The following is a 72,089-nucleotide window of genomic DNA, read 5'->3' as shown; positions in this document are numbered from 1 at the left end:
TTAACTTTCACTGTTACACTAATTACGACCTGAGGTTTTCCCACACTGTTGCATTTAAGTGACTGTACTTTTAATAATAGTAAACACGCCTAAACAATGATTAATTGTTTACCCGATCAAGTCACAGCAGGTTTGCGACATTACTAAAGTTATGTCTGTATTTTTAGTTGTTCTCCGTGTTCTAATTTTACCTGTTTTCACCACAGCAGGTAAAGTACTTAAATTAGAATAAGTGGTGTTCGTGTTATGGCACAGATTAAATCATGAACATTGTTATGAATGTTACAAATCTTCAGCATATATTTTAGTTTGCAGCTTTTGCTTTACAGTGTTATAGTAAAAATGAGCCCTTAAGAAATAATTACTAGTGTGTCACATCTCAATATGGTCTTTAAAAACCTGGTGGTCTAAAGTGGCATGCTGGTGGTGACGTCAGAATCGTTTTCTCACTGCATTTCATAACGTAGTGTTTCTCAGTGGAACTGACACTTTGTAGGTTTTCTTAAGATAAAAATGACATATTTCTGGGAAACTAAACTAAACTAAACTAAACTGTAGCTTAGTGAACAAAACACAATAAGTAAGTAAAGCCAAGCTAACCTTTGCTACAAGCTGAATGAACTGAACTAAAAAACACAAGATTAAAATGAGGTAAACAAAGCTAACTAAGCCTCATAATGAAATATCTATAATATAATTTAACATAAGTGTAAAAACACCAGAGCTAGACAAATCTAAGGTAAAAAGAACTAAGCCAGAAAGAAATAAATGAGTAGCAATTTTCATTGTTTGTGTTCTCTTTAAAAAAAAAAAACAGATTTGCTTTGCTTGGCATTATCCCATTTTTCCACAGAGATTTGATTATAATGATGGAATATGCCATAAACACCAACTGGGGTCTCAGACTGCTGAAGGAATGGGATTGAATGAAGAACACATTATCCATTGCATGTTCGGGCACACACACGACTGTTTACTTGAAGCTGTAATTGTAAAGGGCTACTCCTGGCAAGCCTCGCATGGTTGGTGTAGACATAATCTTTAATTTTCATAGATTAGTCAAAAGTGCTTTTGTGCTGAGGTGCGTTTATTTCTGCAGGGGGTAGTTGATCCAGGTGCCCCCATGAATACTTGGTTATTTTATGAGCCCAGTAGGAGTTTTTAATCTGCTTTTCTTTGAGCACCTTAAGTTTTCCGCTATTGCTGTGGGCGAGAGGGTGGATGAAAATGAAACTTCTAGATGCTGAGAGATGGGATTTTCAGAGAATGCCATTGCTCAACAGCATGATTAAAACTTGCAAGTGCAGAACGATGTGGTAGACGGTGCTATAAATCTGTCAGTCTGAGCTCCGGAGGTGGGCATGCAGCAACATGAAGCCTTGAGTCATTCCGCTTACACAGTCGCTTCTCTGTTACCATTCACAGGAAACTATGTAAACATCATGGAAACTTTGTGAAGTAAAGCACAAACAGAAAGGCTTGAGGAATTCTACTTCTTTTTACCAATATGTATTAATTGTAAGAACCCTTTTATTGGCCCTTTTATGTATTTCAGCTGTTTTTACTTTTTAGCCACATTTATATTTCAGATCATCCCAAACGAATTGTCAAAAATTACCTGAGTAACGTGTGTAAAACAACAAACTGCAGTCTTAGAAGGATGAGTTCAATTACTAAGGGAAAATAGAAACCCAAAGCAGTCTGACCTGATGTTAAATGTAATTTCTCACCTTTTAAAATTCTAAATGAACTGAGATTTACTGTTTATGTGTTTATTTATTAGGATCCACACTTTTGTGGAATTTATTAGGATTCCACAAAAGTGGTTAATAGTCTTCCTACTAACCACTTTCCTGGGGTCCAATTGATAAAATACAAAAAATATTAATACAAAACATAGAATAGTTAATATACACAAGATTAGTCAGACATCACATTTTACAAATTACATACACGAAACTCAATATAATAAAATATATGCCTGTAGTCTTTTATAAGAAAGTGTGCTTTTTAAATCTTTGATGTTTTTAATCATTTATTCAATGTCATTGCTCTGTAGGCAACAGATTTTTGCAATCAGTTTGTCTTCTTAGCGTAGTTAATTAATTGTGTTTCACAAGAGTACCTGGTAAAATAATTATGTATGCAGAATAAATAAGCTAAACTGAAGATAAGCCAAGCTGAGATAAACTTTTTGTTTTCTTTCACCAGCCACACACAGATGAATTTTTGCTACACCTGTAGAATCAAAAAATCCTTTAAGAAAACCTTTTCAACAGCTTGAAGTAGGCCAAACATCTCAAACAGTGAAAAACAATTCCCCAGTCTCAATAAATTCCAGAACAGATAAAAAACAGACTCACTGACATCTATCAGTCTGGAAAGAATTATAAAGCCATTTCTGAAAACTGCATTTTGTATTTACTCAGGCTGTCTTTAGACAAAATCAAAATTATTTTGATGACCTGAAACATTTAAGCGCGACAGAAAAGCTACAACTTTTCCAACACACTGTCAACTTCCAGTTTGGGTTGTATAAAATCTTTAATAAAAAAGGTATTTCAGGAACTTTCACCTCTCTCTTGTGTCTGTTTATGTGGATATAGAGCAGAGGCAGCTTGGAGGGTTTAAAGGTCAGGGTCCTGGTGAGGAGGTTACTTCTCGGGAGACCTCTCAACTCAAATTAGGTCTCAGATTGGCGTTCACGGTCAAAATAGTTAACCTCAGTTCACCTCAGTGTCTCTTAAGAAAACATAAGCTTGGCCTCAATGCCTCTGTCTCATTCTAACAGACTCTGTCACCCACACAAGAGCAAACATGCTTCTTCTCGACGGACCGCTGACACATGTCCAAACATCTTCTGGATGAGCTGCTGCTTTCAAAAGCCCACGTTAGCACAGAGATCCAGGCTGAAAACATTGACGGTCGTACGTTGAGAAAAAACAGGGACACAAAAGTTTGCTGTGAGCAGCCAACTGAACCACATAAAGTGTATTTGTCTGAGTTGGTGTACTGCCTCCATAGCTGAGGGTACTTTGGACTGGGCAGGAAAAAGGGGCAGAAGAAACTATAAACATGGCTTGATGTGAGGGAAGCAGGGGATGGAAAGCAGCGCCAAGCCAAGGTCAAGTCTATAACTGCCACACTAACAAGTGATTTAAGTGCCACAGCCAGGGGGATATTCAAACAGCACAACGATGGAGTGCATCAGGGTAGGATGGTAGAGGTGTTGAGAGCCTTGGCGGTAATGACTTGCTGATGACATCAGGACATAGAGCAGGGTCTTTTCTCAACCTGGGGGTTAAAGGTCAGACAGCCTATTCAATGACCCCATGATTTATTCCTTGGGCCTCCTTCAATCTATAAACACAATGAAAGCCACGTCTATGCTGGGAATGAATTGCTCTGTCAAAGGTGGGCAGTCCAGAGAGGCCCTGAGTATGAGTTTATCCTTTTTCTTTCTTCACTCCACTTTAGTGTGTCGTTTACCACCACCATCTGCGAAAAACAAACAAAAAAAAAAAACTCTCACTGAAAGTCTCTCATAAAGGCTGGATTCACCTGCGTAACGTGAAAAGATTCACAATAGGAAACACCTGCAGTGAAAGTCTTTCAGAAGCCGGTCTGTCTCAAAAGGGAGTCCTGGAGGACATCATCAAAGATAGCATCAGTTCTCTTCGCAGCGGCGGATAGAGTTGCTGGAAAAGAGCAGCAGATTGTGGGCACTACAAAGCACACATCCTGTGTCAGTCAGAGCGGCCACTGGTTCGGGGGAACAGTTTGGTTCAGTGCTTGGTGTAATGTTTAACCCGACTTCCTGCTGTGCTGGTCAGGGGAACTGCATGGATCACTGCAGTGATCCATGCAGTTCCTACAGTATGTCTGTAGGTAAATTTGCCCAGCAGCACGTCCATGCTTAAAATAACAGACTGCCGACATCAGCAGGAACATGCTTTAAATCTTAAACCTAAATTAATTCATTAAGTTAATGAGCTTTTGAGGTGTGTATAGAGGGATTTGAATTCTTTTAGACAGGGCTTCCCTGTCTAAAAGTGTGAAGCCAAGGTTCCAGTGTTTAATGCTTACAAAAGTGAGTTAGAGGCAAGTTACAGGCTGCAACTGTAGTTAATCTACTTATCCAACTCCTTGTCAGAAATCAGGGCAAAAAAAAAAGCAAAAAAGTAAATCATTTTCTATAACATTTCACAAAGTTACAGAACACACATTGGGATTTTCAGCCTCTTTCTTCCGTCTTTGTACTTTGTGGAAAGTGCTGGTTCCCTCTCTTTAATTAAATTTTTTTTACAGAATTTATTTATTTTGTCAATTTTTAAAATGTATTTATTTTACCTTAATTAAACCAAGAAAGTCTCACTGAGATTAAAAACCTGTTTTTCAAGACTTCTGGCCAAGAGGCATCACAGTTGATACTTATACTGTATATATATACATACATATCCTGTGTCATAACAACTGCCTAAATAATAAATTGAACTGAACTGATTAGACTGCGAAAACACAAAATCAAAGTACTTTTGGTCTCGTTTCTAATGCAGAAATCTTAGTACACTTAAAATAAGGCAAAATATATTTACTAGTAACTTTTCAGAAAGATAATAATTCATTAATATTGATGAAAAGTATTAGCTCAACTGGCAGATTATTACACTCATAAGAACATTTTCCTATTTTATGGGTGAAATAATCTGCCAGTGGAACTAGTACTTTTTCGTCAATAGTAAGTAATGATTGATTCAAAACAAGCTCCTAAATCAAACTGAAAACTTACTTGTAAGTTAGGTTTGTCTTTTGTCAAATGTAAGATATTTGTTCTAGAAACTAGAGCAAAATACTTAGTAAGATTTGTGTTTTTGCAGTGTATTATTATGCAGTAGGACCCGATGTCTCACCAGTTTTAGCTTTTTACATTGATCACGAACACAAATTTGAAATGTCAAAGGAAAGCTACTAACATTCTCAGAAACCGGCCCACAGCATGCCAGATCCTTCACCAAATTTAACAGTGGAGTTAAAGTGGCATATTTTGTACCATCTCTGACACACCTGGAGTTTTCATTGGAATGTACACGATTCAAGTTTAAACCAAGCTTTAAAGTCCAATTTTTCTTGAGTTCATTTTCATAAAATCTTAAGCTGATAGGAACTGTTTGGCTAGGGTGGGTCACTGTAGCCGACCCTCCTTTGGCTATGTCACTGGTTAAATCCAGGACTGGATCGGTCCATAGTGCACCCAGGATTTTCATTTGCAAAAAAAGAGAAAGATTTAAATATGTTACTTTAAACCCGGTGTTTTGTGTGTGTGTGGGCGTGTGTGTAGGGGTGTGTGTGTCTGTGTGTGTGTAAGAGCTTGTGACCGTTACGCCCGTTGTAGACAATTTTAAAGGACTTTTTTTTTTACATTTCAGAAATATACTTCTTTATTTATTTTCTGAAACGTGGTCTATCTGACAGCAAAATTGTATTATTAAGTTTGATTTTGTTTCTGGTGAAAGACTAACAAAGAACCCATAAATAAGTGACAGATCATTTCACCTTTATCTTTGCTAAAAACAACAACAAAAAAAAATAGAAGTCAGTCAGATTGGGGTGAAAAACAAACGCTGTGTACAGTCTGAAGTCCTTGCTTACAAAGTGATGCGTCATAATCGGAACGACTAAAGCGACCTGTTCTCTGAACCAAATGAGCTGTGTAATGTGTTTGTATTTATGTGTGTGTGAGTACAATGCTGGCATTCGTACGCAGTGTAACTATTGTGCCCTGGATAAATAGGAGAGAGGAAGGGTGAAATAAAAGAGAGATTTGGAGACAAAGGTGGAGAGTGAAAAATGAGGGAGAAAGTCCTTATCGGTGTTGAAAAGCCAGGAAAAAAATCTGTGGTCATTCTTCACTTTATGAGGAGGTTTAAAGTTATCAATTCCACTCAGCATTTGTCTGAGGTTCTCTGTGGAAAAAACAGAGGTCTGTTATTTTTATTGGGAGTAATGGATGCCAGTCAGGTGGGAGGGAAAGCATGCAGATCAAAAGTAAAGCTGAACCTTTGCAGGTCTTATTTTTTTCCCTTCGCAGTTTAAGGAAGTTGGGACAATCAAAGTCTCAATTTTATGCTGTAAATGCCACCCCAGCTTTCTGATGTCCGTCTTTCAGCTGAGCCTGACTGCGAGCTCAATCTGCAGGCATCCCGGCTATTCCAAACACTCCAGAGCACCGATGTGGAAACATGATAGGAATCTGGATGATTGAGCCTCCACTCCCCTCCAAGCACTCCCTCTATCCCTGCTCTTTCTTACCTGCTGAGGGGGAGGAGAAGACAGCAGAGGCCTGGGTGTCCAGATGAAGTTAACCCAGTGGGTGGTGGGCAGGACTACGCTCTGACATACACCATGTTGCCCCTGGGTGTGAAAGCAGAACGGCAAAATGACTTGAGTCGTGCAAGATGAGAGAGAGCAGCAGTAAGAGTGAAACTCCAACATGGAGCTGCTGTCCGTTTTTCAAGCTGATTTCTTTCACCAGTGGAAAATAATGGAATTTGATTTCTGTGTTTTCCAAGTCTGAAGGAGTGTAGAAAAGAAAACACTGAAAAAAATGATTTGTGTTTCCAGATTTCATTCTCTGTTCATTTGTCTACGCTGCAAAAACACAAAATCTTACCAAGTCTGCTTGGTCTAGTTTCTAGTGCAAATATCATAGTGTGTTTGAAATGATGCAAAACTAACTTACAAGTAACTTTTCAGCAAGAAAAATGAGCTATTTTATGTCCATAATTCCTTAATCTTCCATTGACAGATTATTTCACCTACAGTAAATAAACTGCCAATTTTCATTTCATGGGGAAAATGTTTTATTGTAAGTGAATAGACTTTTCCTTCCAATCTTCATTCATTCCCTTCTTCCTTACTTTCTTCCTTCTTTGTATCCTTCCCTCTGCCCTTTCTTCCTTTTCTTTTTTGCCTTTCTTTCTCTCCTTCCATATTTCCTTATACCCTTCTAACCTTCCTTCACTGTTTTCTTTCCTTGCAGTCAATTTAAAACGAGACCAAAATATTAGTCCAGTTGGTGGTCTATGCACTGGTTGCCTGTTGCTTAATGAAAATCATAGATTTTAGTGATGACTTACAAAGCACTAAATGGTAAAGACCCAGATGACATCTCCAGCCTACTTCTTTGCAATGTACCATTGAGACCTTTAAGAACATCTGAATTAAATCTACTAACTATTCCAAGAGTTTGAACAAAGCATGCTGAAGCAGCTTTTAGCTATTATGCATCAAAATCTGGAATAAGCTTCCTGTTCACTGCAGGAATGCTCCCACCTTAAGGTTTTCTTAAAACTAGCTTAAAAATCTTCCTATTTGCTGCTGCCTATCTTAACCTAGTTTTTTTTATTGGTGTGATACATTGTATTAGATTGTGTGTTGTCTTTTTCTTCATGTATTACCACTTTAAATTTGGCTGAAGGTTTCTATACATAAATATAACTGCCTTATCTCGCAGTCTGGTTTTTGCAGGTTGTGTAAATATCTGCAACAAAAAAGTATAATAAAGAACATTGCTTTGTTTTTATTTTAAGAAACACACAAAAGATTCAGAAAGTGTGAAAAAAATCTAAAATATTTACTTTACAAAATTAGAGGAAACCTATTTTTCGCTCTCTAACCAAACACCAAAACTTTCCTTTCACACTTTCTAGCTTAGGTTCTTGTTTTATGGCATACATGGTTTGAGTTAGAGACTTGAGTGGGCTCCTATATTTCCTACGACTCCCTCCAATCTTTCCCATCCCCCATCCTCACACAGTCACACATTAGGTTCAGATTTTCCTCATAGTATGACTCATCCACATTTGACATTTTATTTGTTCAGCATCAGCGACACATTGGTGGAATAACAAAAGGGATGTCTCTTGAATTTGACGTAGCAAAGTTATCATAACACATCCCTTCATTGTTAACCTGAGACAGAAGAGAAATAAAAACAGTGACTGTCTGTATGTTTTCTGTGCTCTGATCCACAGTGAGAACAAATAGACTGTCTGGTTGTCAGAGCAGCAGGAGGGAAACCTGTACTCTAATAACTGACTTCAGTATGGACATGCACTACAACATGTTAACACTAATATGGCCCTGTTTGGACTTCTGATGTAAAGTTAGTACTCACTAACTTGGATGCTTTTTCTTTTATTGCTTTTACAAATCAATTGTGTAAAACCAAAATTTGGCATTTTTTGATTAAAAAAATGTCAAAGTGAAAATTAATTTCTGCAAAAACAGAACCAATAAAAATAAGTGACCGCATAAGTAGTCATTCTCTTTAAAGTGACTGACTTAATTCAACAGCGGTTGAGCCAGTAAGTGCTATTCTTTATAGTGTATCACCTCAAAACGTTTCCCACTGTGAAACATGGTGATGGCGGTATCATCCAGTGGGGATGATTTATTTCAGTAGTAACAGGAAAGCTGGTCAGAGTTGATGAAAAGAAGTGTGGAAAAATATCTTCAGGCTGCAAAACGTCAAAAGGTTCGCCTTCCAGCAAGACAAGAACCATAAAGATACAACATTCATATGTTAGAATGGCCCAGTCAAAGTACTACTCACCTAAATCCAATCTAGCTAGACTTGAAAATGTATCATTAAAGATTGTTTCCATCCAATCTGAGTGAACCTGAACAATTATGCAAAGATGAATGGGCTGAATTTAGAGTATCATAGCTCAGTGGAGCTAAATACAAGTACATGTATTTGTATTTGTATAATTGTGCCATGTACAAGTACATGGCACAATTTTCAGATTTGTATAAATAAAATTAAAAACTTATCATCTTTCGACTTCACATTTCTTGTATGATGAGCCTGTGACATAAAATCCCCTGAAAATCCATTGAAGTTTGAGGCTTGCATTTTTTCCCTCATTTATCTAAGCTATTGAAGAATGTCTAACTCCGTCTCAATTATACATCTCAAATCTTTATAAGTTAAAAATATACACTTTTATTTAAATATTTTTTTCCCTGCTAGATTTAAAACACTTAATGTTATCCAAAAATAAACACAAACATAATTTCTTTAGGCTACTGTGATCTAATTCAGAATGTTTTATGCTTTCTTCTCTTATGGTCTGACTGAAATCAAGACAAACTCGCTGCTGTTTTCCCAAGGATTGTTTTAAAAAAAACAATACCAGTTTCAAACTTTTGAAAGTCTGAGCTACATTTTGGAGAATGGCAGGACTTAAAGCGAGTGTAATGATTATTTTACTCCAGCAGCATTTAAAATCATCATTTCAGCAGGGGGTGCAGCTAATGACTTGTTAGTGGTTCTGATTCAGCCCCAGCAGTGAGAACTTCTCCCACATCAACACAATGCTGGACAAGCGTTGCAATTAGCGCCCATCCTCATGAACCCCATCAGCAGCAACAAGAAATCTATAAGTTCATTTAAGAGGCTGATTGTGATTCTTTCTCTTTCACTCTGTCCAAACACGGAGGAGAATAGTGCAGAGGGGGGAAGAAAAGTAAGGCAGAAGAAAAGGTTGGAGATAAATGGGACGGTGACAGGTTGAAGGGTACCTCAGAGCAAGGTCACCGAGTGCATCCAGTGCTCAGTCAAAAGGCCCTGAGACTCTTGCTAGATGATTTTTCTTTCCAACGTGGGCTGCCTGAGTGCCGGGAAATAAATTGATTGTAAATAGACTTGTGTAGTGGAAGGAAGGAAGGAAAGAGACACACGGAGAGGCAGAAACTGTGGGGGGCATTTTGTCCCACTCTTGAAAAATGACTCAAGCTTTGCAGGCCCGCCTCTGGCCCCCTCTTTATTCCAACCCAAGCTGGCAGATCCCGTGTTATCTGACGGCTTCACTGGGGCAGGCAGAGATTGGTGAAGACAAAAACAATCACCCAAAACTCTCCATTCACATTTTGAGTCTTTACATTGGAGTCTTGTTAGTGCCTCTCCTCAATTGCAATGGATGCAGTTTAAAGAAAAAGAATCTGAAAAGAAGACAAAAATAAAAAATAAATAAATAATTAAAAAAAGACGGCGGAGATTAGAGCTTTCCAGCCTCTCTTGTGTCTCTTTCAGAGCACTTGAACGGCCGAACAAATGCAGGAGACAGCTTGAGGCAGTGGGGGACACTCTGCAGGGGGGCTGCCTTCTTTCTCTCCTGAGGTGGCTGCAGACAGATCATTTATAGGACACTTTCTAAGACTCTGTGATGCTGCAAGCTATTTTATATGGTTGTTTTTTGTGACTGCATGAGCTGCCCTCAAAGATTCTGTTTTCTCTCTTTGACTCACTAAAATATCTTTTACACATTTTCATATTACAACCACAAGATTGAACGTATTTTACTGGATTTTAGAATAAAACAAAGCATCATGAAGACCCAGGAACCCAGCAGACAAGTTATGGCTTTGTTTAAGTTTGAAGCAGGGTTAAGATATAAAACGACATCTGTCATTCATTGAAGAGACATGAGAGAAAACATCCTTCTTGAAATAAACGATATATAACTCATCCTCACACATTCCCACTGTGAAACATGGGAGTGGTGCCATCATACTATGGGAATGTTTTACTGCAGTAGAAGTTAGAGAAACTGGACAAGGCTGATGGGAAGAAGGATTAAGGTAAAAAACGGTACAATTGTAGGAAAATAACCTGTTTGAAACTTAGGCAAAGGTTTACCTTCCAGCAGGATTATGACCCTTAACATGCAGCCAGAGCTGGCATGAAATAACTTAGATCAAAAGCATATGTATTGGTTTAAATGGCCTAGTCAAAGTACTTAATAAACTTCATACATACAATCTGACTGAGCCTGATCTATTTTGCAAATAAGGATGCCAATTATCAGTCTTTATATATGCAAAAAGGGTACATTTTTCTTATTTTTCTTTGCAAAAAAGTTTCAGAACCATATCTAATGTTCCTTCATTCTCATAATGATGCACTGCTTTGTGTTTCTCAGTCAGATACATTAAAATGCATTGATGTTTGGGACTGTAATGAGACAAAATGTGGAAAGGTTCAAGGAAAGTGTATCCATGGCACTGTACCAGAGGGATAAATGCATAAATATACAACTAACTGAGGTTATTATACTACTACTATTTTGGTTCTTTTGTAAAATATATTTATTTTTCATCTCAGAGTTTAGTAGTGGTGTTTTTATGAAGTTTATGGGCCGTAATGATGTCCTATAAAATCTGAACAGCTTGCAGGGCAGGATAGAGACGACTGGAGAAGCGCATCTGGTTGCGCGCCCTTCTTTTATTTTCCACTAGGCGGCGATGTATTTCTGAGCTCGGACAGCTCCGGAGCTGGAGCAGCACAGGCGCTCAACTCGGGTTTTAACCCGTGTGAGAGCAAGTTTGAGCGCAGGGAACTCTGCAGTATGTGATGGGCGGAGGAAGGCAGGGCCCAAAGGCACTGTGGCCAGGAAGTGGCTCGAATTACACTTCTTATGAGTGGGAAGGGGGGGTTTGGGGGAGTGACACCCTCTGGATGGAAGGAGGAGGGCGGTGTATAAGACGTAAGAATGAGAAAAAAAACTAAACCTGACAAAAGAGTCTGAGAAGACCGTGCGAAGGCTGTTGGTGGAGGACTGGAAGAAGACGCGTAAAGACGCTTCTCGCTCCGGAGGGAACCGAGTTTTGATGGATTTTATGACATTCCGCATCGGACAATTATCCTCTGCTCCAGTTTCAGCCTCCTTCCACGTCCGTAGCGCCTGCAGACTTTCTGTTTAGTTGACAAGTGTGCAGCTCGGGAGCTCCGGGCATGTTTTGCGCTCTGGAAGGAACTTGGTGACGGGGAGGAAGGTTTCGGAGAAGGGGGGGACAGCGACATGGTTTTCTGCGCTGTTTTCGAAGGATAAGTTGCGTAAACTCGGATTTCCTTGCATGGCATTAGACTGCAGCTGCAAATCTGGTTTTGGATATATCTGATCAGAGTCGATGCCGGCTGATTGTGGAATAGTAAGCTGAGAAAAGGCAGCGCCTCGATTTTTTCCTTCATTTTTTAGCTGCATTGTGGTGTTGGAAACATTCCTCTCACTCTGGATTCATCTCATGCCCTCACCTCCCTTATCCGTGCATGTCAAAACAGAGATCTCCACGATTTTAGTCCTCACTGGTAAGCTTTTTTGTTGTTGTCTGTTTACAATAAGGACGCAGTTTCGCAAACCCTTCCCCAACGTATTTGCATGTAAAGACTCCTGCGGCCGCCTTAAGTTAGAGAAGAAATCCTCTGGGTTTGCGGTTGAAAGACAACCGTGTTTCCTTCTCGGGCTTCTTGAGGAACAACTCTATAGAAGTTTACTTTTAGATATTCAAATTCAAAAATGCGCTATGCGTAAAATGACATTACCCATATTCATCGAACACGTTAAAGTTCATATGAAGTGAACGCTCTCCTAGTTTACTTGTTGGATGCTAAACCTCAGTCTCAATTGTTTTGCACCCCTCAGTTGTTTTTCTTCTACCTTCCCCACCAAAAAACATCATACAGCATGATGTTGCCACCACCACTTTTGTATAAAATGCACAGTTTGTTTTTTAAATTAACATTTATTAAATATATTTGACAACATAATTTATTATTTAATAAATCCAGTGTATTGAGTGATTACCTTGATAAGCTGATATGTTTCTAAAGCTTCACCTTTCCCACAGCGTGATGCTGCCACCACAGTGATGGTGTGTTGAGGGAAAATGTGCAAAGTGAGTTTGTTCTAGAAAGGTACACCATGCTACGCTACACCTTGCATCATCATCACTTTAGAACCCATTAACAAGTGTCCTTGTTATTTATTACGTGGCTTAATTTTCCTACATGGCATTTATGGTGCCAATTACCCCGTGACTGCAGTTGTTTTTTCACCGCTTGGTGCCGGAGCCCTAAATCACAGAGCAGCTTCAAATGAGCCCCCATTGTGGAGGGGGGGAAAAGCCAAGTGATTTGAATTTCAATGAGAATTCATGCAGTGCCAAGAAATGTCGTTCAGAGCCGGAGTATTAAAAAGAAGCGGTGCTCATGTGTGGCGCAGAAGTTCACGTCTGCAGCATCAAAATCCAAACTCTGCAGCAGGGAATGCGTTTTTCAAGCGGTGCGGTTTTTATCCACTCTAACTCAGTTTCTGTCAATATAACTTTTTTTCTTCATAGAGTTGGAGAGTAATCCCTCTTTTGATCTCGCTTTAGGAAGTTCCGATAAGTGAACCGCTGAGTTTCGAAGCAATAATATGTAATTTCAATAATCAATAAGACACATGCATGCCTGATCAAAGAAATTAATAAAAGTTAAAAGACGTATTTTCGACATCATCTGTGATTTTCTCCTGTTAAGGGTTCCTACTTAGTCTTGTAAAGTCTGGAAACGTATTTATTTTTATCATTTTCTATGACTGTATAAACTTGGAAACAAAAATTTGAGCAATGAAAAAATATGAAAGTTTACATGATGATACTTATTTTTCCATTATCTTTAGAAAAATAAATAAATAAAGAACATGTTTTGACATTTCATATTTTTATCACATCGTTTATCTTTGATTCATACGGATTCACCCACATCCTAACATAAATTTTCTTATTGTCAGTTTGGTTTTGAGTTACTGATGGAAAATGATTGAAAACATATTTATTAGAAACGATTAAACAGAGAAATTTCACTTCTCTGTGGCCTCTATAACATCCTTTATCAAGGTCTTTAAACTTGCCTCTTTAAACTGGGTCTTGCTTAGATACCAAACAGCACCATTATCGTTAGTGTTTGAACTTTTACAAACAGAATGAAAGCCTTCCTAGTTGTGCTTTAAGAAATCTGTTTTAGTGTTTTATATTTATGTGTTGATTTGAAAATAGAGCTGATTAGTGGAATAAATCCCAACTGGGTACATTTTATGTACTTAAAATATCTGGAGGGTTGAAAAAAATGATGGTAAAACCTAACACTGAAAATTAAGTGTGGAAAATTGTGGAAGTTTAAAATGAAAAAATGTGTAAGATGCTATTTCTGTTTAAAAAGCCAGAATCAGATGTGTCTTTGAGGGTGAAACCAGCCGATACGTCCAGCTGGAGCAGAGGGAATGCAGGGAAGCGTGACTTGAGCAAACCTCCAGAGACACTTAAACCGCGCTTCAACCGCAGATGTCCTGCTAAACAGGCTGATACGCATGTGTCCCAGTATTGAAATATTGCCTTTCAGTTAAAGCTGATCTCATAATCGAGTCAAGGGAATGTTATTAAAAACAATTTACAGCAGCAGCAGCAGCAGCAGGGAAGGCAACAGGTTTGGTGCATCTGTTGTGCATGAAAGTGAAGTGAAGAAGGTAGCTAAGCTTTTTAAGACCTTCTGCACCTCATTGCTCACAAATATTTCCTTGTTCAAGTTGAAAGAGGGGGGGAAATATATGAGTATGCTAAAATGGAACAGGTGACGGTGTTGGAGAAATTTCTCCATTTCAAATTTGTGTGAAATTGAATAAAGATTTTTGAGTCTGATCATTGAAATGCTGCGGCCATGGGACTTGGAGAAAGACCAAACTGGTTTGACCGCACGCCGCTTAAAAACACTTTTACAGCTCTCACAATATACCCTCAATCCATATGATTACCAGGAGTGGAGACGCATTGTGGCTGCTCCGCCTCACAGTTTCGGTATGCCTGTGGCATGGCTTGTTTGACAGCATTTCTCTACTTTTTCCACTCCAAAAATAAAGTCAATCTAAACTAGGACTAGTTTCTACATAAGCAATAAAATCAAGTATTACTTGTTGTTGTTTAAACAAAAATGTCTCCGTCTCTCCTCTTATTCAAAAATCCTTCTTTCTCCTTCACCTCCTAGTCCAGGCGACTGGGTGATTTCCAGAGAGTGACAGGCTGACCCCCACCGCAGCAGTTGATGGTTGGGCGGACCCCCTCAGATGGGATCAGTGTCCAGGGGGAGGTGGTGGAGAAAGGGGGCATGGGGAGCCCTGTCCCCCTCTGACGGGATGGCCTTGTGGGTCTGGCTTCTGGCCGCCGTCTTGCTGTCTCTGCTGAGCGTCAGCGTGGCCCGGCCGCCCATCACCGCCACCAGGGAGGAGGAGACCAGCGTGGAACCTGAAGGTGAGCAGCATGAGCCTGGGGAGGAACACATGTGAAGATATATACACATTTTGTTTCATGCTTTTGGATTCGTTGCAATATTTGAGCTTTATTGGCCTAGGCAAAGCACTGCCAGTCAGCTGGCTGAAAGAAGGTTCCTGCACATTTCCTTACCTCACAAGAAAGGCAAATTTGATGAAGTATTTTATTTTGTGCAAACCAAAGGAACAGCACACATCATTGTTTTTAAATCGCTGTTTTAAAACTACAGCTGAGTGCCATGTTTATGTTGCAGATTGCTTGACTAATTAAACAGCTTTTATCATCTGGTTCTGCTTTAAAGAGCAGAACAGTAGAAAGGCATGGCAGTCTGCATAATATGCACCTTTTTTAATTTCTTTCAGCAATGGATTCCTTCTCTTTGACTTTTGGCACAAAGTCAAAGAGAAGACTTTGTGCTATATTTGTGACTTTGAATTATATTCAAAACACAATTTTGGGACAAACAGTAACCAAATTTTTAGCTCAGATAAATGTTTATAGAACAGAGATGGAAAAGACAAAGTTGCCTCTGGTCTTAAACAATGTGAGATTATGTCTGAAAGGTAAACGGTGGAGGGATGTCCACATAAAAATATCTGTTGTAGCTGGAAGGTGTTTGGAATTGATCAAATGACCAATCCTAACCTTAAATGCTGATGTTTCAGTGAAATTTGGCTCCACTCTATGGGCTGAAAAAGGAAAATAATATATTCTTCTGTAAAAAATAAAGAAAAGTTTTCCATAGATGTCAAGTGTTTGGAGAATATTACAAATCTGCAAGTTCCCACTGAGTTTGTGATTTAATTAAACAAACTAAAGGGGAATCATTTACTTCAGAGTAATGAGGTGTTGTTTTCCACACCAGGGGGTGAGTGATTCACACTTTTCTGTTTTCCCTCAATGACATCTCTGCTGGTCCAGGGTGTGATTGAGTGTTAAAGCCAGGTTTGCGACCCTCTGGTGCGTGCGTGTGTGTGTGTGTGGGAAAATGAGGGTGGGACTGTGTTTATACTGGAATCTCTCTACTAAACCTTTCTGCATTAGAAGAGGAACACAGAGGGTGAAGAGAGAAAGTCAAGTCTGCACAGGGAAAGTACTGCTGCATTACTCCAAACGTGTCGTTCCTAAAGCTTCAGAAACTTGCTTCGCACTGCTGTAGTGTAATTTTCTAGTATTTTTAGGCTTGTCTCAGTCTGGTTAGAGACAAGTTAATTAGTTGTTGTGACGGACGGTAAACCGCATTCCACAGCTCTTTGTTCTCAGGCTTTAATCAGGATGCTAATTTTAAGTTAGGCCAACAAGTGAGCATCACTTTTTAAACCACAACCCCCTTCTCCTTCACACCCACACTCTACCTACTTTTGCCCTTTCCCCCCGAGGTCAGAGTATCCCTCTTGCCTACCTTGATGAGAGGCTGCTTGAACTGCTGTCTCCTGTTGTTTTTGTTGTTCTATGCCAGACTGTTTGGCTCCATGCTGGTGAGTTCAGAGCCCCCACACGGCTCCAACGCTATGCTATGTGGCCACAGGGAGGACGGAGCGAGCTTCACAGAGTTGCACAATCCTCTAAGAAAGTTCTAAGAGGATTTGTTCATATTTGACTTCTCCTTCTCTTGGAAAGATTACAGAGAGTTGGTCAGCGGTGAAGTCATGTGACTGGAGATTAAGATGGGTAGACCTTCGAGGGGTCACATGGTGAGGCATGTAGGGCTTTGCAAAAGAATGTATACCTCACAGGTTATCAAGGTATAAGCACAAGCTTTGATGCATTTTATTGTGATTTTAATTCATAACCCAGCAGAAAGTGCTGCCTACTTGTGCAAAGTAGAAGGAAAATGATGTGTGATTTTTCAAAACATGTCAATTTGTATTTAACCCTACTCTGTTACCCCTAAATAAAACCCTTTATGCATCTAGAGACTGAAGAAACATCTTTCTTTGCATATCAGCTCAGGTTCAGTCATATTTGTTTGACTGTGGTTGTGAATAGGCCTGTCACAATAACAAATTTAGCTAGGTGATAAATTGCCCTTGTAGTTGCTGCGATAAATGATTTTGTTGTTGAGACCATTTTCAAGTAGTATGCTGCTAATGGCATCTTAATGCAAGTTCTCCATCTCAAAGACCAATAAACTTTAATTTTTGCAAAGAACACTTCACACTGGATCCGGAAGATATCTCAATATCTAAAATAAAACACAACAGCCAAAGACAATAAATAAAATGAAAAGAAAAATCACACACAACTGAAAGCATAAATCAAATGGATTATGATGTCTCTTTAAACAAAGCTGAATATGAATCATCAGAATGGCAATTTAGCTAAATTTTTTTTAATTATCTGATTAATTGCTTATTTGCTGCAGTCTTAGTTGTGAATATCATTTTAAAACATTGCCAAAGATTCTCAGTTGGATTCAGGTTTGAACTTTTACTGAACCATTCTGAAGGTGAGCCTCTATTCCTTGCTCAAGTTTTGTATGGCAGATTCAGAGTTTTTGTCTCAAATTTTCCGTCTTCTCTGACTGCTTCCCTGTCAGTGATGAAGAAATGCATTCCCACAGCATGATGCTGCTAATGGCTTAGTAATTTTCCAGACTGGGTGACTTCAGAAGGTAATTGGTAGATCTGGATTTTATTCAGAGCTTTCAGAGTAAAAGTGACTGAAGTTTTACTTTGCTTTTCATATGCCTCTTCAAATCTTGCGCTTTATAAATAAAAGCTTGGCGCTTTTTTATACTTTTGATCATTCAAACATTTAAAATAAAAAGTGCATCCTTGTTTCAAAATTAGGCATTACTTTGTGTTGGTTTATCACATAAAATCCTAACTGACAATATTGGAGAAAGTTCAACAAATTCTTTTCCATTGTATTGCAAAACATGCACAGTCCTATCTTATCTGAGTCAGTTTCTCTGTTCAGCTTGAACGGCTTTCCTTGATTGAATTAGAGTGACATGGTACCTGTAGTATGCAGATGTTGAAGAGACAGAATACCAATACCTCGTTTTTCTCTAACCTAACAACAACCTCCCCTTTAGAGATGTTTTGTATTTCCATCAGCTCCACCCCTAGCCGCCCCGCAGCTCGGGTCACACCGCCGCCTGCGTGTGTGTGTATGGAGGAGCACAGATTGCTGGAGATGTTTCAGATTGCATATCAGTCTTGTCTCCTTTGAGCCCACGCCTGCACCTCCGGTGGCCCTGCTAGTTTGTTTACCTGTAGCCGCTGTAACAGAAGAAGTGGAGCAAGCTCGCTGGCTACAGCCTCCACAACAGACCCATTGTTGTTGCTGCAGACGCTTCAGTATCTACGGGAGTGTTTACATCATCCAGGCGCTCTCCATTTGCACAGCGATTAAAATGCACTGACAGAACCGAGCAGCAATGAAGCCTAATCTGAAAGGTGTGTGTCTTTGACATTGAGTGCCTTTTGTATTTCATGTGGGATGAACATGGCACCAGGCACCCTGGAATGAGAGCAGCTGACTGAAGTCGGCTCATAGTTTGGCTCTGCGTTCCTGAAGCTGCTGCCAAACTCTGTTCCTAAAAAAACCTGCTCTGGTCAGCAGAGAGACGGTTTTTCCAAAATACTTCAGTAGTTAAATAAATCTAGGCTCCATTGTACATGAAGGAAGAGACTCAATGCTTAGATAGACACTGGAATAAGATGAATTTAAGGTTTATATTCAGAAGGAGGTTGTGAAGTGTTCTGGAATGTATTTTGTAACCTGATTTTCTTCAGTAATTAGCTACAAAATGAGCTCATGCTAAACAAGTGAAAAACTCTGTGTAAGAGTGTTTTTGTGTTAGAATGAGGTACAGACCTGCCTATCTGTAACACCCTAGTATTTACACAGTAGGAGTGCAGTTGTAAATGCATAAAAGTGTCAGCTGGCCAGTTAATGACAAGCAGTGTGTTTCTGGAGTGTGTGGCTTTGACAGTGGAACTGAGCTCTACATAAATACACTGTGTGTGTGCGTGTGTGTGTGTGTTAGTGAGCAACAGGATTCGGGGCAGGGACTTTTTGGACTGGATGCACAGCTTTCAGACGAGGACTTTTATTAACTTACCGTTGGCTGGTGTTGGTCGTGAAGGTCCCAGTGTGTTGTTTGCCTTGGCTTGTCGGTGCACTGGCCCACCTCACGCTGGCCTGATAAGAAGCCTGGAAAAGCTTCTGCCTGAGCCAGATTGGGCCGTTTGGGCTGCAGCAGGAGGCATATGGGAATCAGAATCGGCATGCTCAGGTGTCGGACGAGAAAGGAAAGGAGAAATAAAAAGTACTCATAGATAAAGATGACTGCCTTATACCAAACAAATTTGGCTCATGCATGTAGGTCTGTTAAAAAGCTACTGGTTAATTCAATTTATCTAAACATCTACTGGATGAATCATATGCAGCTTCATATGCTCATTATCACATTATTAAAAATTTCAATGCATTTTATGACAGGCCATCATACAGTAGTGCATGATTGTAAATAAAATTGAGTACCACAAAATAGGGGTGGGCATTTTGCATGTCATTAAGAATCTTGATTTATTGGTGTAATAATAAATTACAAGGAATGATGTTTTTAAAAAAAACAAAACTGTCCGTATTGTCGGGATTGTTATTTTTACTATTTTCTCCACTGTTTGTTCAATGACAGTTTCAATAAATATAAGTACATTTATTGACTGGTGTCCCAAGAAGCGTACAAACGGAAAATTTGTGTTTGTGTGGCTATGATTTCTGTGCCCTGCAGTCACAGCCATACAGTTACCTAAAAAAAAGAAATATAGTTCATATTGTCACTTTTGTCATTATCACAATACTATCATAAAATATTGTAATAAAAGTTTTAAGTCCATACGCTGACCCCTACTACAAAAAGATTTGCCCATTTCTTGATGGAGTTAAGGGTGATGTGGAGTGGTACTTTGATTTTGGTCTGCTGTGATTTGCCCTTTCAGGGCATTGTGCCTGTGATGGTAAAAGTTAGTTTCATTACTGGTGACCTGTCCAGGGAATATCTTCCCTCTCACCCGGTAATTGTTGGACATAGGCACCAAAGCTGCTATGACCTGCAAAGATAAGTGGAAATAAATAAGATGAATCAACTCAGAAAAATACAGCTAATAACCGCATCCTGGTTTGTGCCAAACTGAAAGGTAGCAAGACTGACTGGGAACAGTTGTACTGCCAAAACAAGCTGATATGTCTTGCAGAAAAGTTACTTGCAAGTTAGTTTTGTCTTATTTCAAGTGTACTAAGAAGTTTGCACTAGAAACTAGACCAAAAATACTGGGTAAGATTTTGTGTTTTTGCAGTGTGCATTTCACTGCAGTCAGGCTGCAGGTCTAATTACTGCCAGCGTCGATAGGAACGAGGAGGGACTGCCTGAAACCTGTTGTAGCTTTTGAAAAAGGAGACACTAAGTGAGTTTTGAAATATAATTGCATGGGCAAAAGAACACAGATGAAAGTGGGAAGGAAGAGTAGAGCTGCTTAGTGGGAAATGAGAAAGTAATTTGTTTCTAGATTATTAAAAGTGTTGTGCAATCGATTCAAACTTTTTGTTCCAGTGGTGTTCCTGTGTGCGCTCTTCTTTGAATGTCAGAGGTTCCCATGAACAATCAGGTATGTTGAAGAGGTGTCAGAAGGTTACGGAGGGGTCAGGGTTAGGTCAGCGGGGTCACTAGTGGGAGTAGGTTGGGGGTTGAAGATGTGTGGGAAGAGGGAAGGAGAGGACAAAGCGGAAAGGGAGGGCAGAAGAAGAGAAGGAGGGATTGATGGAGGGAGACAGATGCACACAGCAGTGATAAGAAATGGAGGCTGACAAAACTAACACCTGCATGCTTCCTTTAATAAGATTTGGAGAAATTTCTTTCCACTGCTTTTGTACTTGTTTTAGCATGTGTGTATTCACATCCCAGGTGTTGCTTTGTTATGTCAGAATCATCTTAAAGTTCTCCACACCCGCATCCCAGCAGTTACTTATTTAAAACACTAATAAATGGGAAAATCTTGCAGCAGCTGCAATGCCAAAGCGGAGGCTTGTGGTGTAGAAATGTTGTAAAAAGGTAGCGGAGACAGCTCCCCATCAATCAACCTGACCCTCCTCCTATCAGACCACACATTCAGGGCTTTCTGGGAAGGGAGGGGTTAATTATTTCCGCTTTAGTAGCAACAAAGACAATGTTGGAACTGTACCTGCCTCTTTGCCTGGGGGGACCGTTACAAAGTTTGCACACATTCCCCAACTTCTGAATTGTTGCCCGATGACTTTCCCAAACCTTTCAACGGCGATGTGTGTGTGTGTTTCATGCATTCTGGTATTTTTCAACGACGCACTCACACATACACCGCAAGCACATATGACTCGGGTGGGGGTGTTGTTGAAAAGGTGCACTGAGGTAGGGAAAAACTGGGAGTTCCTTTGCCTCTATAATTACACCTATCAGGCTCCAGCCAAAACTCTCCTCATTTACCATCATCATTGGCTTGTTTTGTTCGCTTTTCCATTGCTGCTTTTTTCCTCTCTCCAATCTTTCTAAACAGGTTTGTTCTTAAGCTGTTTCCAACAAACACAGAGCATTAGGAAATTGCTGCATTTTCACCCGAGAGAAAAAATGTGCCTTCCTTCCAGTTTTACTTGCAAAAATATTCACACCTCTTGAATAGGGTGGCACTGATATGAGAACTTGGACTGATGTTGATATTTGATATTAATATTGCTGTAATTGGTTATTTTACATATATCTACTGACATTGTATTAATATTTACCTAACCTTTCGAAACAATCACACCGCTGACATGTCTTCTAAGAAACCGACAATCTATCACTGATATATTGAAACACATACACAAATGACAACTAGATTGAAATAAACATTGGTTATTAATATTTGGCAGATTTATTTATCAGACTAATACCTATATGATTTAGAAATATGTGAAGTATGCAACATAACATGCATTCCTACTGTTGAACTACTTAGTGCTTTTCCAAGTTACCACTACAGACTTTAATGTATTCATTCTTTGCAAGCACAAAATGCTGCATAACAGTAAAGTGGAAGGAAATATATTGTTACACATAAAATCTTGATGTGATAGCCCTAAACAGAATTCAGTGCAAACAATTGCTTTCAGAAATTAAATGACATCAGTTTGTTCTGTGAAGGCATCAGAGGATTCCTAGAGTACATTAGTGAACAAGCAGCATCGTGAAGACCAAGAAACACCGCAGGGGTCAAGTTGTAGAGAGGCTTAGAGCAGAGTTAGGCAATAAAACAATATCCCAAACTTTTAATATCTCATGGGACACTGTTCACTCCACCATTCAACACTGGAAACAGTATGGCCCTAATTTGAAAGGCAAGCGGAGTATTAGTCAGAGCATCAGGCCCTTAAAGGAGCTGCAGAGAGTCACAGCTCATTGAGGAGAAACTGTTGACAAATCTGCTAGCTCTGTTCTTAAGAGAAATTGATTTTATATGGGGTTGAAGGCTTTTGAGATTTTTTATTTTGTGAAAATATTTCAGCTTTCACTTTACACCAGCAAACAACCTATTTGTATTTAACAGAAGATAATGTGAATACTTTCAGAAGGCACTGAAAGTGTAGCAAGTTTTAAGCCTTATTTACATGTCAAGTGAGATAATTAATTTCAGGGTTGCATGAGTGCGTGTTTGTCTCCGATCCTAGAGGTCCTTACTTGTCTTCATGGATTGGAAGCCCTCCTCCCTCCTCATTCTGGACTTGTTATATACGCTAGCTGGCAGATTTGGTTTTCCTCCAAGAAATGTAGATTTTATTGCACTTTGTTCCAGTACTGTGTATTTCTTTCTTCCTGGCTGAGTTTTGCACATCCTGTGTAGGGAATGTAGATCTTTCATGGCCAAGGAATTATGAAGCAGAGTGAAGACGAGAGAAAACAGAAGAGTTGGCCAGGTCAGGAGTTTTCTAGGTTAGTTGCACAGTGGAAATCAGAAAAAAACTCAAAGAAGGGTTCTCCCCCTACCTTCCTAGATCCCCTGCCTGACAAGCATTTCCGCCAGACCTTTCTAGCTGCTTTCCCTCTCTGACAGGCTGACATTGTGCTACCTTCAGTGCTTGTAGTTGCACACCAGTTTGCCTGCCTGGCATCTATACTAACCTCGTTAGAGGTTGGACAGGAATGTGTGGACACGCAGATTACTAACACTCACCTGCTCACAGTAATTGTTAGGATTTTCTCCACACTGGCTGCTATCGCAGATATTGCATGAATCTATTTGCTGATTATGCAAATCAACTGATAACTGAACTGGGCTTCCATGGGATCCATTTCAAATGACTGACTGAGCTAGTGGATAAATTCTAGTTTTATGGTTTCTTATAATGGGACTTTTTCCTTCCCTCAATTCTCCTCCTGCATAAGTTGATTTAAATGGTGAGTGGTGTTTTAGTTCCAAAACTATGGCTTGTTTCTTCCTCTCTCATCTTGTTCCTCCTCCTCTTTGTGCACTCTGTCTCTGCTTCAATCCTTTTCTCCCCCTTCCCCAACTTCCACCTTCCAAATTTGCTCTGCAGAGGCGTCGAACAAATACCAAATTTTTAAGCCCACGGTGTGCTCAGTGCACCCGGGCGAGGTGCTGAAGCTGAGTTGTCCTCTGCCGGTGACGGGGACCATCACTTGGACCAAAGATGGCGGCTCTCTGGGCACCAACAACCGCACACTGATAGAACAGGAGGTGCTGCAGATTCGTGATGCCATGCCCAAGGACTCGGGCCTGTATGCCTGCACCAGCGTGGGCAAAGACACGGTCTGCTTCATAGTCAATGTCACAGGTGAGTCAGGGAGACAGAGTAGGACAGATCAGAGCAGGACAGACGGCTGGGTGGGGAGTACTTGGTTGAGCTCAGAAAGTGGTTGTGGATTTGGGATGAAGTGGAGGAAGATTTTGTCTTTTTGAACAGAATCTGCTGAATATTTAGGTGTGTGGTTAGCAGTAATAGTCGACAACCTGATTGACCAGAAGACTGAACTGAAAGTTGATTCTCAAGAAACCAATAAGATTTCTGGCTCTGGAGGTCTCTGGATGCTTGATGGCATTTGTGCGTTTGAGTTGAGTGAATGGTAACCATGGATACTCTGTGCAGATGCAACCTGGTCGGGGGATGATGAGGACGATACAGACCGGTCAGAGGACACTTGGGCGGACAGCGTTCAGTTAAGTGAGTATGGGATGAATGAACTAGAAACTAGACACGCAACGCAGGAACTACTACTTTAGTCCCAGATCTCCATATTGACTTTCTCAGAAAACATTGCAAGTGGGGCTTCTGTCAGTGCTACGATATAAAAGGAGGAACAAGTGAACTGTAATATGTAAACTTCAAGGACATTGATGGATTTAGCTTTCTGGAGAAACTTTGAGGGAAAAAAATCTTGACTCAGCGCCGGAGTTAGATAACCTCAGCTTACCCGAGGCCAGCTGAGGACAAACAGCCGTGCATGTCCGGATGCACAAGGCTTACTGAAAGACGAGGGGCCACAGCAGTTGGGCCAGCAAGACAATTTGGCTTCATCTGTAGAGAGGTTTGATGGTTCTGCTGCTTTGGACAGACAGGATGGGAAACGGCAGCCTTCACCTAGTCGGGACCTGATGCACCGACTAGGGCTTCAGTTTAACAGGGTTCCTACACTGTCTTGAAAAGTCTGGAAAAGCATGGAATGTGTGTTTATCATTTCTCCAGGTGTGGATAGGTAAAAAACAATTTTTTCTTTTCTTTTTTTTTAATGAAATAAAATCAACTAAAACTTGATTTATATTTTAATGATAAATCCCATCTTGGATTAGCCACATCACAGGCTAATTTGAACATTTTACATATTATTATTTTGCTTTCTTAACTTACTGATTGAATGCACACTTGTTCCAAATCCAGGAAGACTGAAAAAGTCACTGCTTTTTTAGTCTCTAATAAAACCATAAAACTTTAAGTTCAGAACCAGATTTAAATTCCACTGGATCTGCGCTTCTTAAACACAAAATCTAAAACAAAGGACTAAAACTTCTTATTCTTTAACACTTAATATTTACAACGATTGCTTTAAAGAATCTATATTCCAATCTATATTTACAAGTCATTACAAATCTGGTCAGTGGTTACAGATGTTGAAGTAGAGTCAATTTATTTTGATTTAGATGAATACTAAAAGCCAGTTCCAATATTGTTCAATGTATGGAACCTGGACAAAATAAGAGCCAGTAACGATTCAAGCAGTTTATGGTTATTTTGTACTTCATTTTCCAGAATGTTATAAGAATTGCAGAAAAGCCACAGTCTGTATAATTCTTTAACAGAAAAAGCAAAAGAACTGAGGGGTGAAGATTTCTCCTTTCCTCCCATTGAGGAAGGAAAAAGCATTTCTGAAACAGCCATGCAACTATGCTGGACATGTCCGGTCGGGACTGCTGTTGCAAGATGAGAAGAATCTGATAGTACTACACAGATTAGACATTCAGTAATAAATCTTGGAGCAAATATTCTCCTGGGGCATTGCTGTTTTAATGAGTCATGGTGTTATCTGTGGGTATTCCCTCTGTCACTTGCACTCCGGCCAAAAGAAGAGGAAGTGGTGGTGTGGAGGACCGTTTGGGTTGTTGTTTGTCTTTGAGTGTCTCTTGCACTTTTCAGTCCCATCTGCTTAGACAATCACAGTCCCAGGTGCAGAGGGACTGAAGATATAAATATATGAGCACAAAACCCAAGAAAGACAGTAGATATTGATATGTGGAATGAGGGAACTGTATTTCATTATTAAAAAGCTTTAGAAATGTTCTCCAAAAGAGGGACATAATGATTTTTCAGGCGTGATAAGTATCTCCAGCTATGTCGTCCATATATAGCTGAGTGATTTACAGGATAGCTATAGTAATTGAAGGAAGTAGGAGTAGGAAAAAAACTGTTAAGTGGATTGAGATAAAAATTGAATGTCATGATCTGATTACCCTTCTAGCAACGCCCAGCCCCTCAGAGCTGATCTTTTTTTGGTTTCTGTTGCTCCCTGCAGAGCCCACAGGAAAAGTGTGTTTTTGTTTAGTCGTGGACGTTCAGAGCTTTAGGTCATGTTGTGCAAACGGTAGTTTGGCTAGTGTTGCCAAGAAAAAAGGGGGCCTCTTTAAGAACGGTTCAGGTTGGATTCTTCTGCAGACACGCTCCTTCATGCCTCTGGACTAAGCCAGCCCATTTTCCTCTGAAGTCAAGCTGTTGAAACAGTCGACACTGTCAGGAAATGACTGAACATGGCTTGTTATCTGGTTGCAGGCGCGCCATACTGGACTTCACCAGAAAAGATGAAATACAATTTTTACGTGCCAGCTTCCAGTACAGCGAAGTTCCGTTGTTCTGCTGGAGGATATCCTCAGCCAACACTGCGTTGGCTTAAAAACGGCAGGCCTCTCCACCAGGAGGACCGCATGGGAGGATACAAGGTAAAATCCAAACAAAAACGTAACATAAAATGTGTAATTTTTAAAAAATTACTTAAAGACACATATTTAATATGATTTCAGGGAAGGAAGAACTGCTTTTCATTTTAAATGTTACACTGTAGTAGCGTAATTTGAAAGCTACTGCAGAAACACCTGGATATTTGCACTGATCCAATATGTCTTTGAAATACTTAACAAACTAGGTGGAGGGTTTTGCAGATAAATTTAAAGCCTGGATGGGAATAAAATTTCAGGGAACTCTCTGAAAAACTTGTCTGAAAACTCTGCTATCTGAGTTTTTCTTAGTGCTTTAGCTTAATTTTTTTTTTAAACATTTTCTGATTTAAGTACTGAGGTCTGAACTTTTTAAGAGTTTGTATCAATAAAATTATATTTTTCTACAAAAAAAAAAGAAAAAAGAAAAAGAATCAAATAAATTATTCCTTCCATAATTCACCGACTGGCCTTTCACCTCTTTTCCACCCTTCACTGGAGAGATGGGAGGAGATGAGACAGAGAAAACGAGGACAGGGTTTCTGGTGTGAAATTGGAATTGCTCATCCGTGGACGCTGTCTCACCAGGATACTGTGCAGAGTCTCTCACTGTAACGTGAAATGGTTCTTTAGCCCCATCAATTAGAAACATAATCCCAGGACTGAGAGGGCAAATGCCCTCAGACAGTAACGTATAGAGAAAGTAGGTAGCTTCAGGGGTTGAACTGAGTTCAGGATGTTAGGGGAACTCAGTCAGGCAGAAAACTGTTCCTCTGGCTGTAGTTAAAAACTAGCTGGTTATTCCTATGTGGGATTTTGTTTGTGTTAAAGGTGCTTTATGAATTTTGTTGCAGCAGCATAAAAATGCAACATTTATTCATTAGAGGAAAAGCCCACTTGAACAAATGAGTGTTTTGCTACCCCTGCTGTTAATGCTTTGCACACTCCCACTTAGGTTTCCTCCAGTTTAGTTTACCAAACTGTGGTACAAATATCACAAGTTTGCCTTTGCTGACACACATTCATATACAAGGTAACTTTGATGTTTGTAATATATTTAATTTAAATAAAAATGTTCTTTTAATGTTTTAATCACCTCTTTAATTGGGGTGCAAATTTGATGAAAATCAGATCAGATTACCACCTGTAAAACATAGAAAACAATCATTGCATTACATTAAGGTATTAACATAAATTAGTTGCATAACTCTCAGAATGAGAGTTATGCAACTAATTTATGAAAAAAACCCTGAATCTGAACGGGTCTTAGGCTCATGGTTAATAAATAACGCCTTATAAGTGAAAGTTAACATTCTGCCATGAAAAGTAAGATACAGATCATGGTTGTGTTGCTGCCCAAGTTTCTTCCCCTGCAGGTTTCAGCCTTTATTAAAACTGAGGGAAAAAAACAGCACCAGAAATGATTCAGTCAGGCTGTCAGTTACACCGTGGGCATTTCATTCCTCTCTTTTTGTCAACAAATGTTTCACAAAAGCTGTACCTGAGCCCAGCCCCATGGCCTTACCTCTCCATTGTGTGAAATGTAGGCCTGTACACGCAATAGCTACAGTGTCTCACTTTAGTGTATGGATGGAAACCTCATTGTTTGCTTACACCTGTGGTTTCCATACACACTAGAAACTATGCTTGCAAATTATTTTGAACAACTGCGTGCTTGAAACAGCGCAGACTGCGGAGGTGGTTCTATATACAATGGTAGAGACACACAAGGATTAGACTATGGGTTCTCAGACATTTTAAAACAAATACCACATGACTTCATACAAATGTTTACAAGTACCACTTTCTTTATAGATAGTTGTACTTTAGTTCTAGGTTTCCTGAACATAGAACAACAACTAGGAACTGAACAGATTAGTTAATGTGTGTGACTTAATAAGATGAACTATTTCTACTGAGGAGTTTAAGTGTTTAAGTTCTAACTTAGAAAATCTACCAGACAGATCTTAGCCAAGATTTCAAGTGGAAAAAGTTCAAGATTTCTCATAAATTACACCTCAAAATCCAATATGGCTGACAATATTTAGAATTTAGAAGTAGCTACAAGGTGTTTGCACTTTTTATTATCTGATTACATCTGTAATGCAGGGTACTACAGCACCTTTTTTAGTTTACATATTTCTGCAGGAATAAAATTAATGTACATCAGTTGTTTGTTAGCTTATATTGCTAATTGCAGTTAGCCTTGCCAACAAACACAATAACCGGCAAATGTTTCCAGCTTTCAAACTTGAAACCTCAACAAGATTAGGTTGTGTTTTATATCATCTCCAGAACCAAGTTATGACCTCAGAGGTCATAGAAAATAAAACATGCAGCCAACAGCACTTGTTCCTGGTTCATAAAGTTCACAAAATTTCTCCACTGCACTCCAACGACAAAGTTACAACAGTTATAATTGTTCACACCTTCCAGCAAATTCCTCCTTCTTCCATTTCTTTCTTTTAGCTAAATTTGTTCATGTTCTTTAATTGTACCACAGTGATCTCAGTGATTCTGTAATTTGACCACAGGTTCGGCACCAGTCCTGGACGCTGATCATGGAGAACGTGATGCCATCGGACAAGGGAAACTACACCTGTTTGGCAGAGAATGTGGATGGATCCATCAATCACACCTACTCTATGGAAGTATTGGGTCAGTACCCAGACTTTTATTATACATGCTAAGCTTAGTAAATTGGATAACTGACAGAGACAAAAACATCCTACAGCGAGTGAGAATAGTGTGTGTGTAGGCTTACGATTTGATTGTTGCACAGGTGTACTGTAGATACAGGTGGAGGTCAGGGACTGCTGCTGAGATGTTTTTATTATGTTAAATTACAATATTTTTTAAAACTTTAAATGTCAGTTCAGTATTTTTGAAGGCTTTTGTCTGCTTACTACGTCTGCTTACCTGTATTAAGCAGATGTGATCTTGCAGACAGCTTACAGAAACTAAAGACCTGGTCAGACTGGTGGAAGGCTAATAACCCATAAAAATAACACTGAATAAATAAAGACTGTTATTACTGTAATAAGTAATAATAACAAACACACTGTTATATTACTTTCACTGTTAAGTGAAAGAAAATAGTCTGTTTTCTGCTTTATGTAAATTATATGTCATAGATGTTTGACTAACATCGTGAAACTTTGTCCTAGAATGAAAATCTGCTTCACTGATGTTGTAATTTTTAACGCATTAAGCCAGAGTGGGCATTTATAACAACATTTAAAAAAATATGTAAACATTTTATAATGCAGTGAACCCCTGCTACAAAATGATCCTTTAAAGCTAACTTGGGTATGACAAGGACGATTGTTTATCAGTCTTTTAGCTTCTGTCCTCAACACTGCTCATGGTGAGTTCAACCCCAGCTCAGTCAATCCCTCTATCCTGATCTTTGAAACTCAGAAAGAAAGGAGTGCTTTTCCCTCTGGAGAATCGATAGACAGCAGAGACTACAAGGGAGAGTGGGATAACAGTAGTAGATCATTATGTGTTTGCTCACACCAGCTTTGTTCTCCTAATTTGGCATAGACCTGATCTCCTTTGGACCTGCTGCTCACCACTTTGTGAAACAACAGTACGCATAAAAGTTTATCTGCTGCAGTCATTCTTTTAAAGGCTGGTCAGTGAACCATAGATAACTAGACAAGACGGGAAGCTGCAGTGGTCCAACTTGTCATCCAAGGATCTAAACGATTTTTCCACAACTGGAGTTATTCCTGATCTTGTTGCACACTTCCATTTGTTTTTATTAGTGCCTACGTTGTAGGGATATTATTTTCTTCAAACTATTTGCATAATGTGAATTTATAGGCATATGGGCAGAAACACATTATGGCTAATTCACATGTGCTCACCAACTGAGACCCCTTGCTCTTCCTCTCTCTTAGTTTGACTAAAACTCTCTTTCCAACTGGATTTTGCTTTTTTATTCTAGTTTACTGCAGAATTATAAACCTCTTCTATGACTGGATCTGTTGTTACTGCTGCCTCTTTACAACCTCTTTCCTAAATTTTTGTTATTAGCTCAGGGTACAAATGGAGAGTACAAAAGAGCTGAAATTGAGAGAAAAAAACTTGTTTTTTTTGTTGCCCAAGTGACAAGCACTAGTCAGACTTTACTGGTTTAAGCTGGAGTCTGGACAAAGGGGCACAGTTGGCCAGCTACACATGGCACGTCACAGCTATTCAACACTGTGTGGGTAGCCACATCCTACTCTGTGCCGCACTAAGTATTTCAAGGGTCTCTACTCGACCTGACCCCCAAGGTCCCCATGAGGCAAGCTACCAGGTCACTCAGAGTTCAACGTCCTTCACTGGTCACCAGGGATTGCTGCCATCAGATTGCTCCATCAATTGCTGGATTATTGGGTGGGTTCTGTCTTTGAACTTCACAGTAGATATTAGTCAGCTTTGCAGTATCTACTGTTCTCATGAGGCTCTATGCCTCTTTTCTGTTATTCTGCACATGCATTCCTTCTGAAGTCATTTGTTTGGTTTTAATTACAGAACGTCCAAACATAAGACATGGAATCACATTATTGGCCAAGTTTTGCATAGAGTGGGCACTACTAGCTGATTTTGTGTACTTTTTTCTTCCACCTTAAAGCTAATGAATGCAGTGCTTTGTCAGGATCTGGCACATACAAATCTAATACAAACACACTAAAGATTGTGTTTTTGTTGTGAGAAATTGTGGAAAAGTTAGAGGGTATAATACCTTTAAAATGCACTGAATACCGACTCTGGTTCACTCTATTGGTCTTGACACTTCTAAGTTAAAGTCATAAAGCTTTCTGGTCCTGTGGTTTTGCTTAGTTAATAATGTTGTTAGGTGTTTATAGTGAGTGCTTGATATTTCCACCTTCTCAAAGTTGGAAAAGTTTGAGAGGGTAAAGAATGCTGGAAAAGTGGGGGCAAATATAGACTGACAATAAACAAAGCAAACCATAGGAATGTGCAGAAAGAGAGGGAGATCTTGATAGAGGATTTGACAGATTTCAGAAAAAGCAGTGAAAGAAGAAAGACAGTAGAAGTCTCTACTTCCTGGAATTTAAATGGTAGTTTGTGCCAGTTTTGTTCTTTTTATTAAATGTAGAATCTCATCCGTTGACATTGGCTGATGATGACTAACTCCAAAACTCATAAACACACATGAACAAATAAATCCACTGCACCTACCTTAAGGTTTTGTTTTGGAAAGGCTCTGCTGTGCTCATGAGTCATGTCACAGTATGGGAGCTGTGGGGACTCCTCAGGGTAGCTGTAAAAGCTGGGGGGATCTGAAAGAGGGCATTGTTCCTCATATCTCCCTCTGTTTGACTTGAATACTAAATGTTTACATGTGTAACAATGCATAGGATGGTGTACTTTCCAAAACCGCCACATATTTTAGTAATTAACCATAAAAATCAGTCTCCAATTATTTAACCACTGAACAATTATGCAATTTTTTTTACTCTCTTTCAACAGGTCGGCAGCCACACCGGCCAAATCTCCTGGCCAGTTTTCTTTCCAATACCACTGTACGCATCGGAGAGGATGCCCAGTTTCAGTGCAACGTTTATGTTTATGGTGAGTCTCACTTCCAGTGGCTGAGACTCATCCCCAGGAATGGTACTCGTTATGGGCCTGATGGACCCCCCTACATCAAAGTGTTAAAGGTAGGTCACTTTCCACCCTACGCTTTTTATACTCTGACCACATTTTCCTCTCTTGTCCTGTGATTTTCTTTATTTTTAGTTGAACTTTCAAAGTCAGATAAAAAACCTATTATATTGCCATTATATTGCTTGTAATGTTGGTATACTTTTGTTTCTTGCTATTTTAGTTGTGCTTTAATTTACCTTGTATATGTTATGGTCAATACGTCTTAGAAAAGTCATAGACTTTATTTATCAGAACCAAGTCATTGTAGCTACCATATCACATGAACAGATGAAACAGTATTTAATGGGTAGCAGCGTACTGCTGTTGTTTTTGTTGCTATGTGCTCCTGTACCTGATGCTCATTTTGTTTGATGCATTGCAGAGCTCAAACATTCCCACAGACATGGAGTTTCTCACCATCACTAATGTCACAGAGGAAGACGCTGGGGAGTATCTCTGTAAAGTCTCCAATCTTCATGGGGAAGCCATCCAGTCAGCCTGGCTGAAGGTCATCCCAGGTAAGCTACTGAGAAAATATGTTTGATAATTCTGCCAGGATCACCTACCAAGCTGCTGTTTAAAAGGTGTTTCCAGGTATATAAAGTCACTTACCAGTACTTTTCTTTCTTTTCACCCTTAATTGATTTTATCCAAAGTAGTTTAATTTATATAAGAAATGCAAGTAAGCCAAGACTGCTGAGGATGCACCCAAATGTTTACAAGGATTTATTATGCTACATTTTTAATGCTAATCTTGGGTATCTTTTCATAACACAGTCTCTAGCCAAAACAGTTACAGCTCAAATTTGAGTTCATAAAATCAAGATTGATAGGGTTATTAATCCAGTAAGTCTGAGCAGTTTAAGAACAGTCACTATAAGATCTGCCAAAGCGATCTGCAAATCCAAGTGAGGGATTTAAAAGGGCTGTATCACAAGTACAGTCTATTTCTAATTCTCCAAAGTTGGAATTGACTGCTTTTGACAGAAACAGTAATTCGAAGCACTAAAATCCTGACAGAATTTTGCTTGATGTTGAAGTTTCTGCTCCAGTTCTGACCAGCATTTTTACCCTGCTGTGTGCAGGCATGTATTGGTACGTTCGTCCAAACAGCTCACTAGAACAGCTTACTTTACAAAAGTGAGCCATGAATTGGTTGTGCAAGTATGATTCACGTAATCAGTCTGCAATTTACTTATGAGGATTTAACTGCATTAAGGAGAAAGCATTACTCCAATGCTGCTACTCAAACTCCTATCAGTTCCACTATAGTTTCTCACAACTTCTGTTTTGGCCCAGAAATCACTTTAAGTTAATCTACACATGTGATAGATTGATCAGGAGTCGAAGTTATTACAGACAATAAAATAACTTTTTTACACACAAAAACTAGTATGGAAAGCTGTTTATTCATTTGTGTTTCATACGCCGTGATTTTAATTTTTTAGGATTGCTCTACATCATAATGATATGTTCTCTTATGAAAGGGAATTTTATTAGCTTTAATGCAAGGCGATTCTTCCTTTGGTTAGTTCATCCATTAGATTACTCCAATGATACAGTTTGCTCAACAGCTGTAACATAAGACCAGCAGGGACCATATATTCTACAATATTATGTGAGCTGGCAGGCTGTTGAATACCCAGAGAAGATAACACTGTAGCTTGCAGGCGGCTTATTGCAACTCCAGACGGAAGTAGAGCTCCCAGAGCAACTTGACGGTTTCCCAAATCCAAAACAAAATGAGGATTTGTTTCCACTCTTCTTTTACTCCTTTCAAAAACTCTACTCTTTGGTTCTGATTCTCCATGCAACTGAAATTGCAACTGAAACTTATATATAGAATTCTGCTTTTTTTTCCAGTTATGTTTTTAATTTTTTCTTTTTGCTGATTCCTATAATTGATTTCTTTTGTATTTGTTCATTCCACTTTTAAAAAAATAATGGTAAAAAGCCAAAGCTCATTTTATGTTCAGTCCTGGTTTTTTTGTGTATATACCAGCTTATTCATATGCTGGTAAATATATACTATGTTATAGTGTAATTCCAGTTATATTAATGGAACTGTAGTATTCCAGTAGCATAATTCCACCCTGATAAATTGAGAAATTCAGTGAGGAAAAAAAAAACAATCTCATGGCATCATGGATTCTTTGAGATTCTTCAATAAAGCATTAGTCTAAGAATGCACAATTATGCAACCAGGTCATTACATTTATCTTTATTTTTTATATGTTTTTTTCTTACAACAAATTTTATTCTCTTCTAGTTTAAAGTTGCAAAATAAATGTCACATTATATGCTTAAAATGATTCATCATGGCCTCATTTTGATTAAAACCCCAGCATCTTAAAGAGATTGTGCACACATTTAAAAGCCTCTGGAAAGCATCATACTTGCCTGTTTGGTTGGCTGAGCTAACAAAGGAGTTTTGTTTGTGATTTGCAGGGATAAAACAGTCTCTTTCACACACACACACACACACACACACTCAACCTTTTTATTATACGGGACGTTTAGATCATGCACAGCCTAAGTAAAGGCTGATATCTCTTGTTTTGCAATCTGAAGTTAAGTGCGTATTGTTCTGACGACGGTGGGTGTGTTTTTGTGCTTGTGCTCGCGTGTATCCATCATTAAAACAAAGTGCAGACACAAGGAGGCTCACTTGTTCAGTTTGAGTCGTGATTTAAAACCTGGTGACACTGTTAAAGCAACTGAAGGCCTGTTAAATTCTTCAAAACCAGGATTACTGATATCCCTGTCAGACTAAAGGGAGTTGTGATGATGTCACAAAACAAGTTCTGTTTAGTCCGCCTATCAATGGTGATTACATTGACTCATGAGTCATATTTTTAATGTCTGTCTCTGTTTTTACTTGCTAACCTGCCCTAACCTCTGTCTGAAGCATTCGTAACTTGGGAGGGACACATCGGGTAGGGTCCTCTCCTGTGCGGCTCACTGCAACTTGAGTGGTCTGACTACTTTCTACAGTTTGTTGAGTACTTTATGTTGAAAAATATGAACTTCCTCCTCTATTTGACTTCATCCTAGCAAAGAATTGAAAACAGATCTGGGCTTCAATGGAATCTTTTCACAAATGACTGGGAAACTAGTAGTTATATTCTGGCCTTCCCATTGCAAATGTTGATTCACGTCAATCCTATAAGAGCTGTGTGAGGAGTCGTTTCCTAAACTATGGCTTATATCTTCTCACATATTTTCCCTTTCCTCTTTGTGCACCCCATTTTCTCCTTCCCCAACTTCAAACTTCCCCTACTCTTTCTCCATTTGCTCCACAGATCCATCAAACAAATGCCAAATTTCTAAGCCCATGGAGTCTCCAGTGCACCCAGGCGAGGTGCTGAAGCTCAGGTGTCCTCTGCCGGTGAAGGGAACCATCACTTGGACCAAAGATGGCAGTTCTCTGGGCACCAACAACCGCACGCTGGTAGAACAGGAGGTGGTGCAGATCCGTGATGTCAAGCCCAAGGACTCGGGCCTGTACGCCTGCACCAGTGAGGGCAAAGACACGGTCTGCTTCATTGTCAACATCACAGGTGAGTCAGAGGGACTTGACAGGTCAGAGCAGAGCAGAAGTGACGGTTTGGAGTTGGATGGGTGGATAGTAGGAGGTTAAGCTCAGAAAATGGCCATGGAATTGTTTTCTTTTTTCCTTTCTGGGCGAGTAGGCTGACGTTTTTTGGTTCTGACAGAATCTGCTGAGGGTGTTTGTTGACCTTATTAAATATACTAGAACTCAAACTCTATAAGCCTCTGAATGCTTGGTCTCGGGAGTGTTTGCGTTAAGTCAAAGCAGAATGGTAACTACAGTTAGTCATGCCTCATTACAGAGTTATTGAAGGACACAGGGTGGATAGCCTGCGGTTAAATTAGTAAGTCGCAAATGAATGTGAGTTTGAATGAGTTTGAGTTCTCATCTCTTACCTGCAGATTACAATCCTAGACAGACAATGCAGCCCTAAATAAATTCACTTTTATTTTTGCTGTGTTATAAAGTCTTACTTGACCTCTATCTCAGTGGGGATGATAATAAAATTATTCATACCTCTGCAAAATGTTTTTTCTGACTGGAAGCAATATTACTTTTTAAGAGTACCCCAGCCAGATTCCTGACTAAATTAGTAAGGGGTATGAATAATTTATATTTTAGCTGTATTCCTCAGAGACATAAGACGTCATGGATTTCTAGTATGGTGTACTGATATTTCTGGTGTTCTAATGAGCTAAGGATGCCATGTGCTCTAACAATTTGCCAGTTTAGAAGAGATACAGGCCCACAGAATCACAGACCCTCCACCATGCTTACCAACGGGCATTTCTGGTGCTTTTACATACTCCCAACAGTGAGTTTTCTCACAACCCTGCTGACTTTGCATAGCAGGAAAATAATCTTCAATCATCATAGGAAAGTAATAGCCCTGGTTAATCCAGTTTAATTAAGATCAACACTCATCTGCCTCAGTTGACAGGCATGCTCTCTTGTCTTTCCCATTTTGACAACAAAAATTCTTCTATGCTTCACTTCATATTTATTCCCCAGTGACTCATTCATTGTGGATTATTTATAAACAAATCAGCCAAACTGAGAAAAGCACATTATTTATCAAATTTTGCTGCGTTTTCCTTTTATAACAGACCAGGCTGTCCACATGTCACTAAGAAACAGCAGAAAGAAAAAAAAACTGAGTTTTGTCTTTGGGGTTTGGGCGGAGGCAGCTGTTAGCAACAACAAAAGCCACCTTCACCCATTTCTCTGCATGTTCCTGTCTGGACTTATACAGTTAGATCGTGGGGAGTGCATGTGTGTGTGTCTTCCAGGCTAGATGCTTGAGGGAATACAGGAATTCCTGAGATTCCTTCAGCTAGTGTCTCCCAGGTAGTGAGGCCTCAAGGAGCCAACCAGCAAGCCAGCCAAATCAGTCAGCTGTGCTCATCCATTATGAAAGCTGGCCATCTGGACCCAGTTACCCACCTGGACCCAATGTGTGCTGGTGTTTATGCGTGTGTGCGTGTGTGTGAGAAAGAGAAAGTTTTACCCAAGTTTGTATAGCAGCAGCTTACACATGTCTGCTTTTGCTTACACACTCACAAAGAGAGGCTGAAGTAACGATGAGGGCTTCCACATCTTGTTAAAATTCTCCACACGCATCGCGTCTCGCCATGAGTTCTCCTCCTCCACTTTTGGGCTGACTGTAATTGCCTGAAATGTATTAAATAAGGAGGGAAAGACAGGAAAAAATGGAGGGAGAGGGAAAAGCTCGACCACTATGGTCATAGTAAGCTGTTTGGAAACAAAGAACAAGCTGTTCTGGCAGTACAGTTGCAATTTCTCGCCGTGTGTGTTTCAGAAAATTCAAAACCGAGAATATTATTTAAAGAGTGCGGGAAGGGGAGGAAGAAGAGGGTGAGAGAGCGGTGTTGGATCAGCACCAACAATTCTGTGAGGACGGCGTTGAGACTTGGCTGGACAGCCAGGACTGTAGCCAGGAGGAGCGTGGAAGTAATGGGGGAGTGAGAGTTAAAAAGGTGGGGTGTAGCTTTATATCCGTGACTTTATTTGTGGAACTCTCATATTGAGCTGAAAAAGCATCGCAAACATCTTGAAGTTGCTTAAAAATAGATGAAAACTGTACCAGAGTGTCTATCAGGAGCAATAGTAGGAGAAATGGAAGCGTTTCCACAGAACTGGGAGAGGGAAGTTGGCTAAGATGCAGTGGGTGAAGGGAATGTAGAGGCTCTGCTTTCTGTTTTCTCTACCACATTGTTCTAATTTCATTTTATCTTTTTTTCTCTTTAATTTTTTGTGTAAATGTGTCTTGCAAAAGTATTTACACTTCTAAATTTTTTCCACATTTCACCACTTTACAACCACAAACACCAATGTGTTTTATTGGAACATTCCGTAATAAATAAAGACAAAGCAGCACCTTATGTTTTTGTTTGTATTTTAAAATCTGAAGTGCAATATATATATATATATATTTATGCAAAGCACATTGATGTTTGTAGTTGTAAAGTGGAAATGGGGTATCTGCTCTGATACCCCTAAATAGAAAGGAAAATCATGATAGTTTTGCCCATTCTTTGCAGAATGGCTCAAGCTCAGTCAGATCGAAACTATTTCATCGTTGTCTTGCTGCCTTGCCAGTAACACCTGAAACATTGCAAGTGGAGCTTGTATCTGTGTTATAGGAAGAGCAAGTGAACTGTAATACATCTGTAGGAACTTTGAGAGAAAAAATCTTGACTCAGCGCCGGGGTTAGATAACCCCAACTTACCCGAGGCCAGCTGAGGACAAACAGCCGTGCATGAGCAGGAGTCCGGATGCACACAGCTTAGGGGCCGATGAGGGGCCACAGCAGTCGGCTCAGCAAGGCAGTTTGGCTTCATCTGTAGAGAGGTCTGAAGTTCCTGCCCCTTTGGACAGAGAGCATGGGAAACCGCAGCCTTCACCTAGTCAAGACTTGATGTACTGTCTGGGGCTTCAGGTGTAGGTCAAAGGTTGCTATGCAGAGACAGCAACCTTCTTCCAAATCTATCTCTCTGTTTGCAGATGGAGTTAGCATATTAAGGTGAAGGAACTCAGAGACGAAGATTTAGCAGGAATCTTCGTCCCTGCGTCTGTTCATAGGCAAAAAGTAGTTTAATCCATTGAGGAAGGGAATGCAATTTTGACACAACTGTCCAACTATGCTGGACATGTCCGGTTGATCTGTACACAGATTGGACATCCAGGAGTAAATCTTGGAGCAAATATTCTCCTGGGGCATTGCTACTTTGATGAATCATGGTGTTGTTAAATGTGGGTATTTCGTCTGTCGCTTGGACTCTGGCCAAAAGAAGAGAAAGTGATGGTGTGGAGGACCGTTTGGGTTGTTGTTTGTCTTTGAGTGTCTCTTCCAGTCTTCAGTCCCATCTGCTTAGACAATCACAGTCCCAGGTGCAGAGGGAGAGAGGGAAAGAAAATCCAGCTGACTGAGAGACAGAGGTTGGGAGTAAATGAGCACAAAACACAAGTAAGACAGTAGATATCAATATGTGCAATGGTGGGACTGCATTTCATTATTAAAAAGCTTTAGAAATGTTCTCCAAAGGAGGGACATAATGATTTTTCAGGCGTGATAAGTTCCTCCAGCTATTTTGTCCATATATAGCTGAGTGATTTATAGGGCAGCTATGGTAATTGGAGGAAGTAGGAGGAGGAAAAAAACTGTTAAGTGGAATGAGATAAAAATTGAATGTGATGGTCTGATTACCCTTCTAGCAACGCCCAGCCCCTCAGAGCTGATCTTTTTTTGGTTTTTGTTGCTCCCTGCAGAGCCCACAGGAAAAGTGTGTTTTTGTTTAGTCGTGGAAGTTCAGAGCTTTAGGTCATGTTGTGCAGACGGCAGTTTGTCTAGTGTTGCCAAGAAAAAAGGGGGCCTCTTTAAGAACGGTTCAGGTTGGATTCTTCTGCAGACACGCTCCTTCATGCCTCTGGACTAAGCCAGCCCATTTTCCTCTGAAGTCAAGCTGTTGAAACAGTCGACACTGTCAGGAAATGACTGAACGTGGCTTATCTGGTTGCAGGCGCGCCATACTGGACTTCATCAGCAAAGATGGAGAAGAAGTTGCATGCAGTGCCAGCTGCCAACACAGTGAAGTTCCGCTGTGCTGCAGGAGGAGACCCCCAGCCAATGCTGCGTTGGCTTAAAAACGGCAGGCCTTTCCGCCAAGAGGACCGCATGGGAGGATACAAAGTAGGGGAAACACTAATCCACCAAACTGCTAATACTAATATAATCTCAGTTCCCTTTTTTCCTCTTTTTGCCTTCCATTCTGTAATACCTTTTTAGTAATTAATTATCAGGAATGCAGATTCCTAATAATTAATTAATTTGACCCTCGGATTAACTGTATTTATATAAAAGTTAAAAACCTACTTTTCTCACATAACAACACTGACACAGCAGACTCACAAAGAAAGACCAAAATAAACAGAATAAATCTGTATGTATGCACAACCAGACATTGCAGTTCATCATTACTGCAATGTTAACGCTAATACTAAAGACTGCTATTGATAATCCCATTACCGGTGACAACAATTAGTATTATTGTTCTCATCAGGGACTTAAAGAGTTCAATTAAAAGCTTAGCAAAACATCAGCAATCTATTTACATACTCATAGGTGTACAATCCCATTGCTTTATAGGAAAAATCAAAGCTGCTTTATATTTTATCCGCTGGTTGTAACTCTGTACTGTACCTGAGATTTTATGGCAACACAATTGTATCAGAGCTATTTCACAGCAACCAGTTTTACCTGAACTTGCAAAAATATAACTGAATTAGTGATAGCTGGTGGAATGCACATGGTTGGATTCCATGAAATTAGAAAATCGGCGATGGCACTAATATTGGTAAATATTGCTATGGCAATATCTGTTGCAATATATGGCTATATATATGGCCATATGCAATATATGGCTGTTTTTCTTTTTATCTGTGCTTCCATCACTCTCTTACTTTTAGCAGTTTTGTGCAAGTGCCTTGTGTGAGGATCTGCTGCTGAGATTCTGTCCAACAGGCTAAATGTTACATTGACTTGTAAACTATTTTGCACTGTAGACAATTGCGATATTGATATTGTGCAGCCTTTGTACATGATATATTTGGTTACATTAAGCTAAAATGTACAGGCTTTGCACATCTCACATCCACATGATGTAGAGTGATTTACCAGAGATAAAAAAGTGTCAGTTTACTGAATGAATATGTGTTTGAAATATAAAAAGAGTAGTCAAGTTTGCTTTACTTTTAAAGTTTCCTTTGACTTTTTACTAATCTAACTTATGAGCTTTTACTACAAGAATGAAGATTTTTATCAAGCTGAACATTTTTCTCATGTTTCTGATGGCGATAAAGGTAATCCTATTTAACTCTTGGTTCTTCTTGTTAACAACTTAGTCAAAGAGAAAAACATCCACTATAAGTAACTTATTCAAACTATTTTATGGTTCCTACATGTGATTTAATCAATATGAAATATAATTGTGATCACATCTATTTTAAAGAAATAGGATTATGCCCTCGAATGAATGCCAAAAACAAATTGCCATTATGTTTTTTTGAAATAGAATATGAATTTAGATTAAGATGTTTTACACATATTTTCTGTTGGTGACTATATATGTGGCTGATATTTTGATAGTTTGATATTTTGTGCAAATTACTTCTCCTTTGTTTGAACAAAATGACCAGTGATGTTCAACGGGTCTTCCGGCCAGAAAAAGTTAGACCCAGATAATGGTTGGGATGCTACTGAAGTCGCTTTGCCTTTGACTTTCAGTCCCTCGTTACAACTAAGACAAAAATCAGCACCAGAAATGATACAGTCATGCTGTCAGTTACACCGCAGGCATTTCATTCCTCTCTTCTTGTCAATAAATGTTTGACAAAAGCTGTACCTGAGCCCAGCCCCATGGCCTTACCTCTCCATTGTGTGAAATGTAGGCCTGTACATGCAGTAGCTACAGTGTCTCTTTTTAGTGTATGGATGGAACCTCATTGTTTGCTTACACCTGTGATTTCTATGCATGCTAGAAACTACATTTGCAAATAATTTTAAAACTGCGTGCTTGAAACAGCTCACACTATAAAGATGGTTCCACATACAATAATAGAGAAAGACAAAAATTACACCATGGGTGCTCAAACATTTTTAAACAAATACCATCTTAGTTTATACTCAGGTTTACAAGTACTACTTGCAAGATGACTTATGCTAGTTCAGCTAGTACACAACAACATCTCTTTTTCTTGTTATTTTCTTTCACTGCTAGCTCCTTCATGTCTGCTAATCTCACATCAGTGATTCTGTATCTTGGCGACAGGTGCGCCTCCAGCACTGGACCCTGATCATGGAGAGCGTGGTTCCATCGGACAAGGGAAACTACACCTGCTTGGTGGAGAACCGATTTGGATCCATCAACCACACCTACACTCTGGATGTAGTGGGTCAGTACTCCTGTTGAGGGTAGAGAACTGGTAGGGAAAAACTCCCCACAGTAAGTGACGGTAATGTGTATGAGCATGCTGTTTAATTGGACAGGTGTGCGGTGGATACACAGCACACCTGTGCTCTCTGCTGCCAAGAGTGTGGAGAGCAAAGATGAATGTGTCATCAGGTTCAGTGCAGCTTTCATTATTTTATATTGGAATATTTTTTTTAAACCAGGGATGTCCAAGGCTTGCTTGCAATCCTTTGAATGATTTATTGTGGCCCCCAACTGCCAGGAAATGCAATTACAAATAGAATGTTTAAGGCCAGATTCTCACAGACAACTGAGTATTTACTTACATTAGAAAATGTCACACTTGTCTTTTATTTGCTTTTGTTTTTTTTCATAGTATGTAGGTTCACAAACATCCAGCAAATTAATTAAAAACAAGAAATATTAAACTTTTGAATATGAGTATGTTCAACTTGACATTTGTGATAAGTACTGACAACATGTTTTTCTTTCATTTTGATTTTGTATTATTTTCATTTTAAAAATATTGTGGTCCATGGCTATTTTTAACTTGACAAAAAGTTTGGACAAATCTGTTTTACAGAAATTAGTTTTAAATTACCTCAGACAGATAGTTTGGATTTTTTGACATGAAGTTCTGTGAAAATATTTCCCTATATTTCTTCCTTTGTAGCAGACAAATGTCATATCAACGGAAGTTTGGGGAATAAAACCTCAAGTATTAAATATCTCCACCTCTGAAAGGAGTTGTTAGGTTTGATGCTGTTTTCTCAGTGGAAGCCTGAAGTAGATAAACTGAAATGAACTGACCCTTTAAAGCAGACTCAGGTGACATGATGAGCTCAGCCCCAACTCTGTCAGCTCCTGTTCGCTGACCTTTAGCATGCAAGAAGAAGTGTTTTTTACTCCATTCGCAAAATCAAGAAATGACAGGGACAACAGTGGGATAACAGTAGTAGATCAATGTATGTTTGTCCACACCAACATTGCTTGCTTAATTCATTGTGGACCTGATCTATTTTGGGCCTGCCACTCACCCCTTTGTGAGCCATCAGCACTTGTTAAAATTTATATGATGCAGTTATTTTTTTAAAGCCTGGTCATTGAACCACAGATTACCAGAACAGAGTGGAGTAGTCCAAGGGACTGCAGTCTGTATCCATACGTGGAGTTATTTCTGATGTTTTTTTCACATTACCATTATTTTTTATCGTTCTATAGATTGAAATTAGCAGCATTATTTGCAACACATTAGGCTGGAATTGAATACCGGAGGGCATTTGTATAATGTGAATGTATAGGCACATCACGGAAACACGTTACGGCCAACACATGTTCACACATGCTCCCCAACTGAGGCCCCATACTCTTCCTCTCTCTGGAGTTGGCTGAAGCTCTACTTCTAACTGAATATTGTTTTTTGTTCGGTTTTACTGCAGAACAGTAAACTTCTTCCATGCCCCCTGCAACCTCTGGCTTTATTTTTCACCATTAGACTGGTGGGGGAAAAAACAAGGCAAAATGGAGACAAATAAAGTCTAGTTTTAAATCAGACTTTTTGTCGCTCAAATGAGCTGTAGGATCAGCTTTTAGAAATATAAACACCCAGACTTTACTGGTTTAAGCTGGAGTCTGGACTAAGGGTTGCAGTCGGGCAGCTACAAGCTGACACACTGGCATGTCACAGCTATTCATCACTGGCAGCCACATGCAATCCTGTGCCACACTGAGATTTTCCTGGGTCTCTGTCCTCCCCGGACCCTTTTGAGCAGAGCTGCCAGGTTACTCAGAGTTCAAAGTCCTTCACTGGTCAGCAGGGAATGCTGCCAGGCTACTCCACAAATCATAAGATTAGTTTTAGGATCTAGTTATCGGTCAGGACATACTTATATGTAAATAAATTCAAAATCATTTATCTCTTTGCCACTTTGCAACTATATGCTGCTTTGTGATTGTTAATCATATGAAATCACAAAAAAATCAAGAGAAAATCTGAAGAAAAAAAATCAGTCAAACTGTGGAAAATGTTAAATGTTACAGACGCTTAAAACAGAGGTGTTTACTGTTTTAGTCGTAGCACTCTAGAATCTAATTAATTTTGTTAGGTTTTACAGAGTGCTTGATGTCTCCACCCTCTGGAAGCATGAAAAGTTTGAGTGTGTAAAGAGGGCCAGAAAATTGGGGCAAAGAAAGATAGACAATAAACAAGGCAAACCCTAAGAATGCACAGAAAGAAGGAGATTTGGTTTTGGAGAGAGGAAGAAGGGGGTCATAAGATCTGACAGATTTCAGAAAAGTCAGCAAAAGAAAAAAAGACAGTAGAAGTCTTTACATCCTGGAATTTAAATGGTAGTTTGTGACAGTTTTCTTCTTTGTATTAAACGTAGAATCTCCACCCCTGACATTGGCTGATGACTAACTCCAAAACTCATAAACATACACGTACAAATAAATTCACTGCACCTACCTTGCGGTTTTGTTTTGGAAAGGCTCTGCTGGGCTCATGAGTCATGTCACAGTATGGGAGTTGTGGGGGTAGCTGTAAAAGCTAGATGGTGTTTGAAAGGGGGTATTGTTCCCCAGGTCTCCCTCTGTTTGGGTACACAAGCTAAATATTAGTTTATAGAAGAATGCAGATAGTGCTGAACTCTCCAAAATATGCATGTAGACCATTTATTAACCATAAAACATCCTGATCCTCAAGTATTACTTAAGCTCAGTGAAAGAACAATAATTTTTAATTCAAAAATACTTTATTCCAAACAAAAATTAAATGTTGTCATAACTCATATAATCCAAGTATCTTTAAAGAGTCTTTCTGGTGATGCTGTGGGCAAGACTGTAATGAAATGCTAACAGCTTAAATTCTGAGCAGAGACGATATTTCACACCAGCATGTACTGGATGACATAATCAGTTGTTAGGAAGCATTGCTAATCCATCTCATTTGATTTTGCAATGCTAATTGGCAGCTTCTACTTCTAAAAACAATACCTTGTTGACATGGTTACTCATCGTAATAACTGTCTGAGCCTACAAGAACAAATCAGAACTGACGTAACAGAGCAACTCCTTGAGCAGCATAATTCTACTACCTTCTTTTTGACTGGTGAATGAGCGTAGAAAAGATAGATTGTTTATCTTCTTCAACAGAACGGTCACCACACAGGCCTATCCTCCAGGCTGGACAGCCCGCCAACACCACAGTACACGTTGGCGAGGACGCCCAATTCCAGTGTAAGGTCTACAGCGACGCCCAGCCTCACATCCAGTGGCTGAAACACGTCAGCGTAAACGGCAGTCGGTACAGGCCTGATGGAAACCCCTACGTCAAAGTGTTAAAGGTAGATCCCTTTGTACCCATTTTTATATCATAACCACACTTTTTCCCCCTCTTGCTTTGTAATTTACTGTATTTTATGAGAAGTCATATAAGAAACCCATTATATCCCTCCCACTAACTTTATGTACACTTTTGCCTTTTAAGTTGAAATAATTGTTTTCTCTGACATTTTTCCTTTAAATGTGGTTTGCCTTTCACTGTGATGTCTGCAAGGAACATCACATCCATAAAACATTGAGAAAATATATTCAATGTTTGTCAAGACTAAATCACAATGATTTTAATTTATTCCAACTTAATGGGTCATTTTTGTAGTTTCTGGCTGGATTTTGGAGATGATTCCTGCAGGTCCGTGTATAGCAGCTGCAGTGGTGACGTTGTCATGTGCCTGATTTATCTGCTCATTTTGTTTGATGGCTTGCAGCGATCAGGCATTAACAGCACAGACATGGAGTCTCTCATCCTCACCAATGTCACAGAGGAAGATGCTGGGGAATATATCTGTAAAGTCTCCAATTATATAGGGGAAGTCACCCAGTCGTGCTGGCTGACTGTCATTCCAGGTAACCCTCCACCCCCACCCAAGACCACCTCAACTCCCCTCTACCGGTGTGGGTTTCCCTGCTGTTCTGTGGTGGTGCTGTTGCTGGTCTCAAGGACATTCCCTCTCCCAAATGTTACTCCCTTTTCCTTCAGCTGCCACCGACTTTTGGATTGGTGTCGCCATGGAAGCACTGTTCTGACCAGAATAACCAGATGATGATCTCTTTTTTTTTTTTTGTAGCTCACCTCAGAGCTTTTCACCAGAAAGCGTATGGTGTCACAGTGCTCTCCATGATCTCTGTGTTTATGCATGTGTGTGGGTTTAGCAAGTTCTGTGGGTGATGGGTACCTTTTGGGTTTGTTTTAGGTGTGTTTGTTTTATTTTCACATGTTTTGGTGGAATACTGGGATCTATCTTCTACCTGTCCTCACTCCCATACTCAGTTCTACACAGGATCTTAACGGTGGACACTATCCAGTTCCTCTGACTTCTTTCTTGGTGTTGTGGGTCTCATATTTTTTCTCTTCTCTGTTTCTGTTGTTTTTCTATTTCCTCTTCCTCCTCTTCTCTTCCCCCAGACCGCAGGTGTTAACACCACAGATAAGGAGATAGAAGTTCTCTACTTGCCAAATGTAACTTTTGAGGATGCTGGGGAGTATACATGCTTGGCGGGTAATTCAATTGGGATCTCCTATCAAACTGCTACTTTGACGGTGCTTCCAGGTATATAAATTCACTTGCTTTTGTCCTTTGGTTGTTGTTTCCACTTTAAAGGGTACATATCATCAGTTTTATTTTAAAACATTTTCAGTTGTGTTCAGGCTTAAAGCTCATAATACTGATATTAATTTAAGACGTTAAATATCTGTAAAAAAAATAAATAAATTAACACAAGGCAGCCGCAAATTTAGCTAAAAGTTGTGAGAGAGTAAAAAAAGTTACTTTTAGGATGCTGAACTCAGACATCAATGCCTACAGTTAAGCCCAAATTATTCACATCACATTTTTTAAGATTTCTTCTGGCTGAACATAATATAAATGTTTTGGAGTCCTGACTTGTATCAAACCTCAACGTGTCAAATCTCCAAACTCTAATAAGGGCTTCTCTGAAATGTTTTTCCATTACTTATTTAGAAGGACATTAATAATTTTCCACATGCATTTTTAACAAAAAACAGACATAAATTATTTTATTTCTGGATTAATACTCTGTTTTGATGTGTATTTTGGAACATCTGTCTCTAAAATCATTTTTAATCTAAATCTACGAATGAATAATGAATAATGTTGTTATTAAAAGCAACTCAATATCCATCAAAGACAAGTAGTGACGGACAGCTTCAGCTGGATTTGAAGCAAAGTAAAGATTTACAATACAGTTTATCTAGTGATTAGAAGACATGGAGGACGAATGTTTTCTGAAGGGAGAACCTTTGAGACCTATTGAATCAGCAGCATAGGGAAAGTTTTAAAAGCACCTTGTAGTGATCCCAGTCCGTGAGGAATGACTTGAACGTGAAACACAAAAACATTGACAGCACTGAGATTATGTCCACATTCTCCTGCTTTATTCGCAAGTCATGCAGAGATTTTGCTAATAATTGGTCAGTTTTTTTTACCGCTGAGACTTTTAGCCGATTTAGCTGTCAAATCATCATCGTTACTCTACGATATCAATCAAACTGTGTTCGGTCATAAGTAGTTTCTAATAATTACTTGTTTTTTGGCTCTAAAAAGTGACCTAAAGCTAATAATATGCTACATATGTGATGGATGAAAATGAAGTTAGAATACTAATATACAATGAAATGGCTGCTGCAGTCAAATGCTTTCTCCTTCATTTGGCTCAGACCTAAAAAAAAACCCAGCTGCAGCTGAAACTAATTATCATGGCTAATTGCTCTGGACTATCATTTGGAGAGATTGGTTATGCATTTTTTATAAGATCTGTGTAACATCAACAGACATTTTACACTTTGAATGGACACAAATAGTATAACACTGCAAAAAAGAACATTTTATTACTGTTTTTTGTCATAAAAAATGTTGATATGTGCACTTTAAGTCATTTTCAATTGCTTTCATGTAAGGCTAATCCTCTCCTTGGACTCTTCCTTTGATCAGTTCAATACATAAGCATATAATTTACGAAATTTTGTGGGTTAGCAAGCTGTTGAAAACCCAGATGAGATAATAGTGTAGTTTGAAGAAGACTTATTGCAACTCCAAAACAAACTAGAGCTCGAATAGCAACTTGAGTGTCACAATTCCAAAGGAGATGAGGATTTGTCTTCACGCTTCTGTTAGTCCTTTTAGAAACCCAGTCACTACTACTAGTTGGTTCTGATTCTGCATGCTAATACAAACTGTTTATATCTTTCTTGATATCTTTAAATTGTGCATTATTCCTTTTTCTCTGGCTCTGATACTTGACGTTTCTTGAAACAATGGTGGAAAGGTAAAGCTCAACCCTCATTTCATGTTGGCTTGACTTTCTCGATTATCAGAGCCAAACCTCTCTGCTTCGACACAGTGGATGACTCGTGTGTGATTAATTGCCAACATATTGCACCTATTTTTGTTTGATGTTGTTAAAAACATCTTATTTTACCTACTCTTTATAATGGAAACATACAGAAACAATGTTATTCAAGCAATGAAAATGTTTGATGTATGTTCATAAGTCATAAAATGGCTTTGAAATTTTTTTGGCACATTCTGCAGGTTTTCCATTTAACCACTTAAGCCTTTTTTACAACATTTGAATTACATTAAGAGATGCAAACAAGCATGTCCATTCATTTTTTTAAACACGAAAATAAGGATTTTATTACTTAAAATGCAATGACACAGCATTCCTTTAGTAAATTGCAGATGCATCTGCAGCTAAAACAACACAGGGCTAATTTGTTGATTGTTATTTTTGATTACCTGATTAATATTTGAACAGCAAAAGATGCTGAATAGGAGATTTTCTTATACAGAATATACACTGGATGAAGCTGTAACTACCCCACTTTACAAATTCTGGGTGGAATATATTTACATTACATTATTTCTTAAATTTATATTGAGCCTGTATACTCCTGTTAATGATTAATTTGTTGATAAATTAGATGACAATTATTTAAATAATCGATTCATCACAATTAATCAAATTAGTCGTTTCAGCTGTAATAGCTATGTATTGCCTGTTAATAATTACTATCATTGATGTAGTTTAAGAAAAAAAAGTTTTCTAGTACACCGCCTTCAGCTCTACTTGGCTTGTGGCCTGTTTGGTTGCTGCGTTGCAAAGGAATCTTGTTTGTGGTCTACAGGGATGAAACAGTCTCTTTTACAGACGCTCAGCTTTTTTACTAGACAGGAAGTTCGGGTCATACACAGCCACAATAGAAGTGAAGCACTTATTGTTCAGACGACTCTGGGTGTGTTTTTGTCCTTGCGCTCGCGTGTCTCAAAGATTGACGCAGAGTGCAGACACATGCTGCCTGCTCGTTCAGTCTGAGTCATAATTTAAAATCTGATGACACTGTCAAAGCCACTGAAGGCCTGCGAGACCCCACAAAAGCTAATAACTGTTGGCCGAAGGGGAGTTGTGATGGTGCTACAAAGCGATTTGTTTAGTTCGCCTGTCGATGGTGATTACATTTACTCATGAGTCATCTTCATAGTGTCTGTGTCTGCGTTTTCCTCCATGTCTGGAACATGCCTGCCCTAACCTCCGCCTGACCGTTGTTCTTTCATCTCTCTCAGCCCCAGAGAAATCTCCAGGACCCATTACCTCGTACTACTTGGAGATCGGAATATATTGTGCAGGCATGTTCCTGATTGCCTGCATGGTGGGCATTGTGGTGGTGTGCCGCATGAGGAACACAGCAAAGAAACCCGATTTTGGCAGCCCACCGGCGGTCCACAAGCTGACCAAACAGATCCCTCTGCGCCGCCAGGTAACAGAAAGTAGATAAAGAGTTCTAAAGGCATCTAACACTTCTAGAGGAGCCAACACACACCACTGACATTTGACAAGGAAACACAGCTAATTATTTCATAAATGGCTTTGGGAACATAATTAACCTAAATTACTATTATTTTTGACCAAATGCATATTTTTAGAATCAACAAATACAAAAGGTTTGCATGGATAATAACTCAACTGACTGCACAGGTGCATCTTAATAAATTTGAACATCTTGAAAAAGTTAAAGCTTTGTACTTCATACATTTACTACACAGTTTTTTCTATTAATATAGATTATTTTTGTCTTTCAGTTGATGTATACCTAAAATGTCGTTTCTTAGAATGTATTTTGTTAAATCAATAAAATTGTCTTTCTTGTAGAAAATTTGCTTGTTTTGGCAATGATTGAGACTGGGCACATGCAGAGTAAGATCATTTTTTATTTAGTCATTTACCTATTTAGTTAGTTTATCCATTATAATTACTTGTTTTAGCCCTTTGAGATCTCGAGATGTAGATCTAATTATTAAAAAATGCATTATCACTATTATTATTAAAGAAACTGTGCCTTATCATAAAGAGGAAGATCAGAGACAGTAATAAAAGTAATCCATGTCTAAAAATATTAAAGACCCCCAGCCATTATAGACATGTTGCGCAGAACATGTCTACATTTTTGTAAATATACGTTAAATGCATTTTTTTTATTATTTTATGTAATATTCTAATATAAATTGAAAGAAAAGATTTAAATATATCACTGTGTGTATAATGTATTTTAATCCATAAGATTAACTTGTTGGATTGAATTATTGAAACAAGCTAACTTTTCAATGATCTCATAATTTATTGAGATGTACTTGGATGACATACTGTGGAGGTATTTCAAGGGATCCACACCTAGATTCATTCAGAGGGCATGCATTTCTGTTCAAGTCAACACAGCTGCCGAAAACTGCAGCCAGACGTTTTTCCTTCCAAATGTGAAACTTTCTTTAACCTCAAGGGAAACCAAAAGGTTCAGAGAGTGTTGGATTACTTTCTGTGGAGCAGACTGATTCCAGAGTCAAGGTAAGGTTAGGGTGTAGAGGGAGTCGCTTAAAGACCCAGGCTCACCAGCAATTAACACAAATTCATCAAGTTATTGTAGCTGCTCACCTCTTTAACACAGATGAAATTGAATCTCTGCCTTGGAGAAACTTCACGGCTAGTAAACATTCACTGTGGGAAGCAAGCACGATTGAATATTTTACAGGTTGTGTAGTGAAATTCATGCCTCAGGTTTCCAACTCCTCTAGTGATGCCTTGGAGCTTTAACTGACCTACGAACCTAGATCACAGTGATCAGCCAATATCTTTTTTTCCTATAGGTGTCGGCAGATTCAAGCTCATCCATGAACTCAAACACCCCCCTGGTGCGAATCACAACGCGGCGGAGCTCTGCACCCGACGAACCGATCCCTGAGTACGACCTTCCACAGGATCCACTGTGGGAATTTGCCAGAGATAGGTAAGAGTTGCCTGTTAAAACACACTGTTGTAGTTTCTGTTCTTTATTAAGTGCAACATGTAATTGTACGTCTTCTGCCTTCAAAGCCATAATTATGTAAAGCAGATTTCTGCATAAAACATGAAATAGTAGAAAATGCTGATCCTCTACAGCTTTAATTTAAAAGTGGATGGTGCAGGTTGTTCTTAAACTTTATTAGCAGTAGAAGGAACAGATAGTATAACAAGGGCAAAGACCAAAACAGACTTCTACCTTTAGGTTAAAGCAACTCCTGTCACAAACACATGATTATTAAACGCATAATGAAAACAAATCAGAAGGTTTCTGCTGTGAAATTTTTTTTAGGGCTTTTTACCTTAATATTAATTTTCACACACACAGTGGCACACAAGATACTTTAATGAATATGTTGAGATGTAAATGGCACACAGCAGAAGTAACCTCCAGCATTTATTCTTGGTTCGCAGTTTTCCTCTCCAGTTTGCAGAGGGAGTTATTGAAATATCCTGCAGTGCAACAACTGAAGTTTGGATTTTTAGTGTTTATTTCCATCACAGTTAGTCTGTTAGTTTTTACCTTGCAAAAATTTGTGCTACAAAGTTCCTCTGAGTACCACCAAGGGTAGCCAAGGTGCCACCAGTTATATTTTGCAACAGTGTCAATGAATTAAAATATGATTGAAAAGTTTAACAAAGTTTATAGTAAATTAATACTATAATTAATAATGTATAATATTATAGATAATATAATATAATATAAGCATTCGAATGTTGCATAAGAAAAATAAAAGAAATTTTAACTGGCTTTCCTTCGCAATCCTCTCAAAGCTGCTGCCTTTTTCGCCCACATTTTTTCCTTCCACTAAACTTTCCAGTTGTATGCTTGGAACTAACACTCTGCAAAATGAACTTTTGTGGGTTAAAGCTTGAAATATATCACTCTGTGTGTATGTAATGCATATAATGTATGAGTTTCAGGTTATTTTTATTTAATTTCTGGAATAAGTTAACTTTTAGATCATATTTAATCTAATGAAAGGCAGCTGTATCACTTTAAAAAGGATCCTCTTAACAGTGAAATCTGGAATCGGAGACTGCGGGCACTACCTGTTTACGGCGTTTAGTGCTTTAAAACAGCTGCTAAATAATTTAAAAAATATTTGTCCATTTGGGGATTGACACCTGGTGAGATTAAAGCTTTTGATTCATCTGGTGTGAAACTTGCCCCATCATTAGAAGAGCAGCTAAACTTCCCTCCTTCTCTCCCTCACCGAAAGACTCCATATCACACGCTTCTGTTCTTCGTAGAGAGTGAAGTTGTGCTAATTAGTGGCTGGCATTCACAGCTTTCATCTGCATGTTTGGGCGAGGAGTGTTTGCTCTCTGTCATACCAGAGGAATTAGCTCAGCTGAGGTTTCAGTAAGAGTTAGAGAAGTTTAAAAACAAACCGAGACTCTGCGTTTAAAAGAATAAGGGAAATTCCTGAAGCTTTTGTTAGAATGCCTGTAAAAGAAAAAAAACAAAAACCTGGCTCATAAAATTTGAAATTGTTTATCAATAAAACCGCACTTCTGATGTAATGCTCGACTTTGTGTTTGCATGCTGGATTGATTAAATTTATGATTTTAATTCATGACCCCAGCTAAATGGAGGCTGTTATAACTTTGCAAAAATAAATCTCTGTCTTCCTCACTGTTTGGGTCTTTATGCCCTGCCTGTCATTCCAGCGCCTGAAGGATCATGTTGGGATTGTAAAATGCTGAGGAATGCTAACTTTTGTGGTTTAGGCTGAGGAAAAAAATAACATCCATTATGTGTGGCCGGATGGACAGAATGCCTGCCATTGAGTGTGGCAAGTGTGAGTGGACAGATAGGGGATTGTGTTACTACCGCAGGGCGCCAGCCTCAGGCCTCTCGGCTTAGCGCTGTGCTGTGAATGTTTAGATAGCGTGGACAGTGGGCTTTATGAGGCGAGGGACCAACTTAGGTCAATCAAAATAAAAAGCACCAAGTTATATGGCATGTTCAGGGGCCTGACCGGTGCTTCAGCTCTGAATAGTCACAAGAGAACATGTAGTAAAGTTAAATATCAAACCCCATGGCATGGCTAACAATTAAAATATGCAGAAAATATTTCCACCTCTTAAGCGTTTCCACATGTTATGATAATCACCAACTTTCTTTTATTTCATTGAGATTGTATGTAACAGGCATGTAACATGTAACATAGGTAGAAAAGATACATGGTTTTCAACGTTTTGTTTAACAAAGCAAATCTAAAGAGGGCGACTTGCGTTTGCATTCAGCCCCCTTATGATGACAGCCCAAAATAAATTGTCTTCACAAGTCACCTAATTAGTGAGTAGACTCAAAATAAACAGAATAAATTCAACTGTTCTTCAAAAGTTTCAGAGGTTTGTTAGAGAACATTAATGAACAAACAGGATCATAAAAACCAAGGAAGACAGAAGAGGTTGGGGAGAAAGTTGTGAAAAAGTTTAAAGCTGGTTTATTTTACAAAGCATTATTCCAAATTTTTGGCAGCTCACAAAGAATGGAAAGAGTAGCCACAAACCTATGAAGGAGCAACGCAGGACATAGTTATAGGGAGGATACTTTAGGTGGTGATAAATACAGGACAATGCTGGAAGAAAAACCTGTTTGAGGCTGCAAATGACTTGGGAGGAGGGTGGAGCGTCACGAAACAGCCCGAGTTCTAATGGATTGGTTTAAATCAAAGCATATTCATTCATCTGTCAAAATCTAACACCTTAAGCTAATTGAGAATTGAAGTTTGCAGACTCTCAATCCAATCTGGTTTACCTAGAGCTGCTTTGCAGTTTGCTGGTATTGTAAAAATAAAAGGTTCATCAGCACTTCTTAGTTGCAAAAGAAAGGCAGAAATTCATCCATCACAGGCTAATATGTCAGGGCTGAGCTGCTCCTTTGCAAAGACTTATAATTGTATACTGGAACATGCCAAGACAGGATAAATAGTTTACAAAAGAGTGGCTCAACTCAGGTTTATTAAGAGATTATCTCTGCCATGTGTGTCTTCTTACCTACTGTTCTGGCAAAAACTTCATCAAGCCAAAGAAGCACTCCCACAAACAGAACCTGATTGAAATACAGAAAGGATGAAAGATGGGTGTGGCTATGTGCCTGGTTTCATTAATTATCTTGATCCCACACTTCTTCCTGCTTTATATCTGGAGAGTGGGAGTTAGTGCAAGGCCTATTATGTGGACAGTTTGAACTTATCAGTGTCCAGTTGTTTTTTTATTTTATTTTTAAATGTTGTATTTTATTTTAGGTTGACTCTTGGCAAACCTCTGGGTGAAGGCTGCTTCGGTCAAGTTGTGATGGCCGAAGCTCTGGGCATCGATAAGGACAAACCCAAGGAGGCGGTCACTGTTGCAGTGAAGATGCTGAAAGGTGAGTGGATTTCTATGAGATTCTGCTGTGCATTAACCATGAGTTAAAATACCACAGTTTCATTGTTATCACAGTAATTAGAAGAAGATTTCAATGTCTTAATATATTTGGAAAGTGTCTTAGCTTGCCAAATGTACTTTTTCAACAGCAGTTTTTAACATCCTGTCCTGGCGTATTGGGTAAACATTACTCAATACGCCAAGTTGGGTTTTGTTCTACAAAAGGGGATATTCAGTTCACCCCACTGAATTATTTGCAACACACATTATAATTTTACTCATTCTTACTTATTTTGAACCTGGAAATTTTAAATTTAGTTAATAAAACCCTACCAGTCCTATTTAAGTATTTGCATAATTTATAGAGACAAATGGAGATAAAAACTTCATGTGCAATTGTTTTTGATAGTATGAAAATTCTTTAGGTAGAGTAAAGAAAAGTGGTTTGAAATCATGTAAAACCAATTATCAAAGTGGTAAAACATAACAACCTGACACATGATCGCATGACCCATGGTACACGGCACCATTTTAAACCTCAAAAAAGTCAGATGTGAAATGACTAAAAGTGCAAAAGAAAGAGAAGGGCAACACTACCAACACCCACCACAATCACTGCAACAATCACAAACACAACAAAATATAACAGCTATAACAACAAAATCAGAAAAAAGATAAGCAAAGTTAAAGAATATATTTCCAGACATCCAGCTGACTAGCAGTGTGCAGCATGGGGCTAAGGGCAGGACTGATTTATGGTATACTCCATATTTCCAGATTAAACTCAGACCAATTAGGCTTGCATTTTAATAAAATGATTTAAACACGTAGGAGTGATATGATGTAAAATGATATATCTTATATTGTATCTAGTCTCTGTTTGTTGCACCATCAAAGTCTCACTTCATTCTTAAACATCTGACTTGAGGTCAGACCTGTGGGCTTAGATTTACTCTGCTTCATTCTGTCTTGAAATAAGAACGTTTCTTTAGCTGATTCATGTTGCAGTCTGGGGTTCAGCAAAGGTGCAAGGTGGAGCCTTAGGCTGGCATTATTACTTGTTATTGGTGGCTGCTGACTGACGGCTTGAGGAAGGTGGGTCAGATAGGTAAGGGTTAGGGGCGGTCGCATACCTGACCCCAACGCAGCAGTTGGGTAGCGCTCAGTCAGCATCTAAACAATGAGGCAAGTCACATTAAGAGAGCTGCTGTGATTAATGAAAGCAGGAGAAGGGAGCTGGACTGGTTTGGGATTGCAAGGCACAGTAAGATTAGGTACAGCAGAGGTCCTGTATACCTTCCTCCACTGTAGAGTCATTTTAACAGTGACTCAAGTTGCTGTAATGGTACTGAAGAATGCACGCAATGCCGCATTGACTATCTTAGTGTATTGGTAAACTTCCACTGTCTTCAATGAAGTTTATTTCCCACGTCACCCTTTCTTTTACCTCTGAAAGCCTTTGCACTCTATGTGAGAAGCTGTAACTTTAGCCAACGATGTCTGTCATCCCGGCCTAATCACAATCACCTTCCAGGCAAGTTTCTGTGGAACTGGACACACTTTTAGTTTAAAGTCAAAGAGTTAAAGAGAGACGCTTGTTGTGTCTATTTTTCTGATTATAAATTTCTCTGTTGTTAGACGATGCCACAGAAAAGGACCTTTCTGACCTGGTGTCAGAAATGGAAATGATGAAGATGATCGGCAAACACAAGAACATCATCAACCTTTTGGGAGCCTGCACACAAGACGGTGAGGGGAACAATATTTTAATTTAATATACATTACATACATTCTGTTCAAGATAGGGTTTGAACACCGTTTTGTTGTGACTTGTGCTTGTACAGGTCCCCTATATGTGATAGTAGAGTATGCCTCCAAAGGCAACCTCAGAGAGTACCTCAGAGCCCGCCGTCCTCCCGGCATGGAGTACTCCTACGATATCGCCCGTGTCTCCGATGAACTGCTCACCTTCAAAGATCTCGTCTCCTGCACTTATCAGGTGGCACGGGGCATGGAGTACCTCGCATCTCAAAAGGTAAGGGGAGGACAGACGAAACGTCCTACTTTCACATCAACCTTCCAGCCCTCTGGCTACTTGGACACATCTCGGTGCCAGTACTCAGTACTTAGGGCTTAACAACAGCATCCAGGAGGGTTTTACGTTGGAAGCTTGTTTGTGCGTCCCTGTGGGAACATGGTCCCCTGAAAACACTACTCGTACCCCCTGCCCCAATCCCTGTATTGTCTCCCATTGCACGACAAAAGCCCCTCTGTGCAGAAGAATTGAGAGGTTCTCACAATGGGGGTACAGCCATGTTGGCCAAATGCAGCCTCACGCTCTCTCTCACTGTTGGAATGTGACTGTCTGACACGCACACATACTTTGGTCTTTACATATTTACAGTATACATGACTATGTATGAATCATCTCCAGCCATGTTCTTGTGTGGGGTTGTGTATTTGTCCAAATAATTATGGACCTGACCCCTCTCCTGCTTTTACTTTTTTCCCTCACTTTGACCATCCCAGTTTTCTTCCTCTTACCTCATTTTTCCACTGTTTCCATCCCAGTGTATACACAGAGACCTGGCAGCCAGGAATGTCCTGGTCACTGAGAGTAACGTCATGAAGATCGCTGACTTCGGCCTGGCCAGGGATGTCCACAACATTGACTACTATAAAAAGACAACCAATGTAAGTTCTCACAACATGCATGCTGCACTCTGAAAGGTTTAGGTTGTTAGGTTATAGAGTGTTTTTTGCAAACAGTGTGAAATCCGCTCACATGGTTTAGGCTTTTCTCTGTGTTTTTCCCTCCCCTCGTCTTTCTGCTTCACCCCTTTCCTCTGCTGGTGTCTTGGCAGAAGCTACAGGTTCCCAGGCAGGCTCTGAATGTAGTGCTTCTCCGGACCATGCCTAGTTTACCCCCTCAGTCTCTTGTTCTTTTGGTTTCATCAACATTTACACAATTAGCCCCGAAAGAGACACGGAGAGAGAGAGTCGGGGGGCGAGAGGGAGCAGACTAAACATAACTGACATCTCCATAGTGGCCCAGTGGTGTCTTTCTTTCCCACCACAGAGCAGCGCAGCCTGCACATCCTCATTTAATATGCATGACTGCCTTTTCACTGCATGCACGATCATGCTGAGAACTAGCTGACAACCACAACAATATTTGACGATGATGATGGAGGTGAGCACCGGGACAATAACCACGGCTCCAGCGATGATCTTTTAGGATCTGACTGAGCCATCAATTTTTACTTTTTATTCTTTGGTGCCACAAAATAAAATGTTAATGTCTACTTTGCTTTTGTTTTATAAACTATATGTATTCTGCACTGCAAAGTTATTCAGACCATTTTATCGTGTTATAAACACAAAGATAATATACAGTTTTATTGTAGATAAAAATCTCAAAGAGACTCGTGTGTGTTTGTGTTCAACCCCTATTAACCATGATATGCCCAATTAAAATGTAACCAATAACCCTGTCAGAAGTTGCCCAGTTATTAAACAAAGCCCACCTGTGTGTAATTTGATTTCAATATAAATCCAGCTGTTCTCTTAATGCCTGAGAGATTTGTTAAAGAACACTGGTGAACAAACATGAAGAGCAAGGAACACAGCTCACCAGGGAGAAAATTGTGAAGAATTTTAAAGCTGCATTTGATTATAAAACAATATTCCAAGCTTTGAACATCTGATCAATAATCAGAGATGCAGTCAAAAGACCCATAGTAACTCTGGAGCAGCTGGAGAGATCCACACCTCAGGTGGAAGAGTGGGTCGGCAGATGATTCAAACTCCTTGTGCGCTCATGAGATCTGGCAGTAAAATGACCAGATGAGAAAAACTTTAACTTTAGTGGACTATATGATGTCTTGTTAATGTGAGTAGTAATAAAGCTCTGAACCTATAAGTTAGTTAATTCAGCTCTTGAAATTAGGTTTACCATTAACGTAATGTACACTTTGACCTTGCCAAGAATGCTTAGCCTCTCGGCCTGTTTTAATGGCACACAGAGATAAACTCTTCTTTATCCGTGACCCTGTTTATCACCTCTGTTGCTTAAACAGCATAAACGCTCCGTTGGGAATTCCCCTCCCAGACAGGCGCTTCTTTTACATCCTTAATCCCGAGGCTCTTCTCACATTTCAGTCTTTTTTTAGTGAATAATTGTAAAGATGCTGATGAGGCCCGGAATAAGGACTCCAAGGATTGCTTATGGCTTGGTTTTCAGTTAACCTTCCTCCTCTGTGTTTGCGTTTTCAGGGTCGTCTCCCGGTTAAATGGATGGCTCCAGAGGCGCTCTTTGACCGGGTCTACACGCACCAGAGCGATGTGTGAGTACAAGGCTACAGACAAGCTAGTGTGGCGTGTGCGATCACTGCTCCTTGTTTGTGCAATCAGATTTAAGTGAGATGAAGTTTTTTTGTGCTATCTTGGATTTTTGGATGGGGGGGGGTTTCGGGTACTGCGGGGTGATTGGCTATAGGGAACCGGTGTTGGACAGTCTGTGGCAAAAGTGAGGATTTCACGCTAGACTTGTAGCCAATGCTGTGTTACTAATCTGACTGGCTTCAAAGAATCTGGAAGGAGCCCGAAGCCCACCAGAACCCCTCCCCTCCTCTCCTCCTGCTTCTCCGGCTCGGCTCGGAAGTCTCCCCACCTTTTCGGGCCTCTACCCAATGTCTGAACACAACAATGCTTCAGGCCTACATTCACTCTCTCCCCCTGTTCGCTCTCTTCTCCTCATTCAGCAAAACTCTATACATGCTGCTGCTCATCGTTTTTGGACTGGCTCCACCATCAAAATAACTCCCCCTCTTCCTCTTTTATTCCAGCATTCTTTCTTTCATCTGGTATGTGAATCGTTGACCCGTCTCTGTCTCTTCCTCGTTTTATTTAAGATCAAGAGTATTCATTCTAAAAACAGAACAAAGCGAGAGCATCCCTCTATTTTTGGTGTTTGAGTCTCATGCGTCCTGACAGCGTTGTTTGAAGTTTCTGCTCCAGACACTGGCGGCAGAAAAGCGCATGTGGCAATTAGATAAATGCCTTGCATGCTGACCCTAGCAAAAGGAGGTTTTCGCTATGTGCACTTAAGCCAAACACCAGTAGCGCACAAAACATCTCAATTAACGTAAGGAAAGTGCTTTAAGTTGGTTTCCCTCTGCGGTCGTTGTGTGCACATAAAGTATCTGTGTACACACACCACGTCCTTCATGTTCTCCAATCAATAACACGGGAGAGCTAAGGAGAAAGGGAGCGTGTGTGTGTTTGTGTCGCTGCAGTGCTCTGTATTGGCTCACCCCTAATTACGATTCATCACTCACATTTAGTAATTGGCTTTTTGTGCGTGTGCGGGAGGAGGTGGAGCTGAATCAAACAGCACAAGGCACAGGCGATCTATACATGACATCAGATTAAATGAATACATGAATTGCAATGACACTCCCCCCTCTGTGGTTGTAACAAATGAGCTCAGAGGAGCAGCTCTGGAGAGTGTAGGTATGAGCGGAGGATTGCAGCTCAAGTGCAGAGAGCCAGATTTCAGCTTCACTGGAGATCCACAGATCAGTTTTAGTGGCCAATTTCCAACCTTGTTTTTTTATGGAACTTTAACTAGCATTAATTTTACTATTGTAAATATTATTAACAGCAGTTCATTTTTTTTGTTAGCTTTGAGCTATTATAAACTATTTGTTTGGAGAAGCGTTACATCACATTGTATGAGTTGCTGTAATACAGGGTATACATGCTGAGATGACATTTTAGGATGTCAGCATCAGAACTGTAAACCGGAGTCGATTCTTGTATTCCCTAGAGACCATTGATACTTGTCTTAACTCTTAAGATTTTCTAAAGAATGCCAACATTTACAAATTCATCACACACCATGATAGAACAGGTTTGAATGCTCAAAAGGATAAAAAGAGCAACTACTGTCATCCAGTGAACACTTCCTGTTCCTGAAGTGTAAAGCTCATTACACCTTTTATGTTTTCTCTGACTTGATTTTCAAACTCTTCCCAGGAGATGAAAATAACCTAATTGTAATGCTCTTCTTTTGGTAACTGCTTCCACACCAAAGAGTGAAAGTGGTTAATCTGACTTGTGGGTCCAAATTCAGGAGCTGCATCATTAAACAGCCAATTAAGTCACAGCAATGCAACAAAAAGGGTGTCCAAATTTAAAGACATCTCCAAATTCATCCCACATATGTGTCCTTATTTTACCCAGATTCAGAGGGCGGGTCTAGTGTCTGAAGATTTTTGTCTTTGTAGCTGTAGCAGAAGAAGAGGGAGACAGGATTTCCATCAAGGCAAAGGCGGGAATAAATCTGAATAAAACAAATTTCACACATTTCACTCATTTCAGCTCTTTGTAGGCCAGATCCTTCGTCAGCCAAGCAGACTGAATGTTCTGGAGTCTGTAGTTCATGATTCAGATACACCCTAGAATCGTTTTTCTTAGTGCAACCGTATAGCACTTTGGTTTGGTTCAGTCAAGAACCAGAACAGGAAAAGATACCAACCAATCTTAAAACCTTTAACTCTTCTTCCTTCAGTCACAACCTCTATAGTAAAAGAATGTTGTAGTTAGTGAGACCTATTATCACTTAGTCATGGTGCATTTACTGCAAAGACTGTCTGAATAAAGAATGCATTCCATATTTTCAAACTGACTGTCCAACAGTCTGGGTCGGCTGAGCTGTAGATTGGATTTTTGTTTCCATTCACCAGCCAAATTTGTGTGCATCTCTAGTAATCCACCAATTTACACAATATAGTTTTACTATTCACATGTACGTTTCCTTTAGGCAGCAATGAGAAAGTCCTGCAGGAGAAGCATATGACGTAACATTATGACTTAAATGTGATGAGCTATGGATGAGTCCTCAGTCCTAACCTTGTTTACACAGAGGCATTCATTAATTAAATGACTCGCATAAACATAATCTATGTTTGAAGCTGGCTGAAACACATAAGTGCTTTGCTCTCCACTAAGGCAGCATGCCAGGTCAGCTAAGTAGCCCCCCGAGTTTGTGTGTTTATTTTTGTAAGTCATGGCTGCTTGCAGGTGGACACCATCTTGGACGGCTAAACAAGCTGAGTAATGGTTACAAAATGTCACAGAAAGGAGAGGCGAGTGTGTCAACAAGGGCTCAGATGCAAAGCACTGATAGAGGAGAGAACCGACCTGGCCAGCTGATTGTGTAAACAGATGAAAGAAATGATAAATGCCCTACCTTCATGTCTTTGCAGACTTTTCTTGCTGAACCACTCATGTGCTCAGTATGATTGAAGTCTGTGGTAATGCACAATATGTTGCACAAAATAATGCACCCCTTTAGTTTGCATCAATAATGAAGCCACCGTAGGAAGAGTTAACATTTGAGAAGTGGAGCTCAACAACAGGAAGTTGAGGCAAGGAAGCAGTTAATGATTAGTAGTCACCACCTCCGCCTCTGGACGTCTTTTGTTGATTATTTCTCTTTTGTCTGCTGTGGGTGGTCCAGTGTTTGCTTTGGTTTGGTGCGACTGGACAATGCCAGGCTCTGTAACCAGCCAGCTGGGCACAAAAGGCGTCATTGAGATCAGAGTCGAGCAACACTGCCAGCGGCTTTGCACCACAAGTCACTAGAGGACAGAAAGTGGGCATTGACACCACTGATGTTACTGAATTGCATTTCCTCTATCCATTAATCAGCTGAAAGGATGAAAATCATCTGCCAAGTGGTCCCAATGCTCCCATATAATGGATTCTTTTTTGATTTACATACAAATCTCACCTTTCCACATCTTTTCTGCAAATAAAGCATGTAAATTTCCTGTTTTCCCCACTAGCTGGTCATTTGGGGTGCTGATGTGGGAGATCTTCACCCTAGGGGGTTCACCCTACCCCGGCATTCCTGTAGAAGAGCTCTTCAAGCTGCTCAAAGAGGGACATCGCATGGACAAGCCTGGAAACTGCACCAATGAGCTGTAAGTTTAATACTTTTCACCAAAATCCAAATTGTTTCCAACCAATCCATATTCTGAATTAGCATTAATTGTTGCCTTTGGAGTCCGTGAGAGACTCGTTTGCATTTGATAAATGCCTCTGCGACTCTGTCAGGCATCTGTACAACTGGGATCATTTACCAACAGTTTCTCAATTCTCAACAAGGCCTCGGAAGTGAAGGAACAAAGGCAGAATACACAGAGAAATGCACAAACATGGCAGACAAATCAGATATTGGTATTCTTGACTCATTAAAGTGCCTTAGAAAGGTATTCACATGTTTGAACATTTTTCATATTACAACAACAAACCTCATTATAATATCTAAGGATTTTACATAAGGACTGTAAAGTGACAACATTTTTTACTAGTAAAAATAGGAATAGTGTGACATAAATTTGTTATCAGCCTCTTTTACATTGATACCCGTAAAAAGAAATATCTAATTCGGCCCAATCATCTGGAGGTTACTCACTTGGTTTACCACAAAATAATGAACAGTTCTGTATTGGAGTGAAGTGGACATTTTGTTTTCCCAAATTTGTAGGAATACAATTTGCGATAGTGATGAATAAAATCTAGTGCAACAATTTGCATTTAGAAATCACCTAAATAGTTCAACATAAACTTCACAATAAAACATTATTATGAAGTTGTTTCCATATTGTTTTACACATAGCAAGCTGAAAAGTGACATACTTTTGGTGTAACCCCTCTGTACTTTGATCCACCTAAATAAAATCCAGTCTCAGAACTTGCATTCAGGAACGACTAGCCCAACACAAATTGTCCACCAACACAAAGTAGGGAAAAAGTACCGGTGTTATCATTCCATGGTGTACTCCTCATGAAAACGATATCTTCTCACTCAGGTACATGATGATGAAGGACTGCTGGCACGCCATCCCATCGCAGAGACCAACCTTCAAGCAGCTAGTGGAGGACCTGGATCGAATCCTCACCCTGAACACTAATGAGGTGAGTCTAGCTGGTTTTCACACCTCTCCAGAACCTCCTCTGTTAACTCATTCGCTTTGGGTGGTCACAATTTATGCCAATTCATGTACCTTCCTTCCAAACAGACATTTAATTGTGATGAAACATCAAAATATGATACATGCAGGACCATACCAGGTTTGGCTGAGCATTGCCAGAAGGTTTATGGAGCCTGGTTGACATGAGGCCCATTGCTGAGAAATGACTGGATGATCCGATCGTTGCTCAGCATAGCTGCTGCAGTCCAGTCGTCACATTGATGCCTCGTTGCCCTTTTTCCATTCCCTTCTTTGTCTCCCTAAAATCCCCAACTATGAGTTCGAACTTTTGAAATGTAATAAAGCTCCCCTTTCCTGCCCCTTTTTCTCCCCCCTTCCTTCACCTCTACCCCAAACCGCTGGCAGATGTGGAGATCTTTAGTAATATGAGCCTTTTCGTGTTGAGCTGGGAAAATGGAAGCCAGTGCTCTTTTTCTACAAAACCCCAAAAACTCTTCATCCACACAATGAGACCCAGCAACAGCCATTAAAGACAAGCAGAGGGGAAAAAGGGGGCCTCAACAGACACAAACATCTTCACAAGACTACTGAGTCAAAAATTAATAACAGGATTTCTGGAGGTTTTCATCTTTCCTTTTTCATGGCGGTTAGCTGAGCTCTGCCAGCTTCTTGATTCTTTTCAAACCATCTCCTGTTGTTTATGTCAAGCTTTTCAGGGCCAGGTTTCAGATCTGTTTTGACTGAAGTTATGGGAGAGGATGCAGTAGAAGGCCAGTATATTGTTCCCCAGTTTCCAAGAGAATTTATGGAAATTATGTTTTGCTACGACTGCTAAAGTATTCCTATACGTTGTTTTTCTGATCGACTAACAGAGTATTGCTAAATAGTGAAGCGGAAGGAAAGTAAGATGTGGTTTTCAGCCAAATATGAATCTGAAAATTGTTACATGCTTTTGTAGTCAGTCTGTATGAGTTCTCTGAGCAATTTCAGCTACAAATCTTTTTGGGTAACATCACACTCAAAGTATAAATTTTTTGCCCTTCTTATTTGCCAAATAGCTAAAACTCAATAGGATTTGATGAAGAGCCTCTACAAACATCAATTTTTAACTCATGTGAATTCAAATTAAATATTTGGACTTTGACTAGGCCTTTTATTAAACACATTAATATTCAATCAGAAACATTCTGTTGAATTATGCGTTGTATGCATGGTCTGAAAAAGTCTTGAATTCAATCTTAATTATCAATTTAAAACTCAAGTTTCAAATTTAATTTTAAAAACTTCCAGATGTTCAGCCTTCCCTGCAAGACTTTGGAAACAATCCTGCTCCTAAAACTTAACAGAAGCCTCTTTCTGCTTCTTTAGGAGATGAAAATTAAAATATTAGTAGTTGTCCACTAGCAGTTCCTTTGTTACAGAAAAGTATATACATAGTTTACAATGTTTGGCTTGAGAACAGCTGGCCGAATCCCGTCATCTTGCGATCCTAAAGCATGATGCTACTGCCACCCTTTTTGACTGTATATGTTCAGGCAGGGATTCAGGTTCACATTGTTTTCAGTGTCTCTGCCAGAAAGATTAACATTCATGTAAACTGACCAGATCACTTTCTTCCATAAATGACTAATGGTTTCCCTGTGAACAGACTCTCCCACCTGAGTTGTGGATTTTTGCAGCTCCCTCAGAGCTAATAAGTCCTTTGGCTGCCTTTTGTTTTCATGTTCTGCTTGTCCTGCCTGTCAGTTCAGGTTCATGTCTTGGCTGGCTCACAGTTTTTCCACATAAACTGCCAGTTTTGCTCTCAACATCCAACCCATCTTGAACTGCTCTGCTGTGCGATCAGGTCAACTTTCTTTTCTTATTAGCTCTGCTGGATCAGACAGCAGCCTGAGATTCGATTTATTACCTATTATTTCTACAAATATTTTCATGCAGTATCCAGTTGAAGACTATTTTTCTTTGCCATTTTTTATATCCTCCCAGGGTGATTTGGTATGGTTCAGATAAATATCATTATGAAGGTGATACTGTTCTCACCCCCCCCGCCCTTTTCCAGTCCTCCTCTGGAAAGTCCCTGGTCTTGCTGACCCGGTTTCAGCTCTCAATTTATTTTCTCCTGTTTGCTTTTGATCCTGTGCAAACTTTTTTTTTGTTTGTCTAAATTTAGATTCACTCTTTTTCTCCTCTATCTGCGTCCTCAGGAATATCTGGACCTGTGTGCGCCTACGGAGCAGTATTCCCCCAGCTTCCCTGACACTCGCAGCTCCTGCTCCTCCGGCGACGACTCCGTGTTCTCCCACGACCCCTTGCCGGACGAGCCCTGCCTCCCCAAGTACCAGCACATCAACGGGAACGCCAAGAGATGAGCCTCTGCCGGCTCAGACCCTGAGCCAACTTTTGGCCTGCCCCAACCTCAGAGTCGCTGAACACAATGAGCACAGACACCTTCTCTGAAACTGACCCGATCGGGGACTAGCACTGCCACACACCAACACAGAACACTTGAGGTCTTAACGGAGGGGACGGAGCGCGTTACGGAAGCTCCTTTATACTGACTGGATGAACTGACATTCCCTGAGGCCTCCTCTTCCTCTCTCATGTAAACACGCAGCTTTTTCTCATCTTTTGGTTCTCATCTTCCTACCCAGAAGCTCCATAGCACTACTTGCTTGGTGATCAAGTAGCAGTGGCTGGCATTCCAAGACTTGTTTACTCCTGGAGGAATGTATGGACTGGTATGAACTGAAAAACAAACAAAGGAAGAAGAAAACATGAAACTAGGAAAATAGGAAAAAGGGACTCACATATGGAGCACCGACTAACAAAACAGGAATACAAGGAGAGCAGATATAAAAACTTTTCTTGTTAATTTTGTAATATTGGTGCATCTTTTTTTTTTCCAGTTCTCTAGATAAACTTCCCTGATTATTCTGGAAAAAGAATCCACAATATAATGAAAAGTGCTGGCTATATTTGTAAATATATTCAAATATGTATAAAAATATATTATATATTTACTATGAATTATTTTTTGTATGGACTTGGAAACAACCCCCACCTCCACACCCTGCTCCCATTTATGAGGCAGGTTATGCTGACAGATGTCCTATATTTCTCCTCACACACCCTTTGTTAAACACACACACACACTTTCTCAGTAACACAGTTAAGTATTGGCTTTCAGGGACTGCGCTAGTATGTTAATTTATTGAGTTACATATTTTAAAAAATGAATCAAAAAAGTACAAAAAAAACCAGCAACAAGATGGTGGAAATGATTACATTAATGCTGATGATATGGAATAATCCGTTAAACTTATGGTAATTTAAAAATAATCCTTCACCAGTTAACAGAAAGGTTCTATTTTTAGAAATTTGGAGAGATCCAGATTTTGTAAGTTTTATACATGAATGTGAATATTAAGTTAAAAAAAATTTAAAAACTGTACATTTTATAGTCATCTAATCCTTTTTGTATTTAGATATTGATGCCATTTCTATCCTCTTTTTTTTTTTTTTGCCGCGGTTGAAATGAAATTCGTTGGATATTTATATATAAGTAAAAGACATAATAATTTGAAAATGTCTACGTGCAATCTGCTTCCTCATTTGAAACAAAGATACACTCAAAATTCCTAGGACAAAATTGAAATATGAAAAACAAAGTATTAAACCAAGTGTTTTTTGTTTTTGTTTTCTACTGGACCAACATTAAGATGCTGTTTTGCAGGCATTCATGCTGCATTTGCAAAAAATAAATGTTGAAAATATACCTACCTGTGCTTGTCTCAGACTATGAGTTGCTCTTTTTGACTTTGTTTCTCCTGCTTCCAGTGACATTTTTTCTGTACACATACCAAGAAGATACACCTCATGTTATTACTGAACAGTACATTCTGGTTTCATTTCATGTTTTAGGCTCCAAGAACTTGGACAAATTTGCTAAGGAGCTATAAGTGAACACATCTGGATTGTTCAGATTGAAAGCAAAACTGGAAAGCTTAGCACAGATGCAGATTAAATCTACTTAAATTGATGTTTAATTCATGGCATGATGTCGAAGCAATTCTATTAATGAAAAAGGAAACTTGTAATTGTAATGATGGTCCCGCTTTGCGTTGCGATCTGTCTAAGGGATCAGCCGAAGACGGTTTGTTAGCCTTCCTACCTAATATGTTCATGGATGGGCTCATTGATCTCCTCTTATCAGAACAGATTTAATTCAGCAGAGCGAACGACTGATTTACCTGATTTGATCTAAGTTAATCACAGCAGATCTGGTATTGGGTTTCATTAGCAGCAGTAAATGAGACCATACTCTGTTTTAGAGCCTGTTGTCTATCCTGCACAATATTACAGATGTGGCAGATAGAAGAAATAGAAACTTTATTGTCCCTCAAAGGGGAAATTCAGGAATGCATGAGTTTGTGACATTAAGCAAAGCAGTTCATTTGACACACAATACCTATAGAAAGTTTATTAAAAAGTACAATATGTTAAAAATGTAAAAAGTAGATTATGCTGCTGCAGAAGATGATATGGCTGATTTTACGTGTAAATAATGAAAACATTTCCAACTTAGACACACACTCAAAATTGTGTGTAAACACATATCATAATAGATCTAGGCCTGTTTGTTAGACTTGACATGTTATTTCATGTTTATGCCTATGGGGAAAGCTTAGTTATTAATATATTTTCTAAATGTCTACTTGCAAATTTGGGATTTACTTTAATTAATTAGTTATAGAATTACTTATTGCCCAATAGTTGTGAATACATTCTTCAGAAACCAAAAACCTTGCTTTTACTTTCCTAAATATTCAGATCTAAGGTTTATTACTATTTTGGATTTCCCATTTAATGATTACATTAAAATTCATCTTCCCTATTAATTTTTCACAAAGTCCATTATTAAAAACATGAAATAAATTCTAAATAAATAGTGATGAATATATATATTTTCTAAACTGATACTGATTTTACATTACTTTGTGATCTTTTAGGAGGTGCCTGTCTCATCTCCTGTCAGAAACGTCTTGGATAAATCATTTGAAACCTTAATCAGCTGGGGGCATGATTATTTTTGTGCTTAGCCATAGACTAAAGCATTTCTAACAAAAATTGCTGACTACACAGTCTGAAACATCAATAAGTCAGTAAAGTGACTGAAATTCCCTCTGTGGTTGAACATAAATCTCTGTATTTAATTTCATAGCTATCTGACCAAACTCTGCTTCAGTCCAAACCACAGGAGTCCATACAGAGGAGCTGGCTGTTCATTTTCAATCACTTTTTAAATTGTAATTGTCTATAGCTAATGTCTTTGCCTTTTCTCTTTATGGTAAATGTTACTATGATTAAATATGTGAGTCTGACATGAAGGAAGCTATCCATAAAAATCGTGGTTTTATGATTTGGGCCACAAGCAGCTGCAAGCTGCAACAAATTGTAATTTAGTGAGGAAACAAAGTGTTTTATAGACTAACTTCTTTCTTTTTTTTTGCATAAACCCAGAGACCCCTCTATCTATCACCAAGGTGCAGCTTGTTTTGAACAAACACACTCATCCAGCAGGTTCATCCCCTCCAGTAGACGTGTCTCCTCATGTTTCCGGAACATGAAAAAAAGACTTGGGAGGGAAAACGCAGTCTGAGACATTCCTTTTTTTTCCATAGAATATGGAGAAATAGAGGGGGATTGGTAAAGAAAAAAGAAAGGGTGGCGGGATAAACCATTAAAGGGATAGTTTGGAGAAAAAGAGAGCCGGATATCCACACTGGCTTTCAGACTTTTATTGGAATGACTGTCTATTGTGCTGTAGGCTGATGGTACACATAAGGAGGGCTGAACTCCATGGACACCAAACAGAGGATTAGGACTGTCCTTTTTTCAGAAGATGCTTTCAAAGATCACCCTGCATTTATTTGATGCAGTACATCCTGTAACATGGGATAAGATTTGGGCATTTATCCTTAGGGGCAAATCTAACACAAATCTGCATAACATTTATTTAATTTTTACATCTTCATTTAATTTGAGAGACATTTTTCTTCTCCTAAGCTGATAAACATGACCCACCGCACTCAGCCGGACCCTTAAATGAGTTTTCGTTTGGATGGCTTCTGGTCGTCTAATGCCCCAAAGATTAACCCGCTGACCCTTAATTCTTAACTCTGCATGTCTTCAGGGAGGAAGTCTGAAGGAGGCGACTTTTCAAAACATCTCAGATTTCTTCCTCACATTATTATTATAAATACCAGGAAATTTTTAAACACTTTTCATAATTTAGGAAAAATTTACTAAGGCTTCTGCAAGGTTGTCATGAAGAGTCTCAAATTGTACACTGCAACAACACAAAATCTTACTAAGTATTTTTGGTCTATTTAGCGCAAGTATTTTAAAAACTAACTTCCAAGTAAGTTTTCAGCAAAACATAGAAACTTGCTTTAAGTGAATAATTCCTTAATACTGATGAAAAAGTACTAAATATAAGTAAAGTAATCTGCCAGTGAAACAAGACATTTTTCCCATCAGTGAAATAATTTAAATCAAGTTCATTAAATTCAGAACAGCAAAGGGGTTCAAAAAGGAAAACTTGTGTATTGAATTGATTCATTGCATGACGAATGGTACACTTCTGTTGTTCATTTGTGTTTATCATGATGATCATGGCTTATCAGTGAATGAAAAGCCACAATTTAGTTTATCGGAAAATTTGTATATTACAGAAGACCTTTGCAATCTGTGGCGCTGGTGAGGTGGACTGGAAAGTCCAGGGTGTTTAGATAACGGCCTTCATCTTCTTTCCATTGTAAGGTCTGGCAGGTTACATAATCAAGCCTGTAATACTATGAACATTACAGGAGGTTTTGGTACTTTTGGCAGTGTGGGCAGGTGCCATAAACTGTAAATTGAAATAATCATTTTCATAATGCTTGTGAGAAGATAAGCGTGAGCAATTCTAAAATTTCATGGTAGATGTTTGCGTTGACTGTGCACTTCAGAAACCACAGTAGACCAACACCAGCAGATGTGCTTCACATTAGACTTCAAGCAGCTCATATTCTGTGGCAGATTTCCAAATGAAATGTAAACTTTACTTGTATTTAAATAGAGTACCTTGGACCAATGGTATTGTTCTTTTCCTCCATGTCTAAGGTAGCAGACGTCTGATGTTGTGTATACTGTACCACACTTTCTCCTTCCACTAAACTCAGCTTTTATACTGGGGTACAGTTCTCTAAAAACAGCCAGAGTATTCAAAGTGATAGAAATAATCAATATAATATATGTTTATGACATGTACATAATATATGCTTTTATAAGTGATTTTTCCTAATTCATATAGCTTTTCAATTTTAATAATGATGATAAACTTGTAGAAACTGTTTAAGTATCAATGAGGGAGAGCAAATCTGACATGTTCAGAAACTTTAAAACTTCTCTTTTGTTCATAGGTAACCAACCTTGGATTTTAAATTAGGAAGTTTTTGTTAAGGAAAACATTTGGCTCAGAACATAATTTGCCTCAGAGTTAAACAGAAGGCCCTTTGGCCATGTGTCAGGCTGATAAATTGACATTTTGGCTGTAAATGCGATTTTCACCGAGCCAATGATTTTTTTCCCCCCTTTTGTCAATCTTCCTCCACATCCTTTACATCTCAGTCCTTCTCTGCCTTGTTTGGCCATCTGGTGGGGTCTGGTGTGTTTGCACAAGGCTCGGCCTGCAGGAATGTCAACACGCGGCTTTTTGTGAGGGCCAGAGGAGCCCACATCCACAGGAGATAAGACCCCCACGGACTCCAGGAGAGGAGGAGGGGCAGGAGGGGTGGAGATTGTGTAGTTTCGAGGGTGACTTAAAGTTTAACAAAGCTGCCATGTGACCCCCTCCCCCTCTCCCCTCATATCCATGGCTCAATCCTAAGCAGAACACTTTCTCCCCTCACCAGATCAGAGCTCTGCCTGATAAGA

The 72,089-nt window shown here is 39.4% G+C and overlaps 1 protein-coding gene across 6 annotated transcripts; it reads left to right on the top strand.

Moving 5' to 3' along the window:
- Positions 1 to 11,562: 11,562 nt before the first annotated feature.
- LOC116713566 (fibroblast growth factor receptor 2-like) lies at positions 11,563 to 67,891 on the top strand. 6 transcript variants are annotated; one of them, XM_032553762.1, is made up of 23 exons: positions 11,563 to 12,151; positions 14,864 to 15,126; positions 23,707 to 23,964; positions 24,277 to 24,351; positions 26,449 to 26,615; positions 29,144 to 29,267; positions 32,097 to 32,287; positions 32,656 to 32,791; positions 35,576 to 35,833; positions 39,868 to 40,037; positions 42,175 to 42,298; positions 45,469 to 45,659; positions 46,781 to 46,925; positions 49,959 to 50,158; positions 51,534 to 51,673; positions 54,987 to 55,108; positions 56,746 to 56,856; positions 56,952 to 57,142; positions 57,679 to 57,801; positions 59,383 to 59,453; positions 62,961 to 63,098; positions 63,990 to 64,095; positions 66,317 to 67,891. In XM_032553762.1, exons 2-23 carry the CDS (start codon positions 14,943 to 14,945, stop codon positions 66,479 to 66,481), a joined length of 3,390 nt encoding a protein of 1,129 aa, XP_032409653.1. In that variant the 5' UTR covers positions 11,563 to 12,151; positions 14,864 to 14,942; the 3' UTR covers positions 66,482 to 67,891. The 6 variants fall into 6 exon arrangements, with proteins under 6 accessions (XP_032409653.1, XP_032409656.1, XP_032409654.1 ...); XM_032553765.1 differs by lacking the exon at positions 46,781 to 46,925 and adding an exon at positions 46,083 to 46,221 and having other exon boundaries at positions 49,959 to 50,152; XM_032553763.1 differs by lacking the exon at positions 46,781 to 46,925 and adding an exon at positions 46,083 to 46,221.
- The last annotated feature ends 4,198 nt before the right edge of the window (positions 67,892 to 72,089 follow it).

This window comes from Xiphophorus hellerii, chromosome 22, assembly GCF_003331165.1.
Source record: "Xiphophorus hellerii strain 12219 chromosome 22, Xiphophorus_hellerii-4.1, whole genome shotgun sequence".
Classification (NCBI taxonomy): Eukaryota; Metazoa; Chordata; class Actinopteri; order Cyprinodontiformes; family Poeciliidae; genus Xiphophorus; species Xiphophorus hellerii.
Note: the sequence above shows the minus strand (reverse complement) of the source record. Positions and strands in the feature narration are given on the sequence as shown.

Excerpts from the sequence above, each read along its gene's own strand:
- LOC116713566 (XM_032553762.1), top strand. The coding sequence starts at position 14,943 with ATGGGATCAGTGTCCAGGGGGAGGTGGTGGAGAAAGGGGGCATGGGGA. Across the intron at positions 24,352-26,448 it reads GGCGGACAGCGTTCAGTTAA|GCGCGCCATACTGGACTTCA; the intron begins GTGAGTATGGGA and ends ATCTGGTTGCAG. Across the intron at positions 59,454-62,960 it reads TACACGCACCAGAGCGATGT|CTGGTCATTTGGGGTGCTGA; the intron begins GTGAGTACAAGG and ends TTTCCCCACTAG.